General features: G+C 40.9%; 1 long non-coding RNA gene, 1 other non-coding gene and 1 pseudogene across 9 annotated transcripts; 1 reads left to right on the forward strand and 2 right to left on the reverse strand.

Moving 5' to 3' along the window:
• Positions 1-23,923: 23,923 nt before the first annotated feature.
• LOC127675870 (U6 spliceosomal RNA) lies at positions 23,924-24,034 on the reverse strand. Its single transcript, XR_007975557.1, has one exon. It is a non-coding gene; the product is annotated as a U6 spliceosomal RNA (small nuclear RNA).
• A 3,326-nt stretch (positions 24,035-27,360) lies between these two features.
• Positions 27,361-28,807, forward strand: LOC127674521 (swi5-dependent recombination DNA repair protein 1 homolog; annotated as a pseudogene).
• Positions 28,808-34,417: 5,610 nt separating this feature from the next.
• Positions 34,418-58,665, reverse strand: LOC127675119 (uncharacterized). Of its 8 annotated transcripts, none has more exons than XR_007975436.1 (7): positions 58,589-58,665; positions 57,003-57,158; positions 51,606-51,725; positions 42,688-42,788; positions 39,856-39,959; positions 39,036-39,171; positions 34,418-35,791 (listed from the first exon to the last, which is right to left on the reverse strand). It is a non-coding gene; the product is annotated as an uncharacterized LOC127675119 (long non-coding RNA). The 8 variants fall into 8 exon arrangements; XR_007975435.1 differs by having other exon boundaries at positions 38,997-39,171; XR_007975434.1 differs by lacking the exon at positions 39,036-39,171.
• Positions 58,666-60,948: the final 2,283 nt, after the last annotated feature.

Consider the following 60,948-nt stretch of genomic DNA (forward strand, 5'->3'; position numbering starts at 1 on the left):
AATTTCCAGCATCTGCACGTTGCTGCACTACCACCTGAAACTCCCCATCTGGCCTCCTGCAGACACACACATGTTGTACAGACATACATGAGGACAAAACACTCCTGTGCATAACATTAAATTTAATTAAAAACAACAACAAAACCTGTGCATCAAAATAAATTCTTTCTTCTTTGAAGTTGTTCTGTGAAGTACTACATTATGGTAAAGAAAGCTCCACTAACACACTCTGAAAGGAGCGTGCATATCGAATGCACAAGTAATGAGACCGCTTAAGACGGTTTCTCTGCCCAACCATTTCTTCATGAGAAGACCTGCATTTACTCCACTTTTTGAATGGCAGTCAGACATTCTTCTCTAATTCCACCATTTGCTTTGTCATATTTCTTGGAAAAAGGCTAGCAAAAGATGCCAGGACAGAAATAACATTTAAACTTCTTAAGAGGAGCAAGCCTTGAATCCTTGCAGCTTCAATGCAGAGAGGTCAGATCCCATGGGACTCCCTGACCTTTTCCCAGGACCTTCCTTAGGACTATTCCGTGAGACATAGTCCTCAGCTTCTCATTGGCTGCACACCAAGAGCATTAGAGAGGTGATGGGAGAAATGTGTTAGACCTTTAGTAGATTCCAGGTGTGGCATGGCTAGAAACTTTGAGGGCACCAAAAATAACGTTGTGGAGAAGAATACAGGACGTGTTAGAGGATTCCTAGATCCCTCTACATATCTAAGTGTTAAGGATAGTTTGAGGACCAACTATTCAGTTCAGATTTTCTAAGTACTTAAAAACTAAGTACTTAGTTTTTTAAGCAAACTCTTTAATTTGGATAGTCACTGGAAAAGTGATTATTGTCTTCCCCTGTAGGCATAGGCACAAATAGAACTTTGCCTCTCTAATTTTACAAAGTCTAATTCTAATAATTTCATATATTAAGAGAGGCAGGGTGCAGAGATGGGAGTAATTATCCAAGTAAATAACCATGGCATCTCTAGCAATAAAACTGATCCACCTGGTAGGATGACACTCATATAGTCCCGAGAAGCCCTCTTCCTCCACTCCATTCTGAGTTCAGAAAACTGAAACCCCAGATTATGCTTACCCAGAACAATTCCCAAGGTTAGAAGTCAGGATTGGGGGCATGCACATGCACTGTGACAGTCCTGGGACTGTGGCATGCTGACATTTGCTAAACCTCAAACTCCCCTTACAGAAGTGCCCATTCACAAATTTAAATCTCTGGATTCTAAAATGCAATTCCTAATAGGTCTTCTAAGAGCACTTGTCAGAGAAAGCCATGTAAATGATGCATTAAAGTACCATATGTGTCTTGCAGTCTGGTGCTGTTTTGAAGCCACCTGTAAGTGAAGAGGCCATCTTATCTTTTGGCTGCTGTTTTCACTTTTTTTTTTTTTTTTTTAGTTCTTATTCCTGAAATTTCAAACGTTTAACACCACATCTAGTTATTTTGCAAGTGGGTTCTTTTTTATTTTATTTTTTATTTTATTTATGTTTTGAAACACTCCATATTTTATTCCCCCCTCCCCGTCCACCCTCCAACTGTTCCACACCCCATACCTCTTACCTGCCCCCTTTCTCCACATGGATGTCCCCATCCCCCACCCCACCTGACCTCTAAACTCCCTGGGGCCTCCAGTCTCTTGAGGGTTAGGTGCATCATCTCGTAATGAACATAGACCCGTCAGTCCTCTACATAATGTGTGTTGGGGGGCTTCATATCAGCTGTTATATGCTGCCTGGTTGGTGGTCCAGTGTTTGAGAGATCTCCAGGAATCCAAATTAATTGAGACTGCTGTTCCTCCTATAGGATTGTCCTTATTCTCAGCTTCTTTCAGCCTTCCCTAATTCAACAGCAGGGGTCACCTGCTTCTGCCCATTGGTTGGGTGCAAATACATGTATCTGACTCTCTCAGCTGCATGTTGGGCCTTCCAGAGTGTGGTCATGCTAAGTCCCTTTTTGTGAGTGCTCCATAGCCTCAGTAATAGTGTCAGGCCTTGGGACCTCCCCTTGAGCTGGATCCCACTTTGGGGCTGTTGCTGGACCTTCTCTTCCTCATGCTCCTCTCCATTTCCATCCCCATAGTTCTTTCAGACAGGAACAATTATGGGTCAGAGTTCTGACTGTGGAGTGGGCCCCCTCTCCCTCATTTGATGCCCTGTCTTCCTGCTGGAGGTGGGCTCTACAATTTCCCTCTCCCTACTGTCAGGCATTTCATCTAAGGCCCCTCCCTTTTAGTCCTGTGAGTCTCTCACCTCCCAGGTCTCTGGTGCATTCTGGAGGCTCCCCCCCCCAACCTCCTATCTCCTGAGGTTGCCTCTTTCCATTCTTTCTGCCAGCGTTTCGAGTACCATATTGAATAGATATGGGGAGAGTGGGCATCCTTGTCTTGTCCCCAATTTCAGTGGGAATGAAATGTCTCTATTTAATTTGATATTGGCTGTTGGTTTGCAGTAAATTGCTTTTATTATGTTTAGGCATGGGCCTTGAATTCCTGATCTCTCAAATACTTTTAACATGAAGGGTGTCGTATTTTCTCGAATGCTTTTTCTGCATCTAATGAAATGGTCATGTGATGTTTTTCTTCGAGTTCATTTATATAGTGGATTACATTAATGAATTTTTGTATATTAAACCAACCTTGCATCCCTGGGATGAAGCCTACTTGGTCATGATGAATGATGGTTTTGATGTATTCTTGGATTTGTTTTGCAAGAATTTTACTGAGTATTTTTGCATCAATATTCATAAGTGAGGTTGGTCTGAAGTTCTCGTTTTGGGGGATCCTTGTGTGGTTCAGGTATCAGAGTAATTGTGGCTTCATTGAATGAGTTAGGTAGTGTTCCTTCTCTTTCTATTTTATGGAATAGTTTGAGGAAAATTGATATCAGATCTTCATTGAAGGTCTGGTAGAATTCTGCACTAAATCCATCTGGCCCTGGGCTTTTTTTTGTTTGAGAGGTTTTTAATAACTTCTTCTATTTCGTGTGTGATATGGACCTGTTTAGATAGTATACCCGCTCTTGATTTAACTTTGGTATGTGGTATCTGTCTAGAAAATTATCCATTTCATCTAGATTTTTCAGCTTTGTTGAGTATAGGCTTTTATAGTAGGATCTGATGATTTTTTTGAATCCTCCGTTTCTGTTATGTCTCCCTTTTCATTTCTGATTTTGTTATTTTGGATATTGCCTTTCTGCCCTTTAGTTAGTTTGACTAGGGGTTTATCTATCTTGTTGATTCTCTCAAAGAACCAGCTTCTGCTTTTGTTGATTCTTTGAATTGTTTTCTTTGTTTCTATTTGGTTGATCTCCACCCTGAATTTGAGTATTTCTTCCATTCTACTCCTCTTGGGTGAGTTTGCTTCTTTTTGTTCTAGAGCTCTCAGGTATGCTGTTAAGTTATTAGTGTAATATCTCTCCAGTTTCTTTACCAGAGCACTTAGTAATATGAACTTTCCTCTTAGCACCCAAAAACAAAAAACAAAAACAAAAAACCAAAAAAACAAAGAGCTGGGAGGAAAGAGTTGATTTGGCTTACACTCCATATCACTGTTTAGCATCAAAAAAGCAAGTACAGCAACTCAAACAGAACAGGAACCTGGAGGCAGAATGTGATACAGAGGCCATGGAGGGGCGCTGCTTACTGGCTTGCCCCTTGTGGCTTGCTCTACTGGTTTCTTATAGAACCCAGGGCCACCTCTCCAGGGATGGCACCACCCACAATGAGCTGGGCCCTTGCCTCTCAATTATGAAGAACATGCCCTACAGGTTTGCCTACAGCTGGATCTTACAAAGGCATTTTCTCAATGAGGATCCCTCCTCTCAGATGACTATGGTTTGTGTCAAGTTGACATTAACACTAGCCAGCACATCTGTCATCTAGTTACTGTGGAATTGGACACACAGATTCCTTGGCTTGCTGGCCAGCCACTCTTCCTGAATCTGACAGCTCCAAGTTCAGAGAGCCCTTGTCTCAAAAAATAACATGGAGAGAAATGAGGATGACATCTGATGTTAACCTCTGCCTTCCATACATATGCCAGCACACCTGCACATACACACACACCCACACACACACACACGTGTGTGTGTGTGTGTGTGAACATATACATACATGTAAAGAAAAATAAAAAACACATGAATACATACACACATGTGTACTACACAAAAATTTTAAAAATCTAGAAAAAAGTGCAGAGAAGGAGGATTATTGCAGTAGTGACAATTTTTGACCAGGAAATCTGCGTTTAAAAGGTCAGACAGGAAAATGCATGCCAATCCAGTATGTATTTAAGTTTATTTATTAATGTTTTATGCTATGGTTTTGAAACAGAGGCTACTATGTAACCCTAACTAGCTTAGAACTTAAGTTCCTATGTAGACCAAGATAATCTTGAACTCAGAGACCCTTGCCTCTGCCTCTTGAGTGCTGGGGTTACCCCATTTTCATTACACTTTATTAGTTCTTCTTTTTCAGGAAGAAATGAATAAAGGTAGAAAGAACTGGGAGTGAGGAAGAGGGATGAGCGGTCATGGCAACTGATTATGAAATGTTTTTCCCCTGGGGCGGGGAGAGCCGTTAAGTATGACCATGTGCTGGTTTAGGCTATGGATGGGTCAAAGTTAAAGAGCCTGAGAAAGGAGAAAAACTTGTTTTATTTTTTTTCAAGTTAAGGCACTAGGCACACTGCCCCAATTGGTCAGGAGTCAGGGAATACAAACAATTCAACTAATATCTTAGAAAGTGATGCCTGTGACTGGCTTTGTTATAGGTAACCAGAGCAGTCCTAGACAAGTCATGTGCGGAAGGTTGGTTCTTGGACAATAAATCTCCTAGAAAAAACAAAAACTGTGGAAAGACTTTTATAATGTTTTTGTTTGGTTGGTTGGTTTGCTTTGTTTTTAGCTGTTCTGGGGATTGAAGTCAGGATTCTGAACATGCTAGACAAGGACTTTACCATCTCCAAGACCCGGAAAGGCATTAACTAGCCCTGTCTTCCAGAATCATAAAGTTCAGGTATAATTCAATATTGTCAGACCTTCCTTTCATTAAAAATGAATGATATTTGTTGCCAGGCAACTCAAGCGAATGTAAACCTCCTGAACTGTGGCATAGCAGGGCCTCCAAGCATTTCACCAGATGACTGCCCAGTCAAGGTTTGTCCAACCCATGCACTCTCTGCTACAGCAATGCGCCCTTCAAGGTAAGGTATATGAGTCACCGGTGGGATGATGGGCTGACAGAAGGAGAGAGACTTGATATAGAGGACTGAGTAAAGATCCTGTTTTAATAATGTGAATGGAAATGACAATAACGGGTGACATTTACTTAGCACTTACTTTATGCCAGACAGAACCATCAAATACTGTGCCTTTTCCTTCTAATTATCCTTAAAGCATAACTTCTCAGGATGGGGTATTTGTGAGGGAGCACAGGAGTGGAGGCTGCCAATTAAAGCAGCTGCCTTTGCTTCTGCAACACTTTCTAAGCCCTACAGCCCCTCTGCGCAGCCTGGGGTGATTTTTACTGACAGTTGGTTTCCCAGTGCAGCTGTTTCTTTCACAATTACTTCCCTGTTTAATTTTCTTCTTTACTAGTCCACAGTCCTGTTTAAAATGTCTCCTTAGATGTGTTTGCTTGGTTTTTTTTTCTTTCTGTTTGGTTTCTGCCAGCTTCACTGGGGTTTATCTGCCCCACAATCCTACTGCAAAATGTGTAATTTGGTATTTTAGCAAAGTCCTGCTGTAAAAGAAAAGTGTATCTTTGACTTCGTACTTCCTTTGTAATTATTTTCAACGTCTGTGCCATTATCTCTATTCTTCCCGTCTCCAACGAATACACCCACTTCCTCCTACATATTGTTTCACCTCTAGGCAGAAAGCAACACCTACCTTGATTAAAACAATCTTCTCTAAAATATTGATAAACACAAGGGCTTCTCAGCTCTCACATTTGTATTTAGACAGTTCCGTTCACTGGATCTCCTTGCTTCTCCAGCTATGTCTTGGTGTCTCCATCTATAAAATGTTGGTAATAATAGCTATACCTCATGGAATTATTATGAACTCTTTCTTTTCTTTTCTTTTTTTTTTCTTTTCTTTCTTTCTTTCTTTCTTTCTTGCTTTCTTTCTTTCTTTCTTTCTTTCTTTCCTTCCTTCCTTCCTTTCTTTTCTTTCTTTCTCTACTTTTTGTTTCTTTTTCTGTTTGTTTGTTTGTTTGGATAGGGTTTCTATGTATAGTCCTGGCTGTCCTGAAATTTGCTCTGTACACCAGGCTAAGGGATCCGACTGCCCCTCCCTCTCTAGTGCTGGGATTAAAGGTGTGCATCACCACCATATTGTTATGAATCATAAATGAGTCAATTTATCTAAAGAGATCATTTTACTGTCTGGCAGGGCAAAGGTTCGGTGACCATTTGGAACTGCCAGCATTCTGAAGTTCCCTGACGGCCACGGGTGATGTGACAGTGTGTGTGTGCATGTGCGTGTGCGTGTGTGTGTGTAAGCCAGCCTCAGAGATCTGCCCATCTCTACCTCCTTAGTTTGGGGAGTACAAACAAATGCTTCTATTCTCAGATTTTTTGAATGAACTTTGGCCTGCAAGACTAACTTACTGAGTGAGATCCAAATCAGGTGGATGGCTCCTGAAGTTGACCCCTGGCTCCATATTATGTGCACACAAACTCAATTAGGCAGACTCATGCATAACATATATAGCAGAACTTTAGTAACAGTTATTTTGGGGGTTGTTCAAATCACATCGTCTAGTATTTAATACTGCTGATGAAGTACTCTTTAAATCATAAAGTAAAACTTTGTTCAAAATATATGTCAGAATTGATAACAGCACAGAAAATATCAACATACAGTTATATGAAAAAAACAGGATATAGAGCAAAATTATTTAAAATGTGATCAAGGCAAGTAACTACACAGATGGTAGTAAAAATGAATCTAAACGTTGAAACCATTGTCTCTGGGAGTATAAATGGGAGTATGTAAAATTTCTAAGTTTACTCGCATCTCCACAGTGCATGCATATTATTTTTGTAACGAGAAAAAGTAACAGCCACAAAATTAAATCCTGGTGTAAATATAGAATAAAGGATATGAAAATCGTTCAGAGAAGAAAGAGAAAGGCTTTGAGACACAGAAATCCGTTCCTTTCCCGAGTATCAAAGAAATGCAAATGGAGACAGTGCTGTGAGGCAGATCTTCACCCATCACACTGATAAACAATTATGTTAAAGATTAAAATCTATGCTGGGAAGAGTCATAATCATTTCATACCTATGGGCTTGGAAAAAATTTCCTGTAACTGGAGGGCAAGGCCAGCAGAGCTCGATTTCACAGAGCACTGCTGCCATCTTCAGGAAGCTAGTGGAATAGATAGATGTGTAATAATGTGCTAGATCCGGGCTCTCTCCCTTCCCTCTTTCCTTCTGTTACCTTCCTTTTAAACTTCATTCCTTGTTTCCTTCCTTCCTTCCTTCTTTCCTCCCTCCCTCTGTCCTTTTCTCCCTTCCTTCCATCTTTTATTTCTTTCTCCCTCTCTGTCTTTCCTTTTCTTTCCTTTCTTTCAGTTGACTTGCCCTGCCTCCAGGAAGACTTTACACCAAGTGATCTGTGCCCCATGCCGTGAATCCTTAGCAACAAGCTTTTCTGTCAAAGAGATGGAGAGAACACTGTATGACAGGTGAAGGGGTATATGAGCTTGTTTATCCCACATAGAGGGACAATTCCTTCACTGGCTAGCACTGCTACTTTCTCTGCCTTACACTGTACCTGATGATAAGGACATTTTCTTTTTCTTTTTTCTTTTATTAGATATTTTCTTTATTTACATTTCAGATGTTATCCCCTATCCTCGTTTCCCCTCAGAAAACCCATACCATTTCTTCCCCCCACCCCTGTTCACCAACCTTCCTGATTCCCACTTCCCTGTCCTGGCATTCCCCTACACTGAGGCATCGATCCTTCACAGGACCAAGGCCTCTCCTCTCATTGATGTCTGGCAAGGCCAGCCTCTGCTACATATGCAGCTGCAGCCATGGGTCCCTCCATGTGTACTGTTTGGTTGGTGGTTCAGTCCCTGGGAGCTCTGAGAAAACTGGGTGGTTCATATTGTAGTTCTTCCTATGGGGCTGCAAACCCCTTTCAGCTCCTTGGGTCCTTTCTCTAGCTCCTCCATTGGGAATCCCCTGCTCAATCCATTGGTTCACTCAGTCCATCCACTTCTGTATTTGTCATGCACTGGCAGAGCCTCTCAGGAGACAGCCATGTCAGGCTCCTGTAAGCAAGTACTTGTTGGCATCCACAATAGTGTCTGGGTTTGGTAACTGTATATGGGATGGTTCTCCAGGTGGGGCAGTCTCTAAATGACCTTCCCTTCAGTCTCTGTTATAAGTGGATATTAGCCCAGAAGCTTGGAATACACAAGATACTATTCACATACCACATGAAGCTAAAGAAGAAGGAAGACTAAAGTGTGGATACTTCAATCCTTCTTAGAAGGGGGATCAAAATACCCATGGGAGGAGATGCAGAAATAAGGACATTTTTAATGTTTTCATATGCTCCACTCCCTTCTCTGCAAAGGTTTGTGCTTCAAGGAATTTTATCAAAGACCTTCTGCTCCTCTGCCAATCCAAGGATGATAGGAAGACATGATGGATGTAAGAGACCCTGCACCTATAAGAACTTGGAAGGCAAAGCCAAATGGCAAATGCACTAATGAAACCTAAACCCTAACTGAAACAAATCTTGGTAATCTTAGAGGCTTAGAGCAAGCAGCAGTGAAGCTGTGGTTCTCAACCTTCCTGATGCTCTGACCCTTAAATAGAGTTCCTCATGTGGCCATCTCCAACCATAATATTATTTTTGTTGCTACTTCCTAACTGTAATCTTGCTACTGTTATGAAATTGTAATATAAATATTTTTGGAAATAAGGGTTTGCCAAAGTGGTCTGAACCACTTTGAGAACCACTGATCTAGGATGTCTTCATTCTCAGAAAGAAAAACCAAGAAAATCAAAGCAAATCCAAACAAATCCAAGCAGAGGCTCCTTAAAACAACACTGCCAGAGTCTGACATCAACCAAGCAAATAGAAAAGGCATCCTCCAAGTGACAGGTAGTGGTATCAGGCCCACTCTGGCATGTCATTCCTTCCAGAGAACTCTGTGATTGCTTGTTTTGGTCTTGAATATTCAACCCCAGCACTCAGTACTTGAACAGTAAAAGGTAGCTGGAGCACACTCAATTTTCATGTTACTGTATACAGCTTTTCTGTCTTGTGTTTTTTTTTTTTTTTTAAAGTTAAATGGTTGATTCAAGGTATTCATCTTTACTCTATTTGGCATTCACCTTTACTGAACTTGGAACTAGGTGGTAAATGAGCCAGTCCTCTGGAACAAGTTGTCATAAGTGGAGGCAAACAACAGGCCCTGGAAAACACAAAGACGCTGAAGTAAGAATCTCCAGCTGTCATGAAAATTATACGAATGCTAAGGCATCCCATGTGCTCAGAAAGGGCCTTGAAAAATGTAATCTTGCCCCCCTAGGGTGGTCTTTACTTTCAGAACTTGTTAACTTGTCAAGGGCTGTCCCAACAAAGACTAAATCTGCAAAGCCTTGGAAAGCCTATAAACTTCGAAACAAAACAAAACAACAACCAAAAAACCTTTAAAACATTAGAGCAAAGGGCCTGGCATATTTTAGTGGGTAAAGTGCTTGTAAACAGGAGGACCTGAGTTTACACTAAACTTGGAAGTAAAACAATTGAAATTATTGACTTCAGGTTACAAAGCAAAATGAAGTCTAGGAAATCTATTTTAAAGGCTTAGCTCATAAAGTTGATGAGACCAGAAACTACAAAATTACAAAAAAAAAAAACAAAAAACAAAAAACAAAAAAAACAAAACAAAACAAAAAAAAAAAACAAAAAAAAACCAAGCCTGGCAAGCTGAGATGCCAACACTAGCTGATGTTGTAGGTCAAGAGTAGATTCCTGTGCCAGGTGTGGTGGCGCACGCCTGTAATCCCAGCACTCAGGAGGCAGAGGTGGGCGGATTTCTGAGTTCTAGGCCAGCCTGGTCTATAGAGTGAGTTCGAGGACAGCCAGGGCTACACAGAGAAACCCTGTCTCGAAAAAAATCAAACCAAACCAAAGCAAAGCAAAACAAAACAAAAAAAGAGTAGATTCCCAGGAAGACTACTGTTACAGTTCAAGTCCAAAGACTAATGAAGGATCCACTCTTGACGAGGGAAGATCAGTCCTTTTATTCTATTCAGTCTTTCATTGGTGGAATGCACCTGTACCAGCATTATGGTGCGTCACCAGCTTCATGGAAAGCCTGCTAGTTTAAATGTTTACCCCATCCGAGAGCACTTACACAAATATTCAGAATGTTTTACCATGTATCTGACAAAATGGTCCAGTCAGTTTGATAGTTTATGTATGTTTTACTACACTTTTTTAATGAATAAAGAATAAGTAACAAGTCATGATGAGTTTAGTTCCTCAGAAAGTTAAAAATACAATTACCAGATGACCATTCCACTCCTAAGTATATTATCAAAGGAAGCGAAAGCAGGGAAACAGGCAGGCAATTATGCACCAATGTTCACAGAAGCATTATGTGCAACAGCCAAAAGTTGGAAGCAAAGTGTCCACCAGATGAATGAGTACACAAAATGTGATGTGTATGCTTTTAAAATGAAATAATAGCCTTTGAATAGAAAAAATTCAGGTCCAGACAGAAACCTGAATGAACCTCAAAAATATGCTTGGTGAAATAAACTAGAGAAAAGGGACACATTTTCTGTAATTCTACTTCAATGAAACTTATATGATAATTCAGATGCAGAATGTAGATTACAGCTTACCAGCAACTTGGAGAGGATCAAATGAGAATTTAACTATTTAACATCTGTTAAATGCCTGTTTGGAGTGATTAGACAAATCTGGAAGTGGATATGAAAATAATTTCATAACAATGAGAATGTGTTTAATTCCACTGAATTATACAGTTTAAATTATTAAAGTGGTAAATTTGGGGTCTAGGGAGATGGCTCAGTGAGTAAAACACTTGCTAAGTGGGAGCCCCAGTATCCAACCAAGTGTCATATAGGTGTGGAGGTCTGCCTGTATCCCCAGTTCTCCAGGAAGTAGAGACAGGGCATCTCTGGGGCAAGCTGCCTGCCAAGAATACCTGAATTGGTGCTCTCTGGATTCAGGTGAAAGACGCTGCCTCAGTGCATAAGGTGGAGAGGAAATCAAGAAAGACACACTGAGGTCAAGATGACAGTACCAACATCTCTCTTCCACATATATACATGCATGTGCACTCTCACCACACATGCATGCAGATGCATATATACAAATGTACATAATGCTCAAAATGAGTAATATGTTAAACCTTTACGTTCTACATTTGTCTCTGTGTGGTGCTGGGTTTAATTCTATGACTCGTGGTAATCAAACACCATGAGTTGAGCTACGTCTACAGCCAACTATTCTGTATATTTTGCTAATGTTGCAGGGAAAAAAAGGAACAAAAAACAAAGGTATTGGAAGCAAAAGGCTATGTGTTGAAATAGAGATCTGGGTCAGAAAACAGAGCTTTGGAGTGAGATTTGGGAGGGTTTTACATTATAAAATGATACAAGATATGACTATAATTGTAGGCTAAAGAATACTGAGGTCAAGATGACTAAAATAGTACAAAAGGTGAAATCCCCAGAGATGGTGGCTATGCAAATAAACATGCTGGACAAAATTAAGTTCTAAATTCACAATGGGGCTGAGTAGTCCAGTGCTTGCCCAGTACGCACGAAGCCCTGGGCAAAAATAGAATGTCCTGATAGTCTGGCTTGTGCAGTATGTCTTCTTCTGCAATGTTTCCTGATCTGTAGATGCAGGCAGTTGGATATGGGTGTATCTAGAGTACTGCCCCAGGTCTGCTTCTCCCTCAGGAGACTGTGAGTGCAGAGCAGGCTCTCGGTCAGCAACGAGTGAGCAGGCAAGGAATGCACCTGGGAACAACTTTAGAGAACTCTCCATTGGGGTTGCACAGTTAGGGGGGGAGGCAGGGGGTGCCAAAGAGGTAACCAGGTTCTCTGGCTTAAGGTTTGTGTGGCTGTGCACCATTGTCCAGGGCAGGGATGTTGGGAGATGCTTCATCTACATACTCAGGGGCTGTAGGGGCTGGGGGTAAAAAAAAAAAACCTTCTAAGACCAAACAAGGAATGAAGCCTAATAACTGTCAGGGTAAAAAAAAAAAAAATATCTTCCTACGGTTGACGGAGAGGGAGCAGGCCTTATATCACCAGGTTGGGAGCGGGTAGTAGCCAACTCCAGCTGTCCTCAGGTTTGAGGTATAAGAGGTTAAAACTTCCTTGACCCTTCCTCCATAATCCTGGGCCATTATGCGCCCCCACACACACTAGTACTGCATTGTGTCCAGTAGTGTTTTTCCATGATGGTCTCCATTTATTGTAAAGAGAGGCCTCTTTCATGAGGGGTGGCAGCTATTTGTGGATATAAGGAAAAGATTAAGAATGTAGTAAGCAATTATGCTGGTCTAGCTAAGTGGTAGTTATAGATTCTTTTCTGAGGCCCATGACTTCACTAGTCCCAAGAAGCTGGCTAGATTTTCAGTACCTGGTATGATTTCCCTTCTGTTGAATGGGCTTTAAGCCCAATTAGACAGATGTTAATTGTCCTGCTGTGTGAGTGCCACTTACTGAACCCTTATGTATACCTTGCCATGGTGGTCACTGTCATTGTTCATAGGAGTTGAAGCTAAGTAGGACTGTTTTATTACTTCACTCCCTCGGAAGCTTCCACGATATTTTCTGGTACCATGGACGTTAGACTGCAGGAAAGTGACTTTAGGTCAGATCCCACTTGAATTATCCAGGTCTTGTGCCCTAAATGTGTGGTGTCTTCAGTAACAGAGGCCTGCCCTAAAACATGAGAGGCAATCAGGGGCTACATCAATGGTCTCTATTGTTTTGGGGACTTATTTAGACTACCCTGATAAATCATTTGAGAAAAACATGTTTTATTATGGCTGGGAGTTTTGTTAGTCTATGGTTCTTGTGGGCAGCAATTGCCAACCCAAGTGACTTAACTTCCTTTCAACAGCTCTCCTGGGAAGGGCAGCATGAACAAGGCCAGAACAATGGTAGTCATAATGGACATGTCAGCTTGGAAGACGACATTTTTGCAGGAACCCACCATACACAAAGACCTACAGGAACGTAATGGCTACTAGGAAAAGGAGACAGCCTCTCTCAGGGATGAGTTCTCTTTTTGGTTGTTCAATGCAGAGTGGTTATCCCTGAAACCATACAAACACAGACAACAAAAACAGACTCAGCAGATGGTATTTATGTATTTGTGTGTATGCATACATATGTATGTAACAATGAAACTACTCAGCTATTTAAAAAAGGGACATCATGAATTTTGCAGGCAAGTGGGTGGAACTGGAAATATCACCCTGAGTGAGGTAACTCAAACTCAAAAGGAGATGCATGGTATGCATAGATACCCATGATACAACCTACTGACCGTGAGAAATTTAACAAGGAGGATGGCCCAAGGGAGGATACTTCAATCCCACTTAGAAGGGGGGAATAATCATGGGAGGCAGAGGGAGGGAGGGACATGGGTGGGAAAGGGGAGGGGGAAGAAAAAGGGGGGCAGGATCAGATTGAGGGGAGATAGCAGAGAAGCCCAGAGGGCCAGGAGAAAGAATGGAAATAATATGCAGCTGTGGAGGGGGAGGGGGAACCTCTAGAAAGTCCTAGAGACCTGGGATATGAGAGGCTCCCAGGACTCAATGAGGATGAACTTAGCCCAACAGTGGGGAGATGGAACCTCAAGAGACCACCTCCAGTAGCTAGACCTGGCCCCCAGTGGAGGGATGGGGTCACCAACCCACCTTTAAAAGTTTTGTCTCAGAATTGTTCCTGACTAAAATAAAGACAGATACAAACATGGAGCAGAGATTGAAGGAAAGACCATCCAGTGAATGGCCCAAATTGGGATCTATCCTATGGGCAGGCACCAAACCCTGACACTGTTACGGATGATATAGTATACTTGCAGACAGGAGCCTAGCATGGCTGTCCTCTGAGAAGCTCTACCAGTAGCTGTCTGAGACAGATGCAGATACTTACAGCCAACCATTGGACTTAGGTCAGGGACCCCTATGGAATACGGGGACAGATTGAAAGAGTTGAAGGGGAAGGTGACCCCATAGGAAGACCAACAGTATCAACTAACCTGGACTCCTGGGAGCTCCCAGAGACTAAGCCACCAACCAAAGAGCTTACACAGTCTGGTTAGTAGCCCCTGGGACATGTGGAGCAGAGGACTGCCTTGTTTGGCCTCAGTGAGAGAGGATGTGCCTAATCCTGTAGAGACTTGATGCCACAAGGAAAGGGGGATGTCAGGGGTGGGCAGTTGAGGTGGGGGTGAGTGATGTGGGTGAGGAGAAGGGGAGCACCCTTTCAGAGGCAAAATGAGAGGATGGCATGAAGAACACTTGGAGGGGGAACTGGGAAGGGGAGGCAACATATGGAAGGCAAATAGATTAAACAATTTTTCAAAAAGGCTATCACCTTGAGAGTGGGGGAGGGTTGGGAACAGGGTCCCCGAGATGGGCTGGAGGGAGGCAAGGGAGGGAGAAAGTGATATAAATCTATTTCAATTAAAAACATATTTAAAAATAAATAGGATAAAAGAAAATTCTTAATGAATCTTGTATGAAGTTCCATAAGATAGAAAAAAGAGGCAGACAGATCAGCAAATAATATGAGCTTCAAATGAGGCCTAGGAGTGAAGATGTATTTTTAGAAACATCAATGGTCACAGCTTATGCCAGGGCTTCTGGGCTACACCCATTCATTTGGTAATATGCTGTCTAATGAGGCTGTGAGGGCAACTTTAGAAAAAGATTTCTGACTTCACCAGCACTGTTTATCCACATTTAAGATTCCATTTGCCGTCTACTGATAATACCAGATATCTGTGATACACCCTCTTATTATGGCAAAACATTTAAGTAACCTAGGATACAGTCCCAGAACCACAAAGTAAGATCAGGAGAAACAGCAGGCTATGAAGATGACAGGAAGTGAGCTTCTCTCTTCCGTGATCTTTGGGATTCAACAAAAGGAAGCCGACAGCCTAAAGTGCTCCAAGCCTTTAAACTAGCAGTTTTTGAGGATTTTGAGGTCCGTATTTTCCTACTCTGCTGTCAGATCTGCTTGGGCTCCATAGTTCCTTGTTTGCCTGCTTGCTTTTGTTATGTTGGAAATTAATGTTGGGGATTAGGCCCTGTATTTTCTATTCTTAGCATTAAGGGTTCAGAAATATAAGCCAGGCCCGGTAGCACATACCTGTAATCACAGCATTAGGAAAGCAAGAGGATCACCATGAATTTGAAGCCAACCTGAGCTACATACTAAGAGTCTGTCTTAAATAAAACACAGGGACTGGGGACCATGGCTCAATTGTTAACGTGCTTGCAATACAAGGTTGAGGAATTGAATTCGTATCCTCAGCACCCATGTAAGAAGAGACTGTACAGAGGCACTCGGACTGAAATCCCAGCATTGAGGAAGCAGACCGCAGGAGAACCTCTAGGATTCGCTGACCAGATAACCTCACTATATTGGTGAGTTCTAAGTTTAGTGAGAAACTATCTTTCAAAAATAAAGTGGATAGCAATTAAGGAATACACTTAACATCAATCCCTGGCCTCCACAGGCGTGAGCACACACCAACCCACACCCACACATGCTCAGATGTGCATACATACACAGATACACACATCACATATAACCTTACCTTGGAGACTATAGAAAAGCATAGTGAAATATTTTATATTTGACATAAAAAAATCTAGTGATGAAGTCTGGTACTTCATAAACATAAGAAATCCTGACATTTTGTTTTAAAATATAATTTTTCATTCTTCTGATGCTTCACAGGACATAGCATTTTGACAAAGCCTTTGAAGGTCTATAGTCAAAGATTACCAACATCCAGTAGTGGTCCAGCCATACTTCAATGATTTTAAAGTGATTTGAAGAAACATAACATGCATTTTAAAAACTGACATTCCAAAAATAGTTTTAAAAAATCAAAAATTGACATTCTTTAAGTGCTATTAGTGCAAAACCCGTTTTCATAGGTTTATTTATATACTACAATTCTTCTCAGGATTGCATTTTAATTACTTTAGCTCCATTTTTTATTGTTTAATTGGATATTTTATTTTGTTTACATTTCAAATGTTATCCCTTTCCTGATTTTCCCTCTGCAAACCACCTATTCCATGCCCCCCCACTTCTATGAGGGTGCTCCCCCACCCGCACACACCCACCCACTCCCACCTCACCGACCTAGCATTCCCCTATACTTGGGGCATCAAGCCTTCACAGGATCAAGGGCCTCTCCTCCCATTGATACCAGATAAAGCCTCTTCAGCTCCTTCAGTACTTTCTCTATCTCCTCCATTGGGGTCCCTGTGCTCAGTCCAATAGTTGGTTGCAAGCATCTGCATCTGTATCGGTAAGGTTCTGGCAGAGCCTCTCAGGAGACAGCTGTACCAGGCTCCTGTCAGCAAGCACTCCTTGGCATCAGCAATAGTGTCTGGGTTTGGTGTCTGCATGTGGGATGGATCCCCAGGTGGGGCAGTCTCTGGATGGCCTTTCCTTCTGTCTCTGTTCCACACTTTATTCCTGTTTTTCTTTAGACAGGGGCAATTCTGGGTTAAATTTTTTTGAGATGGGTGGGTGGCCCCATCCCTCAACTGGGAAGCCATGCCTAACCTCTGGATATGGTCTCTAAGGTTCTCCATCCCCTCTGTAGGGGATTTCAGCTAATGTTATCACCTTAGAGTCTTGGGAGGCTCTTGCTTTCCTGGAATCTGGGACTTTCTGGTTGCTACCACCAGATGCCCATTCCCCGTTGCTACACACCTCTGTTCAATTTCCTGATGCTCTGTATACCTCCTCCATCTCCTCCCTGATTCTGCCCCTCTTTTCCCCTCCTCCTCCTCTCTTCCACCCAAGTACCTCCCACCCTCTGCTTACCTTGATTATATCATTCCCCCTTCTAAGTAGGATTGAGTAATCCACTCTTTGGTCTTCCTTCCTCTTGAGCTTCATTGGATCTGTGAGTTGCATCGTCGGTATTCCATGCTCTTTGCCTAATATCCACTTATCTGTAAGTATATACCATGTGTGTTCTTTTGTGACTCAGTTACCTCATTCAGGATGATATTTTCTAGATCCATCCATTTGCCTGCAAATTTTGTGAAGTCATTGATTTTAATAGCTGAATAGTATTCCATTGTGTAAATATACCACATTTTCTGTATCCATTCCTCCATTGAGGGACATCTGGGTTCTTTTCAGCTTCTGGCTATTATAAATAAGGCAGCTATAAACATAGTGGAGCATGTGTCCTTATTACATGTTGGAGAATCCTCTGGTTATATGCCCAGGAGTGGTATAGCTGGGTCCTCAGGTAGTACTATATCCAATTTTCTGATTTCCAAAGTGTTTTACCAGCTTGTAATCCCACCAGCAATGGAGGAGTGTTCCTCTTTCTCCACATCCTTGCCAGCATCTGCTGTCAACTGAGTTTTTTATCTTAGCCATTCTGACTGGTGTGAGGTGGAATCTCACGGTTGTTTTTATTTGCATTTCCCTGATGACTTAAGGATGTTGAGCATTTCTTTAGGTGCTTCTCAGTCATTCAAGTTTCCTCAGTTGAGAATTTTCTGTTTAGTTCTGGTCCTCATTTTTTGATAGGGATATTTGGTTCTCTGGAGGCTAACTTCTTGAGTTCTTTGTATATATTGGATATTAGCATCCACTCTGTTAGTTTATGTCTTTTTATTGGGGAACCAAGTCCATTAATGTTAAGAGATATTAAGGAATAGTGATTGTTGCTTCCTGTTATTTTTGTTGTTGGAGGTGTAATTATGTTTCTGTGGCTATCTTCTTTTGGGTTTGCTGAAAGAATGTTACTTTCCTGCTTTTTTTTTTCTAGGGTGTATTTTCCATCCTTGTGTTGGAGTTTTCCATCTATTATCCTTTATAGGGCTGGATTGCGGAGAGATATTGTATAAATTTGATTTTGTCATGGAATATCTTGGTTTCTCCAACTATGGTAATTGAGAGTTTTGCTGGGCATAGTAGCCTGGTTGGCATTTGTGTTCTCTTAGGGTCTGCATGACATCTGCCCAGGATCTTCTAGCTCTCATGGTCTCTGGTGACAAGTCTGGTGTGATTCTGATAGGTCTGCCTTTATAAGTTACTTGAGTTTTTTTCATTACTGCTTTTAATATTCTTTGTTTTGTGCATTTGGTGTTTTGACTATTATGTGACAGGAGGAATTTCTGTTCTGATCCAGTCTGTTTGGAGTTCTGTAGGCTTCTTGTATGTTCATGGGCATCTCTCTCTTTAGGTTAGGGAAGTTTTCTTCTATAATTTTGTTGAAGACATTTACTGGCCCTTTAAGTTGGAAATCTTCCGCTCTCTTCTATACCTATTATCCTTAGGTTTGGTCTTCTCATTTTGTCCTGGATTTCCTGGTTGTTTTGGATTAGGAGCTTTTTGCATTTTTAAATTTTCTTTGATTGTTATGTCAATGCTTTCTATGGTATCTTCCCCACCTGAGATTCTCTCTTCTATGTCTTATATTCTCTTGGTGATCTATGACTCCTGATGTCTTTCCCAGGTTTTCCATCTCCAGGGTTTTCTCCCTTTGTGATTTCTTTATTGTTTCTATTTCCATTTCTAGACCCTGGATGGTTTTGTCTAGTTCCCTCACCTGTTTGGTTTTGTTTTCCTGTAATTTTTATTTGTTTTATTGGATATTTTCTTTATTTACATTTCAAATGTTTTTCCCTTTTCAGGTCTCCCCTTTGGAAACCCCTATCCCATCCCCTCGCCTGCCTCTATGAGGGTGCTCCCCACTCATCTACGTACTCCAATTCTCCCACCCTGGCATTCATTCCTCTACACTGAGGCATCAAATACCCCCAGTCCCAAGGGCCTCACCTACAACTGATGCCGAACAAGGCTATCCTCTGCCACATATGCAGCCAGTGCCATGGGTCCCTCCATGTGAACTCTTTGGTTGGTGGTCCAGTCCCTGGGAGCTCTGGGGCTTCTGGCCTGTTGACATTGTTGCTCCCTCCATGGGGCTGCAAATCCCCTCAGCTTCTTCAGTCCCTTCTCCAACTCCTCCATCTAGGATCCCCGAGCTCAGTCCAATGATTGACTGTGAGCATCTGCCTCTTTGTCAGGCTCAGGCAGGGCCTCTCAGGAGACAGCCATATCAGGTTTCTGTCAGCAAGCACTTCCCGGCATCCACAATAGTGTCTGGGTTTGGTGACTGTATATGGGATGGATCCCCAAGTGGGGCAGTCTCTGGATGGCCTTTCCTTCAGTCTCTGTTCCACACTTTGTCTCCATATTTCTTCCTTTGGGTATTTTGTTCACCTTTCTAAGAAGCACCGAAGCATCCACATTTTGATCTTCCTGCTTCTTGGGCTTCATATGGTCTGTGAATTGAATCTTGGATATTCTGAACTTTTGAGCTAATAGCCACTTATCAGTGAGTACATACTGTGTTTGTTCTTTTGTGACTGAGTTACCTCACTCAGGATGATATTTTCAAGTTCCATCCATTTGTCTGAAAATTTGATGAAGTCATTGTTTTTAATAGCTGTGTAGTACTCCATTGTGTAAATGAATATACATTTTCTATATCCATTCCTCTGTTGAGGGACATCAGGGTTCTTTCCAGCTTCTGGCTATTATAAATAAGGCTGCTATCAACATAGTGGAAGATGTGTCCTTATTGCATGCTGGGGAATCCTCTGGGTATATGCCCAGGAGTGGCATTAGATCTCATTACAAATGGTTGTAAGCCACCATGAGGTTGCTGGGAATTGAACTCAGGCCCTCTGGAAGAGCAGACAGTGCTCTTAACCACTAAGCCATCTCTCCAGCCCTTCCTGTAATTCTTTACGGGATTTTTGTGTTTCCTCTTTAAGGACTTCAACCTGTTTACCTGTGTTCTCCTGTATTTCTTTAAAGGAGTTATTTATGTCCTTCCTAAAGTAATCTATCAGCATCATGAGATGGGATTTTAAATCAGAATTTTGCTTTTCTGGTGTGTTGGGGGTATCCAGGGATTGCTATGGTGGGAGAACTGGGTTCTGATAATGCCAAGTAACCTTGGTTTCTGTTGCTTATGTTCTTGTCCTTGCCTCTCGCCATCTGGTTATCTCTTGTGTTAGCTGGTCCTGCTGTCTCTGACTGTGGCTTGTCCCTCCTGCAAGCCTGTGTGTCAATACTCCTGGGAGACCAGGTCTCTCTGGGTGGGATTTGGGTATGGGGAGCTGTGACAGAGGGTCAGCTCTGGGGCACAGATGGAAACTGCAAGGATCCTATACCCAGCTGTTTCTTGGTTCCTGTGTCCCGATGGCTCTGGGCGGGTCCCTGTTGGGCCAAGAATTTGAGCAGAAATGGTGGTCTCACCTGTGCTCTCAGGTGTGTCAACACTCCTGGAGACCAGCTCTCTCCTTGCAGGATTTGGGTCTGGAGAGCTGTGGCACAGGGTCTGATCCGGGTGCAGATATAAACCAGAAGGCTTTTGATATATATATATATATATATATATATATATATATATATATATATATATATATATATATATATATATATAAGAGTTCATCTGATTGTAAATTGTTAAGATGAAACTGAGTTTTTAAGTTTTTGGGAAACAGAAAACAAAATTTGAAACAAAGTCTCACTATGTAGCCCTAGTCAGGCTGGAATACTCTGGGTATACCAGGCTGGCCTTGAATTCACAGGCATCTGCCTCTCTGCCACTTGAAGTGTGTGTGTGTGTGTGTGTGTGTGTGTGTTACAGAACACATGTGAAGGTCAAGGAATGAGTCTGTAGAATAAGTCCTCTACTTCCACCTTTGCGTAGCTTCTAGGAATCAAACTTTGGTCCCTCAGCTTGTATAGTAACTGAGGCATCTTGAAAAACAAAGCAAAGCAAACCAAAAACATCAGAAAACCAAAAATCTTTACCCAAACCAACCAATAAATCCAACCTTATATTTATTTTTAATTTTGTAAATTTTTGTTGAGAGAGAGAGAGAGAGAGAGAGAGAGAGAGAGAGAGAGAGAGAGAGAGAGAGAATGAGAATACAGGTGCCCATATGCCATGGAATACATATGGAGATCCCAGGAGAACTTTTAGGAGTTGTTTTTTCCCCTCCATCTTTATTTTAACGATTGAACCAAGGCCCTCAGGCCTGTGCAAGTGGTTATTGCCCACTATACCATCACTTCACTGCTATTTATATTGATTTTCATGTAGAATGGAAGATATAGATCTAATTTTATTCTCCTGCAAGAGGTTTCTTGTTTTCCCAGAATAATTTGTTGAAAGGATGGGTTTACTGGGTGTGGTGTCATGTTTTTGATCATAACTCATAGGAGGCAGAGGGAAGTGGATCTCTGTGAGTTCAAGGCCAGTCTGGTTTACCTTGAGGTCCAAGATCCACAAACACCTATATTCTTCTTGCATAATATAGAAAAGTTCTTTATAGAGTTAGAAGTTGGGGGATATCAGCACATTGCTAACACTCAGCTGCATGGAAAACAAGGAAAGGGAACTTCAGATAAAGTGTAAAATAACCAAGCAGGAATATAGAGAAAAGTAGACCATGACTCTAGTTGGCATCTGAAAAAAGGGGCAGAAGGGAAGTAAAAAGAAAAGTTAGGACCTTCTGACTCAGAAAGACAGGCAAAGTCAATAGAACCTCATTATTGCGACTCCTATAGACTGCCAAAAGCCAGCCCCCTTTAACCAATATGTGGCTTTATCGACTTTGTCAAAACTTGGGTAGCCATAGCTGTGCAGGTTCACTTCTGGGTCCCATTCTACTCAATTGATCTACATGTCTGTTTTTATGCTAATGTAATATTCTTTATCACTATGGCTCTGTAATATAATTTGAGATCAGGTAATATAATACCTTTAGGACTACTCTTTCTGGTAGAATTGCACTGTCTTTTGTGCTTCCATATGAATTACAGGACTGTTTAAATTTTTTTTTTTAGTTCTGTGAAAAATACCATTGGGCTTTTGATTGGGATTGTGCTGAATCAATTCAATAATGCAGCTATTTTAATAATATCAAGTTTTCTTGCACATGAGTATAAAAACCCTTTTTATCTTCTAGTTAAACCTTCAAATTTGTAGTGGAAATCAAAGACTTAAAAAACTTTATGATATCATCATAGGCAAGAAATGCTAAAAAAGAACTCAAATAGCACAAGCAATGACTCCAAGAAATGACAAATGGATTGCATGGAATTAAAAGGCTGAGCTGGGGGTGTGACTCAGTGTCTTATTAGTGCCTGAGGCTCTGTGCTTGGTCCCCAGCACTGCATTATTCAGGAAGAGATTACACATGTAATCCCAGCACTCATAAGGTTGTGACAGAAGAATCAGGAGTTCAAAATCATCTTAAACTAGTGAGCTGGAGGTCAGCCTCAGTTGCATGATATTCTGTCTCAAAACAAAGCAAAAAAAAAAAAAAGAAAGAAAGAAAGAAAGAAAGAAAGAAAGAAAGAAAGAAAGAAAGAAAGGAAACATTCTGCACAATAGAAAAATAGTCACCAGAGTGATGTGCTAGCATATAAAATGTGAGAAGACTATGCCATGTATACATCAGACAGTGGTTATAATATCTATAAAACTCAAAGAACTGTAAAGATTTATCAGTGTAAAAACAAATCTCCCAGTCAATAGATGGCCTAACAAATTGAATAGACAGCTTTCAAAAGAAAACACACAATTGTGCAATAAATATTTGAAGCAGTATTCTACAGCCTTAAGCCATTATGAAAATGGACACTAACACTACTCTGAGATCCCATCTCACCCCAATCACAATGGCTAACATCACAAAAAAAAATCAACAAATGCTGGCTAGAGTATAGGGGAAAAGAAACCTTCATACACTACTGGTGGGAATAGAAACTTGTGCAGCCACTATGGAAATAAAAGTGGGAATTTCTCAAACAAAACAATAAAAACAGAACTACCACATGATCCATCTATACTATTCCTGAGTTTATACCCAAAGAATTATAAGTTCTACTATAGACATACTTACATATTCATGTTTATTTTTGCACTAATCCAAACCATCCTAGATGTCCATCAGCAGATGAATGAATTAAGAAAATATGGTTCAGCAGGGTGGTGGTGGCACACGCCTTTAACTCCAGCACTTGGGAGGTAGAGGCAGGTGGATTTCTGAGTTTGAGGTCAGCCTGGTCTACAGAGTGAGTTCCAGGACAGTCAGGGCTATACAGTGAAACCCTGTCTCAAAAAATAAAACCAAAAAAAAGAAAGAAAATATAGTTCATATATGCAACAGAAAATTTTCAGCTACAAACATTGAAATCATGACACTTACAGGAAAAAAGGATGGAATTGGATATCATTATGTTAAATGTAATAAGTCAGACTCAGAAGGACAAATATTGTGTTTGTTCTCATATGTGAAGGTATGTGTGTATGTGGAATGTAGGGTCATGAATGTAGAAAGAAGACTGAGAGAGAAAGAGGATATCTTAAGGTGGGGGAAAAGGAATATTAGGATATATGTGACATTAAGGCAGAAGACGATAGTATGGGTGAAAATGGAGACCAGAAAGAGGGAGAGGGGAGGTGGGGAGAGAATGGAGGGGGTATACCAATAAGAACAAGAAATATATGAAAATGCTATAATGAACCCTATATTTTGCATGCTAATTTTATTTATTTACTTATTTATTCTAAATATGGAATGCTTGAAGAATTTGTATATCATCCTTGTACAGTGCTAATGCTAATCTATCTATTCTGGATTGTTCCAATTTTAATATATGTACTGCCAAAGTGAGCACATGTATGCTTATTTAAATGTTAACTAAATTACAAAAACAAATCAACCTTACAGTAGCCTAAAATGGGCATATCATTGTATGTTGTATCCAATGTATCCAATATTGCAAGTATAACCCTTTGTACTCAATAGATATTTTAATTCCCAACATACCACATTTTTCCAGACAGATTTTCATAGACTTGTGATCATAGTATACAATGGTAGTGATTCTTTGTAGATATTTTTCAGAAAGAACTCTGAGGGATTTTTATTTACACAGCAATTCATGAAATCACCGAAAACTTGACAAGCTAGACTTCTATGACTAACGAGAAAATAACAGCTCTGCAACATACAGATTACTGCTCTGAACTATTTAACTTATTTTCCCTAAATATTATCTATGTATTATATAAAAATACACACATATTTAATATAATTAAGACTGTTCTATATGCCTGTCATGACTTGCTTCTGAGAACATGTTGTTAAATGATATTTTGCGAACACTAAGCTGTACTTAAACAAACTACATGCATTCAATACACCAGGCAAACATAGGATGTATTGTTCTGCTTTAGTCTGTTTCTTCTTAAAAGTGGATAGAGTATACACTCTAATACGAAAAATTACATAGTATATTTATTTTTACTAGCATTCACAAATATAATAATTGTTATGATGCTGTTGCAATGGCTGAGGCAACTCTAAGGCAAAAAAATAACTTTTTAGCTACATTACAATCTTATGGAATAACTCCTATAGATGCAGTTCATGGTTCACTAAAATGTTGCTATGTGGTACATGACTGAATAGAGTTATCTATATAAATTTTAATAACCTTCATATACAACTTCATCTATGTCATTATTTGAATATTTCCTTGTTATTAGACTTCAGTTTATTCTATTATACCACTATATTATTTGGCTTATGATGAATTTAAGTACAAAAAAGTACATTCCTAAATAAAGAATTCCACTTTACAGGGCAGAGGCATTGGAAGCCTTGAGTACTCTTCCTTTCCCAGCAAAACAATTCTAAATGGTGGAAAAGGTCTTGACAACTACCATTTAGAGTATGAAAAATGTACAAAAGACATGCAGAACATGAAGTATCAGTTATTTGATACAATTTTGTAACTATTGGTGAGAGTCTATAGCACTTTAGCTGCTATTAAGTCATGACCAGCTCCCTCTTTTCACAGACTAGTTTGTGAGAAACTAGACTCTAGGTAGGTGTGGCTCCCAATACAGCATCAAGGTAGGTTACCAGGAGCACTACATTACCAGAACGTTTCATCTACCCTAGTTCAGAGTTCCTGGTTGGAAAAGTGCTGGTTCCTATGCCAAGTCCTGAATAATTAGCTAAAGGCTCTACTAGAGGAGACAAAGTAAAAACTACGGCCTTAGCACCTTCTCCATAGGACAGAGATTCCAGAAGGAAAAGCCAAGGAAAACAGCACATTGTCCTTTGCCCAGACCCCAGGACCTGGAGATTTTCCTACGTGGACCAGAGCCTCCCAAACTAGAGAACTCTGGAGATGAAAGAACTGACTGTATTGCAAAAAGAATGTCAGGAAACTCAAGCCTGACTGTACTCACAAAAGCAATGGAGATTTTTGTGGTAAAAAATTTCTAAAAGGCTGGTTTGTTTATGAGACCAACACAATAATGCTATATTAACTAGTCTGATGTTTGATACTGAGAAATAGGGAAGTAAACACTGAGGAAAAGTGAGTACACACACACACACACACACACACTCAAGTAGAATCTCAAAAACTACCTTTAAGGCTGGTATAGTAAAGTATTTACCTTCTGGGAATGAAAATCTGTGTTGGAGTCCGTGGAACTCATAACAACAATAAAACAAACAAGCAAATGACCCCCACCCCTGAAAAACCAGGCGAGGGGCTAGTGGGATGACTTTGGTCAGGAACACTGTGCTTCTCTTCCAGCAGACCCAAGTCTGGCTCCCAGCCCTCACAGTGAGCAGCTCCCACCCTCCCCCTTCCTGTTCCTCAACACCTTCTTTCAACTTCTTCATGTCTACCTACACACACATACACATGTACACCCATCCACACATACAAATAAATTGCTCTTAAAAATCTAAAAGCAAAGCTAGATGTGGTGGAATGTGCTTGTAAATACCAGAACTGTGTTGATGGAGACATTCCTATCCCCAGGGCTTTACTGGAAACCCGGACTTGGACAGCTATGGTAGAGAGAAATTCTATCTAAAAGCAAATTGAAAAGAAAACAAGGTAGACTTCACTTGAAGAATGACAGCCAAAGTTGTCTTCTGGTCTTGTCATGTGCGCTGGCTAGTTTTATGTCAACTTGACACAGGCTACAGTCATTGGCAGAGTTGATAAGTTTCCCCCATTTAAATTGGCTTGTGGGCAAATTTGTGCATATTCTTGATTGATGATAGATGGAGGAGAGTGCATATTCTTGATTGGTGATAGATGGAGGAGAGTGCAGCTCACTGTGACTGGTGGCCCCAGATGCTATAAGAAAGAAGGTTGAGCAAACCAGTAAGCGGCATTCCTCCATGGTCTTTGTTTGCATCAGTTTCTGCCTCCAGATTCTTGTCTTGAGTTCCTGCCCTGATTTCGCTGGATGAAGGACTATATGTAACACACACACACAGACACACACACACATACACACACACAATTTTATGTGTAAAATGAAATCAAATCATGATGCTCTATTACAGTAGTAGAAACCCTAAGATATTATGCATACATACATATAAGCACATGCATACACACACACACACACACACACACACACAAGGAGACAGAAGGAGAGAGGGAGAGAGACAGAAAGAGACACTATGTAAATGACCTAAATATAATTAGATCAGCCTAAGATCTCTGAGGAGCTTTGTCAAATTCCTGGTACCTCTGTGACATATCAATAAAGGCAGGGCATCAGCTTAGTGGAAAGCTCAATGAGCCTGAGGACTAGTTGTAATGGTTCATACAGCAGGGAAGGCACCCAAAACTGTCTAGCCGAGTCATGAAATAAAGACATAGCTGAGCAGCAACATAGGCATGCCCCAGACATGGGCGGGGGTGGGGAAATACATCCAAAGTTGTTACAACATGCTAGCAAAAAATAGAAAATTTAGACAAAAGTATGGAACTCGAAAAAGAAACAAGATGTGATCCATACACAGTGAAGGGGTACAGGAAACAAAAGTAATATCTAAGATGACTCAGATTCTGCACGGGATAGATGTAGCTTTAAAATAGCAATCACAGGCCCTGGCCTTGCCTCAGGGGTGGAGTCCATATACTGCTACATTGCCGGCAGTGTGTCTGCTGTGGGCATGGCTGAGGAAGAAGGAAATGAGGAGTTCACTTCCAAGGTGGAAGGCCTGTCAGATTCAGCATAGATTCAAACCCACGGGAATCCACCATTTTCCCATACAAATAGTTCAGGAAAACAACCCTTGAGTGCAACACTTAAGGGAAGATGAAAGAAAACATCTTGTTCTTTTTGTACTGTGGTGAAGAGACTTAAAGTAGAGAATGAAGAAGACGATCAGATCTTTGCCGAACCAGGAGCATCTTCAAAAGAAGAAAACTGCTCAGAATTCCAAGAAAGTGTGGAACACATAGACAATGAATCTGGAAAGGATAGCTCGGAGAATAAAAATGCACGCCAATCTAAATCATTTGATGCTGTGTCATCTAGTGCTCTCTCAAATGATTCTGTGATGAATACTAAAGAAAGCTGAAAGGAAGAAAAAGCAAGACTGGCAAAGCAGGTTCAAGACGAGGAAGACCTTCTTCAAAGGAAGGCCTTGTTGGACATCAGTGGGCAGAACAACCCTTGGGCCTGAGGGGGTTCAATGCACCAGTGTGGGGAAGTGCCAGGGCAGGAAGGCCAGAGTAGGTGGGTGACCAAGCCCACTCACTCAGTTAACAGGTTCTCCGGCACAGGAGTGAGGATTGAAAAGAGAGAGACAATTAGACAAAACTGCAGCAAGACCCCAGTCAGTTCTGAGACTGAAGGGCGGGTTTAATAATTTTCAATCCCCTTTTATACCAATTTAATTACATGGGAATTAAGGTCAAAAGTAGCATAATGAGGAACAAGCAAGACAGTAAACACAAAATTGTCAAGGCCATAATCGGAAGTCAACAGAACCCACTTCCTTGTCCAAGCCCAGAATCTTGCCTGAAGCTCGTTCCACCCTAAGATAAAAATCCCTGCCTTAACCTACTTCCCTAGTATTGCCCTGATGTCAGAGTCCTGCTTGAGCCCTCGGCCTTCGTCAATGTCTGGCTACTGCCAGGCAGCATAGCACCCCAATAAGGCTTTCCACAGGTGGGTGGGTGGGTAGGTGGGGGAGCACCCTCATAGAGGCAGTGGAAGGGGGGATGGGATGGGGGTTTCCGGAGACCTGGAAAGGGGATAACATTTGAAACGTAAATAAAATACGTGAAGAAAATATCCAATAAAAGGGGAAAACTAGTCAAAATGTATAGAATAAAGAATAACCTGCCTGAGGTAGAGTTGTTAGTAAGACAATGGAGAAACTGCAGCCAGTTTCATGTGAGGACAGGACAATGAGTCTCACCGAGTTTGTCTACTATGGAATAGATGACACATTGCTGCACTACAGTCAAAGTGAAGAAGAATTTATAGTTTTCTATTGTTTGGGGAATGGGGTGGTGATAGGATCCTACCCAGGACCTCAAATATGCTTGATTCCTGAGCTATATATCACTCTACAGAATATCTTTAAGAATGACAATATGGAAAGATAAATGTTTTTAAATGGAGGACAGATATAAGCTGTGTGGCGTAGAGGAAGGTATCTTGAATAGTTCAGGACATTCTGATACACAAATGAAATTATAAAATGAAGCTTGGTATTTTGGATATGTTTGCTAAAGAAAATATTTATTTAAGTTTAAGTATAAGAAATCAAATCAAATTTAAAAGGAAGTTTGGATAATTCTAGAAACTAGGTTTAATGCATTGATTTTTTGGGCAACAGGTTTATATATTCTGTGTTTAAAAAAAAAGGATGCTATTCACCCAGAGGACCCTGCCCATTGCCAGAGGGACTCAAGTGGTAGAAGAACACTACAGAAAGTTGTCCTTGGACAATTACTTGAGGCAGAATTGATAAAAGGGGGTAGATCAGCAAATAACAAAGATACAAGCTGTATTCTTGGATGTAAGAATGAAGTCCTTTATCTTATTTTAATTTACTTATTTTTTGTATTCTTTTTTATGTATAAGTGCTCTATCTGCATATACACGTGCATGCCAGAAAAGAGCTTCAGACCTCATTACAGATGGTTGTGAGCCACCATGTGGTTGCTGGGAATTGAACTCAGGACCTCTGGAAGAGCAGTCGGTGGTCTCTTAATCTCTGAGCCATCTCTCCAGCCTGTTTTTTTTTTTCTATTTTGCGATTCTTATTACACCATTTCCATCTTCCTTTTCCTCCCACCAAAATGCTCCCATACACTTTACCCCTCCTTGCTCTTTTTCAAATTCATGGGCTCGCTTTTTATCAATTATTGTTCCATGCTCACAAAACTATTTTATGTAACTTCTTCACAAATAAGTATAGCAATTTCAAGTTAATTAGCATCACCTGCATACAACTTTATTATTTAAGTGTGTGTGCATGTGTGTACATACGCATATATGCATGTACAGGCCAGAGCTCCATGTCAAGTATCTTCCTCTACCACTCTTCACTTTCTTTTTCAGGGAGTAACTCACATTTAAGATTTTTTGACTTAAAGGATATACAGAGTAAGTCTAGTAAGACAGAGGGCCACTATCAATTTTATTTAGAAATTAGGAAGTAAACTGGACAAAAATAAATAATTTAAGTTTACAATATCCCAGCAACACATTAATAATATAGGAATGAGTAAAATGTATTAAGATGGTAATAATGGTACTATGTAGGATTTGTTTTTCTTTTTAGGGTGATTCTGGTATTTTTAATTTTCCATAATGAGATGTATTACTTTAATAATGATAAGATAGAAAAAAGCAGAGTTTTCCTCTTAACCTTGAGCAGGAAAATGAACAATAGAAACAAAAAGATAAACTAGAGGGGGAAAATAGCCAATAAAAATATGCAAATATAAACTGGGTCTACCATTGGTAAATGGCACTTACAAATAATAAATCTTTTTCTTTTCTTTTTTATCTTGACCTTATAACTTAAAATCTTTTTTTATTAGATATTTTCTTTATTTACATTTCAAATGTTATTCCCTTTCCTGGTTTCCCCTTCAAAACCCTCCTATCTCCTTTCCCCTCCCCCTGCTCACCAACCCACCCATTCCTGCTTCCCTGTCCCAGCATTCCCCTACACAGGGGCATCGAGCCTTCACGGGACCAAGGGCCTCTCCTCCCTTTGATGTCCAACAAGGCCATCCTCTGCTACATATGCAACTGGAACCATGGGTCACTCCATGTGTACTTTTTGGTTGGTGGTTTAGTCCCTGGAAGCTCTGGGGATACTGGTTAGTTCATATTGTTGTTCCTCCTTTAGACTCCAGAGAACCAAATAACCCTATTAAAAATGGGGTATAGAGCTAAACAAAGAAATCTTAACGGAGGAAACTCGAATGGCCAAGAAGCACCTAAAGAAATGTTCAATATCCTTAGTCATCAGGGAAATGCAAATAAAAACAACCCTGAGAGTCCACCACCAGTCATTATGTCTAAAATCAAAAACTCAGGTCAGGTTACAGCAGATGCTGGTGAGGATGTGGAGAAATAGGAACTCTCCTCCATTGCTGGTGGGATTGCAAGCTGTTACAACCACTCTTGAAATCAGTTTGGTGGCTCCTCAGAAAATTGGACATAGTACTACATGTGGATCCAGTTATACCACTCCTGGGCATATACCCAGAGGATTCCCCAGCATGTAATAAGGACACATGCTCCACTATGTTCATAGCTGCCCTATTTATAATAGCCAGAAGCTGGAAACAACTCAGATGTCCTTCAACCGAGGAATGGATTCAAAAAACGTGGAATATTTAGACAATGGAGTACTACTTACCTATTAACAATGACTTCACGAAATTCTTAGGTAAATGGATGGAATTAAAAAAATATCCTGAGTGAGGTAACCTAATTACAAAAGAACACACATGGTATGCACTCACTGATAAGTGGATATTAGATATTAGCCCAGAAGCTTGGAATAACCGAGACACAATTCACAGAGCACATGAAGCTTGAGAAGAAGGAAGCCTGAAGTATGGATACTCTGGTCCTTCTTAGAAGGGGCAACAAAATACCCATGGGAGGAGATACAGAAACAAAGTGTGGATCAGAGACTGAAGGAAAGACCACCCAGAGACTGCCCCTCGTGGGTGGAGGGAATCTATCCCATATGCAGTTACCAAACCCAGACACTATTGTGGATACCAACAAGCACTTGCTGACAGGAGTCTGATATAGTTGTCTCCTGAGAGGCTCTGCCAGTGCCTGACAAATACAGAGGTGGGTGCTCTCAGTCAGCCATTGAAGTGAGTACAGGGTCCCCAATGGAGGAGCTAGAGAAAGGACTGAAGGAGCTGAAGGGGTTTGCAGCCCCATAGGAGGAATAAATCTTTTCCATTTCCAAAATTGGCAAACTTATTTAAAATGGATATTTTCCAAGGGAGTTTACCAGCTTTCAAGGAAGCAGAAAACACCCATTTCTGTTTCTTTAAAACACAAAGGATGGCCAAGCTAGGTGACACATGCCTTTAATCCCAGCACTTGAGCGATAGAGGCTAGTGGATCTCTGAAAATTGGAGGCCAGCCTGGTCTGCAGAGCTAGTCCAGGACAGTCCAGGACAGCCAGGGCTACAGGGATTAACCCTATGTCAAAAAACAAAACCACAACAAACAAGCAAACAAGCAAACACACACACACACACACACAGACACACACACACACACAGACACACACACACACACACACACACACACACACACACACGCAACTGAAACAAAGGATGAAGGAAAAGGAGGATTTTTTTCATAATGCTTTGCTACCACCTGCAGGCCATTATATAAATTACAGATACATGTTCCACTATGTTCATAGCAGCCCTGTTTATAATTGCCAGAAGTTGGAAAGAACCCAGGTATCCCTCAACAGAAGAGTGGATGCAAAAAATGTGTTATATATACACAATGGAGTACTATTCAGCCATTAGAAACAATGAATTCATGAAATTCTTAGGCAAATGGATGGAGCTGGAGAACATCATACTAAGTGAGGTAACCCAGACTCAAAAGGTGAATCATGGCATGCACTCACTAATAAGTGGATATTAACCTAGAAAACTGGAATACCCAAAACATAATCCACACATCAAATGAGGTACAAGAAGAACGGAGGAGTGCCCCTTGTTCTGAAAAGACTCAGTGACGCAGTATAGAACAAAATCAGAACAGTGAAGTGGGAAGGGTTGGGTGGGAGGACAGGGGGAGGGAAGGGGACTGATGGGACTTTTGGGGAGTGGGGGTCCAGAAAACAGGAAATCGTTTGAAATAGATTTATTTATTATTATATAAAAGTATGCTGTAGCTGTCTTTAGACACACCAGAAGAGGGCGTCAAATCTCATTACGGATAGTTGTGAGACACCATGTGGTTGCTGGGATTTGAACTCAGGACCTCTGGAAGAGCAGTCAGTGCTCTTAACCACTGAGCCATCGGTACAACCACTCTGGAAATCAGTCTGACGGTTCCTCCGAAAACTGGGCACCTCACTTCCGGAAGATCCTGCTATACCACTCCTGGGCATATACCCAGAGGATTCCCCACCATGTAATAAGGATACATGCTCTACTATGTTCATAGCAGCCCTATTTATAATTGCCAGATGCTGGAAAGAACCCAGGTATCCCTCAACAGAAGAGTGGATGCAAAAAATGTGGTATATATACACAATGGAGTACTATTCAGCCATTAGAAACAATGAATTCATGAAATTCTTAGGCAAATGGATGGAGCTAGGGAACATCATACTAAGTGAGGTAACCCAGACTCAAAAGGTGAATCATGGTATGCACTCACTAATAAGTGGATATTAACCTAGAAAACTGGAATACACAAAACATAATCCACACATCAAATGAGGTACAAGAAGAAAGGAGGAGTGGCCCCTTGTTCTGGAAAGACTCAGTGAAGCAGTATTCAGCAAAACCAGAAAGGGGAAGTGGGAAGGGGTGGGTGGGAGGACAGGGGGAGAGAAGGGGGCTTACGGGACTTTCGGGGAGTGGGGGACTAGAAAAGGGGAAATCATTTGGAATGTAAATAAAAAATATATCGAATTAAAAAAAAAAGAAATGCTGTCTCGCTCTTTGCTCTTCGCTCTCCCACATTCTCTCACCTCTCTGCCCCTTGGGCTCTCCCCCCCTCCACGTGGTCACGGCCGGCCTCCACTACTCTCTTCCTCTCTCTCTGCCTATCTCTACCACTAACTCCCATCCCCTACTCTGAATAAACTCATAATACTAAAAAAAAAAAAAAAAAAAAAAAAAAAAAAGAAATGCTGTCTCTTGTTCTGAAATTCACATTAGTAGTGTGTTCCACACGCATCCTCAAACACACACACACAAAGCAGAAGAAATTTAGGAAACTTACCATTTCTTTAGATTCTTTAGCTACTAAGGTGGAAATAATTAATGGGGAATTCTTGTGCGAATGATTAGTTCTCAATGCATACAGAATTCAGATGAATCGTAACATGTGTATCAACGACAGGAGCCTAGATTGCTTCTGGGGCCATAAAACAAAGTCTACCAATTATAAAATGATGGAAATCATATGTAATATATTACCTTCCCACAATGGATTTGATCTAGAAAAGACCAGAATAAGAGATTCCCAGTCTCTTTTTCTCTACCATAGTCAGTTGTGGGTCTCTGTGTTACTAACTACTAAAAAGAAAAAGTTTCTCTGGTGAGGGTGGAAAGGTTTATTAAGTATAAATATCAGGTTAACATTATGTGCACTTAGGCATATGAACACATAGTGGTTGTGACAGCATGCAAAAGGCCTGTGCAAGTCCAAGCTAGACAAATGCCCTGCACGGAAAGGGAAGGTGGACCCACCCCCACCAGGGAAGCTATTGGTAAGTAATCTAGAAGGAATTGGGGAAGGGTGTGAAAATGACCAAAGTGTATATTAAATACTCAAAGAACTAATAAAATATATTTCAAAAACCTGTTTTATTAAACAGATATTAAATAATAATTTTGAAATTATAAACACAAAATGAAAAGGAATTCTGAAATTTAAAAGCACAACAACTAAAATTAATTTGAAGGCTGGTAGAATATGGAGAAACCTTGAAATTGTATTCTAAATGAAAGAGGCCAAACAAAAGGTCATGTATTATAAAAATTCCATTTATTTCGTATATCTAGACTAGGTAAGTCCATAGAGGAGAGATAAAAATGAATATTGGGTTTCTTTTTCTATAGTAATGGAAATGTTCTGGAATTAGGGGTAACTGATATGTGTATAATCTTGTATGTGTACTAAAAACTGAATACTACATATCTAAGCAATGCACTGTATGGTAAATAAATTCTCAATAAATAGAATGGCTAACTTGTTTTCTTAAAGCAACAATAACAAATGTTGATGAGAAGGTGGGGAGCTGGATCACTCTTACATTGTTGACAGGGGTGTAAAATGGTCCAGTAGCTCTGCAAAAGTATTTGACAATTTCTTATTTTAAAAGTAAGCTAAATACATACTGATATAACATTGCCATTGAACCCCTAGGCATTTATTACAGAGATTTTTTTTAAAGCAGCTTATGTCCACACAAAAGCCTGTAAGCAAATGTTCAAGACAACTCTGTTCCTAAGAGCTCTGAAGCAGAAACCACAGACTGCTTCAATAGCTGAGAGACTTTTAAAACTATAGTACATTCACAACATGAAAAGCTACTTAGAAATACGTTCAATGGCTTGATTCTGTTTATGTAATTCTTTATTAGCAAGCAAAGTTGTGCTTTGACAGCATGTACATCTCACAAACTGACTACACTAACCTCCCACACTGTCCCATCTCCCAAATCAGCCCTGCAAACCCCACTTCTTCCCCACAAATCTTTCTCACATCGTATCTGTTTTCTGATCTACTGAGTACAACCAGGGCCACCTGTGTGACCATGGGTATGAAACTAATTAACCTATTTGTTGGAGCCTGATAGCCCACCAGTGGGTACACAACTGAAGACAATGACTGCTCCTCTCTCCAAACTCTGTCAATAGCCATTATGGGGAAAGGCCCATGAACTCCTCCTTCTGTGACTGACAGTTTACAGGGCCTAGTTTTGATCAGGCTAAGTTCAGGTAAATGAAGTTTTTGAGAGTTCATCATTGTAATGGCTAGAGTCCCAAGGATAGAATTTTGCAGCCCTTCCTATCTTCCATCTCTTAGTCCCTGACTCCCGCAATATTTCCCGAGACATAGACAAGGAACTCCACATTCACGTCACTGCTCTTCTCGATGATAACCATTCTGACTAGAGTCAGAATGAAAACTGAAAAGTGAGAATTCGTGTTTCCTTGATGGCAAAGGATGTTGAACAGTTCTGTGTTTCCTAGCCATTTGTGGTACTTTTGAGAACTGTTTAGTGCTCTAGATCATTTTAATTGGGTTGTTGATTTTCTTGATGTTTAGATTTTACCAAGAGACGTGGTTCTCCCCAGCAAACAATACTCCAATTGGTTGTCCAGTACCAAATAGCCCTGAAAACATAAGTATATGTAACATTATATGAACTGAATAGGTTATATATAAGAATATTATAATATATATGTCATGGCACATATATAATGCACATATACAATGCATATATATATATATAATGCAATAACAATTAGTGAAAAAGAGGCCTTGAATTTAAAGGACAACAGGGAAGGTGGGAGGGTTTTGAGGAAAGAAAAGGAAGAAATGTAATTATGATCTCAAAGATAACAAAATAAAAATTCTTTATATAGTACAGACAGTAATCCTCTGACAAATGCAGTTTGAAGACTTTCTCCCATTCTGTGGGCTAACTGTCCAGTTAATAGTGTTATATAGAAACATTTTCATGAGATCTCATTTCTCAGTCTTATTTCCTGTACTATCAGATTCCTACTTAGAACATCTCTGTGACCATATGTTGAAACATACTCCCTATTTTCTGCTATAGAAATTTCAGAGTATGAGGTCTTAGGTTGAGATCCTCAATGTATTTGGATCCAATTTCATTTATCCGCATGTTAACTTCTTTCCCTATTTGTATTTAATATGCTTCCTTGTCTTAATGGTAAGACTTCAAGCACTGCTATTAACTAGTAGTAGAGAATATGGACAACCTTGTTTTTAGTAGCAGTGCATTTGAGTTTTATATGAAGTTATGTACAGGTTTTTCATAGATAGCCTCTTACTGAGTTCAGGTATGCCGCCTTCATCCTTACCCTGTCCACTTTCTCATGTGATTTCTGTCTTTTAGTCCATTTATGTGCTGTATTACATTTATTGATTTAGGTATGGCAAATCATACCTCTCAGTCTAAGGAAGGAAAAATAACGTGATCAGGGATAATTTTTAATGTGATTTTGAATATGGTGTGCCAGCATTTTACTAGAATTTCTACACTATACTCACCCAGAATATCAGTGTGTAATTTCTCTTTCTGTCTTTATTTTCAATTTTTTTAAAAAAAAAAAAAATTTGAGATAACTATATCTTTCCTCCTTCCCTTTCCTACCACCAAACTCTATTGTACCCCATCCTTCCTTACTTTCTTTTAAATTCATGGCTTCTTTTAAAATTAATTGTTGTTACACTCATACTATATATGTTCCTAAATATAACCGTCTCAGTCTGTATGTCTCCCTTCTGACTTCAACTGTCATAGTTTGGGTCTTCTTTCTCTTGATTTTGGTTACTTTGGCTAAAGGTTTGTCAATCTTTTTTTTTTTTTTTTCCCTAGACAGGGTTTCTCTGTGTAGCCCTGGCTGTCATGGAACTCAACTCTGTAGATCAGGCTGGCCTCGAACTCAGAAATCTGCCTGCCTCTGCCTCCCAATTGCTGGGATTAAAGGCGTGCGCCACCACTGCCAGGCTAAGGTTTGTCAATCTTATCTTTTCAAAGAACCGACTCTTCATTGATTCTTTGTATGTTTTCATTTCTATTTTATTAATTTCTTCCTTGCTCTTAATTATTTCTCCCCACTTATTGTCTTGGGGTTTGGATTAGTCTTATTTTTCTAAAGTCTTAAAGGCACACAGTAAAATTACTTATTTGAAGTCTTGAAAATTAAATTTTTAGTATTTTAAAATATAAGACTTATTGTTATTTTGTTTTTTATTTATTTTACATCCTGACTCCAGTTTCCCCTCCCCCCTCTCATACTTCTCACTCCTCCCCCATCAACTCCTCCATTTCTCTTCAGAAAATGGCCAGCCTTGCTGGATATCAACCAGTCATGCATATCAGGTTGTAGTAAGACTAGGTGCATCTTCTATTAAGGCTAGATGGAGCAACCTAGTAGGAGGAAAGGGTCCCAAAGGCAGACAACAGTCAGAAACAGCCCCTGCTCCCACTGTTAGGATTCCCACAAGAACACCAAGCTGTACAACTTTAAGGTAGGTGCAGAGCGCCTGTGTTAGGCCCATGTAGGCTCCCTAGTGGGCAGTTCCGTCTCTGTGAGCCCCTAATTCTTTATATACCTTAAAAGAATAAGCTTTATTATTTTTAAATGCATCTAAAAATTAGTATTAATTAGCTCTTCTTTGAAAGTCTAGTAGAATATCCCTTTTCCAGCATGCTCGTATAATCTAAGGAATGACTAAGGTTTTGGTTCTGTTCACACATAGCCAAGATGAGATTTCAGCAACCCATTCAATAATCATCACTAAGTTTTACTATTTCTGTTAGCTGAACTTCATCCAAATGTTCCTCTAGGCAGAAAATAGAGTATCATAACAGGCTCAGAAGAGGAAAGTCAAAAGGAACCTACTTCAGCACATGTATAAAACAGAGCAATGTAAAAGTGACACAACCACCACCTATGACCCACAACCAACCTACTAACTCCCCTACAAGAGAGCCTAAATTATAGAGCTTGACTGAGAGTTTACAGTCTTACTGTTCCTTGTTTTGCTGAGCTGCGTGTCTTAGTTAGGGTTTCACTGCTGTGAACAGACACCATGACCAATGCAAGTTTTATAAAAGACAACATTTAATTGGGGCTGGCTTACAGGCTCAGGTTCAGTCCATTGTCATCAATGCAGAAACATGGCAGCGTCCAGGGAGGCATGGTGCAGGAGGAGCTGAGAGTTCTACATCTTCATCTGAAGACTGCTAGTAGAGGACTGACTTCCATGCAACTAGGGTGAGGGTCTTAAACCCACACCCACAGTGACACACCTACCCCAACAAGGTCACACCTCCTAATAGGGTCACTCCCTAGGCCAATCATATACAAACCACCACACTGTGTTTTTGTATACTTGGAGTCCCATCATTTTATTCCTGTTGTCTTCAATTTCATTCATGTAACTATCTGTGCCCTCTCTGAATGTTTTGAACTAGTTGAACATCTATTGTCCTTTGGAATTCTGTGTCTTTAATTTCTTGTAACTTGTTCTCTTTAGGGAACATTATTATGAGATTGGTGATTTGAAGAGAATTAGTTTATCTAATTTTTGTGCTGTAACCTGGGCATCTGGATTTACATTGTTAGTTGTGTTTTGGTATGGGTTTTTAACCAACCAGGCCAGAATTCCAAAGCTGGATTGTAGGCTATAAAGCTTGGGAGACCTTTGAGGTGGCAGAACCCATGCTAGGGTAGGTCTCTGACAGAGTTTGGGTTGAGGCCAGAGTGTCCAAGTGGAGTGGCTATGGAGCCCCAGACCAGAGGCCAATGGCTGAGGAGTTGGGATGGGAAGGTTACTTACCATACCTGGTGACTACATAGGACCAGATGTGGAACATACCAGGGGGCAGGGTAAGGGTGGAGTCAATTTCTCAGCCTGGGCCAGAGCAACCTTGTTGAACAGTCACAGTAAACAGAGGTAGAGGCAGAAGTGGCCAGGGGGCAGGGTAGGTAAACAGTTCCTTTCAGGGCCCACACTGTGAAGCAGAGGAATGGAATGACTGTGACATGAGCAACCAAAGGCAAAGAGAGCTGGGTTCAGGCCAGAAGGACCATGTCGGACAGCTGTGGGGAGTTGGACCAGAGGCGGTAATGTAACATTTTTGATAGTACGAAATCATAGAGATAAATGAGTGATTCATGGTTTTTAAGCGTTAAGGATAGGCATGGAGTCTAAGGGGGCAGAGGTGGTATGGTTATAAAAGGACAACATTTAAGGAATCTCTGTGGTGCTAAACATTCTGTATCCCAAATTGGTCATGGATTCACAAACCTACACGGGATAAAATTACATTACATAGAATTAAACTCATACACATATATGCGTGTACCTACAACTAGGAAAAAAACACAAATCAGATTAATAGATTATATTAATGTTCATTTCCTGCTTGTAATATATTTTTGGAAGATATTGTCATTAGGGATAAAAGGTAAAGGATACATGTATTCACATAACTACATGTAAATCCATCCACAACTGTTTTAATGTAAACCTTTTATTAAAGCAACTTTGAAAACTACGGGAATTATGTATAACATAAAAGGTTGAAATACATAGAATTCCTAAGGAAAAAATTATACCCAACTATATAAAATAATTTAAGTGGCAAAAAAGTACCAAAAATATCTAAATGAGATGGAGGTTTCTTGTGCCATACCATTGACTATTTTTGTGGTTATTCAAGAGTAAGCATGGGCTGGAGAGACGGTGCCATTCGGTAGTAGAGTGCTTGCCGGCAGCTGTGAGCTTCTGAGCTTGGTCCTGAACTCGAGTAAGAAAGAAAGAAGAATGAGCACTCAGTTAACTTGGAGGAATTACTCAAAAAGCAAATCAAGTTGTAAACATAATCCAAGTTGCAAGGGTTTCTTGAAATTTCCTCAAGTTAGGAGCAACAGCAGCAGAACATCTGTGATGTTATCATGTGAGGACAGACCAGAGGAAAGTTTCAACCACAGGTCTGGATTCCACTAGTTTATCAGCAGCACGTGCTTATAACCCCACTTCCTAGGAAATGAACCTCAGGTAATTAAAAAACCATAACTGAACATATTCAACTAGTGTTGTATTCCTGTGATAGGCCTGGTGTGTTCCTGTACAGAGCCATAATGGGGTGTCAGGCCGCAAGGTAGGAACTTGACATTGGCCAAGGATAAGGGCTTAGGGCAGGAATCTGACATTAGGACATATTAGGGAAGTAGGTTACAGTAGGAATTTTTATCCTAGGGTGGAGTGCTAAGAGTGTACTAGAAGTTGGTCAAGGTGAACTTCTCCCAGTCTAAGTAGAGCAGGATTCCTGAGCTAGTCAGGATCCTGCCCCACCTAGGGTGGATAAGCTCAGAGTGAAGGTTAAGCTCTTTGTGCCTCCAGGTCTACGAATTCCTGAATTAAGCAAGTGCCCCACCCAGCTGCCTGAGCAGTAGAGCCAAGGTCCTCCAGAAGACTTCCCCAGAACTCAGCCCGGAGTCTGGGGGGGAAGGGCTTGCACAAACTGTTAAAAGGTCTGACCTTCATTAAAGTTGGGGCCTCCATCCGTAAACTATCGTCCTGGCCTCCTTCTTTTCATCCCTTCCCCATCCATCCCTCAGCTTCTGTTCCAGGAACCCCGTTCGTAGCAGCTACAGAATACAACATGTTCCTCAGTTGTAACAGTGACAAAACACCTCAATCAACTTAAGAGGAAGGATTTATTCTCCTGCAGTTTCAGTCCACTGTCACATGGTCCCATTGCTTTGTGTCTACGGTGACATAATATATCTTAGCAGGAGTATGTGGTAGAGAGTTAACCACTTCAAGCAGCTGGGAAGCAGGAAGGGGAGAGGATGGGAGGGAGGGGACAGAGAGGAGGGAGGGAAGAGCCTGTAAAGTTAATAGGCCCTCCCAGGCATTCCCCTGCATATCTAACTTCCTTTCCTGAAGTTCCATTCCCAAAAGGCCTGCTCTCTTTCAACAGTCCAGGAGGCTACTCACCATGTCTTTAATTTGCAGGGGCTACAAGAGAGCTTTATGATCTACAGAAATCTACCAAGTGATCTCTGATGTAGGATTAGATCTTCCCTTATGGATAAAATGCTGTAACAGCAGTACCTATTTCAAAGGAGTCTCTAGGCCACTGCCCTGCATGGTTACTTCTGCTTTAGTTGCACTTTCTTTTCAATCTCCTGCTTTGAAAACTGTGTTGTTATATAATAGGAAAAAAATGACTCCAAGGGGGTCTATCACTGATTCAATGCATGCGTGCGTGCGTGCGTGCGTGCGTGTGTGTGTGTGTGTGTGTGTGTGTGTGTGTGTGTGTGTGTGTGTATTAGACAGTGGATAGCTTGCAGGAGTTAGTTCTCTCCTTGCACCTTGTAGGTTCTGGAGACTGAACTCAGCCATCAGGATTGGCGACAGGGACGTTTATTGCCCATGCCTCTCACTAGCCCAGTTTTCATCTTTTAAAAAAATTGTGATGCACACATTTCCCCCCCACCATTTACTATTTGGCTTTTGCACAGAAGTGTTTGTGTACTTTATTTATTTTACTGTGACTTTATGCTCTAAATTAAGTGTATTTCATTGTTAAAATTCTGAAAAATTCACAAATGTCAAAACTAAGCAAAGGGGTAACTCAGAATTACCAACCGCCATTCTGATGGATTTGTATATTTTTCTCTACATATTCTTGTACTGATTTGTAATATTTTGAGTTGAGTATTTTTTTATAGCACTAAAAATTCTTCCAAAATGGTATTTTATTTAGATAGGAATACTTTATTTACATTTAAGCTTAAAGCTTTAAAATTATTTTTTGAGAATTTCTTATGTAAATACTGTATTTAGATCACTTCCATCCTTTCCTCAACCTGTACCTCCTCCCACTGAAGAGGGAGTGAGTGTAGAGACAGTGTAGAGACAATGTCTTTACCACTCCTTCTCAAATTCCTGACCTTTTATTCTTTAATTAGTGTTGGGGTGTGGGCGCCTGTGTAGAAATACAACCTGCTGAGTCCATTTAGTGTTGATGTTCATATGTATATGTGTTTAGGGCTGAACACTAAATCTTGTGTTCACACACACACAACACAGGGCGAAGAGAGGATCTCCTAATAAGTAAATAGAATCTAGTACTATGGAGAGATAAAGGAGAAACTAGAATAAGCGGACTAAATGGGGAAAGGAAGAAGAACAAGGTCAAACGGGGATTATGGGGAGGGACAACATTAAAGCCCTTTGAAAAACCATATGGAAACCTACTACTGTAGAAGCTTCCTAAAATATATACATAAGAAAGGAATTCCAACAGAGTCACTATATAATGGGTGAGACAAGGCCCGAACTGAACACTTTACGTCACCAAGTAAAATCTTCAGTGTCAGGAATGGATTACATTTTGAGTCACTGGCCAAGGGAGTTCTAGGGTCTTTCCCTAAATATTACAGACTATTGCAGAAACTACTGGTTGCTCTCCATGAGTTGAGGGTAAGGTTTTATTGCTGAAGACATTACTTACATCATCGAACATGAGAAAATTGAGCTGGAGCCCAACTAGAAGTTCACCATTACTGACGGACTGATTAGTGTTCATGGTGCTGGAAGGTACTCTGCATGGTCCTGGAAGAAAAACGTAGGCATCAATTTGTAACCCAGCTACAAACTCTACAACCTGCTTATAAGATATGCTGGTCCAACAGTGGCACAAATGTTTAGGAGTAACTAACCACTTTCTGATTGGATTTAAGGCCCACTACATGAGACAGAACCTATACAGGACACTGCTAAAGTGGCCTAGAAAGGTCATGGGCTTAGGGAAAAATCCAATACTACTACTCTAAGGAGCCCAGGAATAAAATGACCCTAATGACATACTGCTAGAGCCATAGTTCATGCACCATTCTACCCTTAGCAGGGAAGCTTCTTTTGCAATATACGAAAATTAACAGAGACCTACGACTGGACAATGTGCAGAACGTGAGAGACTTTGGAGCACTCAGCTCTAAATAGGACGTCTTCATCAAGCCCTCCCTCCTCTGAAGGGAGACTGCTGCAACATGTATAGGCCTCTACAGGTCAAGCCAGATGGGGTTCCAGTGCTGAGGAAAAAGTGGCCATGGAGTCCCACCCCTAAGCAAGCAGTTATTTGCAATTGATATTGACTGGCAAAGGGAAAATTCACTGGGTGTCAAGCACGATCCAGGGCAGATCCTATGCCTAGTAGTAGCTGGCCAACAAAGAACAAGTTCCACAGGGCATTTATGTGTGGGCGGTGGGGATGGGGCATGGGGCTTCTGCTTTGTTTTGGCATTTTTTTTTTTTTTTTGTCTTACTGAGTTTGATTATTTTTTCATTTTTTGTTGGGTGAGTAGGGGCAGGATCTGGGGAAACTTTGGGAAAGGCCAAAAGATGACCAAAATATATTGAATGAGAAATTTTAACTAAAAGAGAAAAAAAACCATAAAACAAAACCCCCAAGCTCTAGGAATGTAGGTCATAGCTCATCAGTAGCCAGTTTTCCTACCATGTGCAAGGCCCCAAGTTCAAGCTCTAGTACCAAAAAATGTTTTAATTAAAAACTGAGAATAAGGGACACAATGAAAAGTATTCCTTCCGATATAATCTACCATATCCTTTGCTCCCACTTACCTACTTACAAAGTAAACACTGTCATTCATTCCTTTGGTAAATTTCAAGTACATATGCTTATGTTCAAGTAAAGATTTAGCACCCTCAATGATATGCAGTATCGAGCATGCATTTTAACAAACATTTCCTGTTCACCTAACAGTATACCATTGTCTTTACAGGTCAGTACATAGAACATTTCCTCATTCGTTATAGACTCATTGTATAATACAACAATTTATTTAATGGGTACTTTGACGAACATCTGTTTTGTTATTATGAACAAGACTTTAGTGAATGACTTGGTATACATGTTTTTCAAACATATACAAACATTAGCCTATCCGTGAGATGTTTTCAGAAGCAAAACTGCCAGGTTACCGTCTATATGCACTCATAATCTGACAAGAACTTATACTGCCTTCAATAAACATACCAAATTACACTGTTACCAACAATGCCTAACAGCTTCCTTCCCAGAGCCCTGGTAATGTATTTTGCCAAACATTTTGTCACTAAAGTTGGGAAAATAATAGTTGCATTTCTTTTAAATTAGTTATTTTTGGGTTTCCAGTTTATAATAATTCTCTTCCCTGCCATAGTTTCAGATCTAAATGCAGTCCAACAGAAATCTGATTGTCTGAAAATGAAGAAAACTCCAAGAAGACTCTACTTTGTGACTTTCTTTTAAGCTCCTTTGGGCTTCTACCATCTGTTGGTTTAAGAGTTGAGGAAAGCCACCCATGACTGCCAGAGTCTATGTCAAGGAAGTGAGTAAGATACTTCTGGGGAAATGGTAGACCAGAAGGTGCCTTCATATAAATTACAAAGGACAGAATTAGAGAAAGAGAACCCAGACACTAGTCCAAAGAGACTACACATCTTCATCCACAAAGGATGAGGAAACCTGAGCTGTGCAAAGACAGGCAACAAATAGCTGTGGCTCACTAGAAGAGGGAGGTGCGACACACCACTTCCTAAAACATTTTCTTCTTTTCTCAGTAGGAGTGGGAACTGAAAAGGCTGCTCAACAAGAGTCCCAAATAAAACCAGAAGATTTACTAAAAGATATGTAAATTGTAACACATAAACACAAGCAACATAAAGCAAGGCCACAAGACTATCCCAACAAGATCATAATTCTTCAACTACAGAGCTCAAACAGACTGACAGGTAAAAGGCTGGATAAAAATTCCAAAAGTTTACTGGTAAGAATGACTGATGACCTGAAAGAGGATACGAACAAGCAGATGGATTTAATGTAGGATGTGGGAAATAAAGACGCGAGGAAACATTGAGGAGAAAGTCAGCAAAACTGATGAGGATATCAGCAACGTGGGCAAAAGGACAGGAATACAGAAGAAAGAATCTGCAAGAAACTACAATCTCCATGGCACACATATATCACACACACACACACACACACACACACACACACACACACACACACGCACGCACGCACGCACGCACGCACGCACGCACGCACGCACGCACGCACGCACAGGCTGGAGAGCTTTCAGGACGGTGACAAAGATGATGAGAGAACTGTGACCTATGATACAAAAGGAAGAGCAGAAGAGAGCAGCAATAAGCCAGAAGAAGTCTCGGTCTTGTTCCCAGCTGGCTCAAGGAGTCTCACATGAGGAGTGATTTCCATTTTGAATTAACAGATATCGATGAGTAGGCAGACTGATGCTGGGGATGAGTAACAAGTAAAATGTTTCTGGCAATCTTCAAAATGAAATCTGTCTCATGTGAAATAAGCTGAATATAGAACTACAAACCGGAGGATGAAAACTTATACTTCAGTTGGAGAAAGCTCTGTCCAAGGGCATGGTTCTTATTCTGCATGACCTCCAGGGGAAAACACAACTGAAATTCTGGTGGGGTGTGTCAGGTGACACTTATAGTGCTCTAAGAAAGAGATACTCAAATGTGTATGTATGGGAATGTCTCTGAGAACATCAATAAATGCTCCTGGGACTTTAGGAGGATAAAGCTAGAAGTCCTAAGATAGTTTAAGGAGGTAAATTAAGAGAACTATTTCATTTTCATAGGTCCTTCCAAAATTTCAATGGTAGAAAGTTTTATGTCTACTAAGTAAAATGCTCTCCAAGTCACACTAAAAAGAAAATCCCAAGTAATTGTGTCTCCACAGTGTGTAGCTTCAGAATGAAATAGAGTAACCCTTCAGGTCACTTGTAATCCTTTAATAAAAAACGCGTGTCCCAAGTTTGTACTTGTTATCTTTGTGTAAATAGCCATCGATCGATCCTGTTGCCAATATGTAAAACCTATGTGTGGTCCTCCTACTTTAGATGGGCAGCCCGCCAGACTACAGACCTGGGAGGCCCTGAGCTGTTCGTTAAGCTGGACTGGGTTTTGCCCATGTTTGCCTAAGTTTAGAAATAAGACAGGACAGAGATTTCCACTGAGAATATCCCAAGGAACCTTTATCTTCTAGGCCCTGTGATACAGGATGTTGAGATAGCCTTTTCCTTCAGATGGTTAACAGGAAAAGGCAAACCTGACTGGCTGAGAAAGTGTTTGGTATTACCTCATCTTGTAACTACTGAAACTGTGTTAGGCCACAGTGCCCAAATGTACTGTCACTGAATTATAGGCTTATGTTAATTTTGGCTGCTATTATGAACCACTATACACTAGATGACATGTAAATAATAAAAATGCCATTCTAGTACAAAGTCAAAGTTATGAACAAGAAACAGCAGCTATGTCTCCCAATTACTTCATAAATGGGAGTCAGACAAGCTATTTCACTGCCTACCACTGGCTACTAGTCAGGCTTGTCATCACAGCAAAGCTCAAGGATACAATGTCAGTGTTGGGGGCTGGAAGTCCGAGATCACAGCGACACTGCAGCTGGGATCTGATGAGGATTTTCTTCCAGGCTGCAAACTGTCAACATCTCGTATATGTACATAGGAGGAGCTGGCTCTCTGGCCTATTGATGTGAGGGAGATATTCCAATTCTCAAGGGTGACACATTCATGACTTAATTACTTCCTTGATATTCATAAATAAGTACATTCATGACTTATTTCTTCAATATACAGAACTAAGTGCCATCACATTACAGATTAGCTTTCAATATGAATACTCAGTCTATGACAAGGCCACACAGTTTCTGATTAAAAACATTTTAGACAATGGGGTGCTTGTTTGGAATTCTTCACAGAGATGTATATTAGCTCACTCTTGGAGCTATGACATGGAAAAGATCACTCAAGTAAAAGCAGAACTCAGGATGCCTAAAAACTACAAGTCTATAAGCTGCACATTTTAGAATATAAAAAAATACTACACTGAAGCTGGGCTGCTGGATCAGTAGGTATAGTGTTTGCTGTACAAGTGTGAGGGCCTGAGATTGAGTCCCTGGAGCTCACATAAAGCCTAGCGTAGTAGCATGCATCTCTAATCTCAGTGCCCCTAGAGCAAAAAAGGAAGAAGAAAACCAAGCTGGGCGGTGGTGGCACATGCCTGTAATCTCAGCACTCTGGGAGGCAGAGGCAGGCGGATTTCTGAGTTGGAGGCCAGCCTGGTCTACAGAGTGAGTTCCAGGACAGCCAGGGCTATACAGAGACACCCTGTCTCAAAAAACCAAATGAGAAAGAAAATCTCCAGAAGCTCACAAGTCAGCTGATGTAGTGCACACAGCAACAAAAATACAAGACTCTGTATGATGATGGGAAGGACAGATAACTGAGGATCCGCCCACAGCACACTCACACAAATGTGCAATACTTGCCCGTGGTGGGGATAGAGGAAAACATGTAATTTTGACCACTGGCACATCTGGGCACATGCGTCTGCAAAAACACATGTATATTCAAACATACAGAGAAACACTGCTAAAGATGAGTCATACCAACATGAATCAAGCAGTTCAGTGGCCTTGGTAGTGTACACCTTTAATCCCAGCACTCAGGAGGTGGACCTCTGTGAGTTTGTGGGCAGCGTGGTTTAATACTGGGTTCCTGGACAGCCTGAGCTATATAGTGAGACCCTGTCATAAAATAAAACAAAACAAAAAAAAAAAGAAAGAAAGGAAGAAAGGATCAAACACTTACGACCCACAATCACTTTATTAATGGTGGGGAGGGGATTGCTACCTCCCTATCTCCTTCACTTCCTTCAGGGGTCTCTAGCCCAGGCTAGCCTGGAATTCCCTATTTAGGCAAACATGACTTTGAACCTCTAATCTTCTTGCCTCAACCTCTACAATGCTGGGATTAAAAATATGTGTCACCACACTGGGGTTTATGTGGGCTCAGGCCTCATAAATTCTAGCATTATGCATTCCAGCCCTTTTTAATTTTTTTTTTCTTTTTGAGACAGGATCTCTCTATGTAGCTAAGGCCAGCTTTGAACTTTGAGTGAGCCTCCTGCCCCAAACTCAACCTGGAGTGCTTCAGTTACAGGGATCCACCACCATGCCCAGCTTGTGTTCCTTTCTAAGGGTTATTTACTGTTTGCTTGTTTTATACATTATAAATATCATTCTTTGTTTTGTTTTATTTAATTTAATTTTATTTTGTCCATGATGGTACAACTAAAAGGAAAAACTAAGAAAAAGGTAATGTTATGGGGCACTTTCATATCTCATACTCATTCTTCACTGGATCTAAAAAAGCCATAAAGACACAATATTGGCAATATATATTTATTCATTCAAAAGTCATGAATGAAGCCTCTACAGCCAGTCTAAACAGGAAAATTTAATCAGCAACCAAACATATACTAAAGATAACAACAAAAGTCACCTTAGTACAATTGACCTAGTGAGCAGAGAAAAGCAAAAATCATAGCAAAGAAATAAGTATACAAAAAGAACAAAATGCAATTTTTAAAAAGAATACTAAAAATCAAGATAAATGAGAACTGTGTGTTTGGATGTGGATTCCCATTTGAAGTAACATGGTCAGAGATAGGCCACATTATAAAATGACATTTAATCAAAGACTTGAGAGGTCAGGAAAACAGGCCTGTGATATAACCCGAGAAAGAATGCCCCCAAGAAAAAAAAGAGCAGAGTGCAAGAAAGCTTTGACTTTAGGCTCAGTAAGATGGTCACCACAGACAGGGGGAGGAGGAGGAAAGGGAGCACCACGAGAACATCTAAGAAAAGACACTGGTACCCGAATCACAGACAGATTTACAGCAAGTGTAAGGCGCCCTGATTACCACGTTGTTTTTCAGCTGAGGCATTCATTTGCTTTGACTCTATGTTTGTTTATGTCAAAGTCCCAGGGATTGATCCCAGACACCTATGCATGCTGGCAGCATTGTACTGGAGCTGTATCCACAGCCCCTGACTACATGTTCAGTAGAAGTACTAAGTACTCCAACTTCTGGGTCCTCAGTGTGGACAAGAGAAGGATAAAGCAGGGAGAGAATTCGCATAACGCAGATACTAGCCATTAGGCAGCTTTCTGTAAAACTTACCTAAGATAAATAACCAAAAAGGAGGAACAGCTAGTTTATTCTGGCTTGGTTTCAGGTTTTAACAGGCACTGGCCTGGTAGGTTTTGGATTATGGTGACATACTATAGCATGGCAGGTGTACATAGGCAGGAGGCCTGCTTCACTCATGATAGTCAAGAAGCAGGAGGTCACTGTCACTTTCAAAGGCTTAACTTCCTTCTCGGCCTAATACTCCTAATAGTTCCACCCTCCCAGTCTCCCAGTGGTTCCACAGCAGGACACCAAGCAGTCAGTACATGGGTCTTCAGAAGTGACTCAAGATCCAAATTATGATACATAATGATAAATATGATAAGTCTTACATAATGTAAGACATCTGAAGAATTAACATCATGTGTGACAAAACAATGTGGGTAGGGGCAGAAGCATGAAGAGAGTGAAGAGCTTGAAGACAGGGATGAAACCTAGGAAGATGTTCTCAGGCTCTGCATTCTTTACGACTCATTCAAAACCTGAGGCTTTGCTGTCCTTCTACTCCCTGAATACAGGTTAGATTTTGCTGAGGAAAGGGGCATGTATCAATTTGCACGAAGCAGTAAGTTACCCTTTATGCTTTGCCTTTAGTCAGGCCCAAGAGGCACACACAGGCCTACCGGACACAACCCACTAAGACTTGGGGCTTATAAAAATGAGAAAGTATCCAGAAATGTCACTCAGAGCAAGAAAAGTGACACCAGTAAGACTTACTACCATAACCTTCAAGTAGGGACTTGCTAACTGGCAAGATTCGAGAGTCCCATGGCCTACTTAGTCCAAACTGCTATATGGATCCCTACAGGTCCTAGAAAATGTTTCATTCTTGATTCTGATGCTAAGGAACAAAAAGCCATGCTACTTCAAGAAAAGGGAAGAAATCTCTACTGCCAGCCATGTAAAGCCAACACTTGGACTTTACATGCTTAAACCAAAATGTTTTCTAAAATGTATTTAAGGAAAAAAAACCATCTCTTTGCAATACACACACCTATCTACCTTCACACACATAGGTATGTATAAATATGTATAGATTCTTCCAGATAAATGTTTACTTTCACAATACTTGTAAGTTTCATGACAGCAAAAGACTTCCTGTCTGTGAACTCCATATACAGAATATCAAACAAATGAAAACTTCAGGAGGGAGATTTGATTCACTGTCTATTTAAGGTCCTAAGGAATTCAAACTTGTGGCTGCACATAAACCGTAATAGTGCCTCCTCCACTAACATACACAAAAGCCAGGCACCTTGGTATATGGAGGGGTAGTTTTCTCCACCAATATTTGGATCGCACTGATTCTCCTCTCTGCCTCTACTCTGTGCTCCAGGCACTATCTTCTTTCATTGTATCACTGGGCAGATTTGCTTGGCTTCTATTTTACTAGAGTTCATTTGGAGGAAGTTTGGACATTCCACACCAATTCTGGGCTCTCCCTTTACAGTTCCTGACATCCGAGGGATGGCATGTAGATGGTTCTGTCCATACTGATGTGAACTCAAGTAGATTGTTGCACAATTGTTAAAGTAACTCTTTTTCTCCTGATGTTATTGCTATCTTGGAGGCTCACTCTAGCTCTTTCTGAACTTCGGCTGGCTGGTTCAACTGTTCTGCTGTTCTGGCTCAAACTCCTTTCCAAGCTGATTGATTAAATCGGGCTTCTCTCAGCTTCTCACTGAATTGCTCCTCTCGGCCTCAAACTAACTCTAGCAATTTGTTCTAATCTTCTGGCTTCTTCTTATTCTCTGCCTTGAATTGCCTCTGCAGGAACTCATGAACAAACTCAAAGCACTGTCTCTGCACTCACTCAACTAAACTGCACCAAACTGATTGAACTGTCCTCCAATTAGATGTCACTTTCAAATACTGATGCTTCCTACTATAAACTAACTTTACTTTCATTGTTTGGGATTGAAGGAATGTACTACGAGTATGTCTGGATTCCAGCCAGATGAATTAAAGGTGTATAGTCCCTTGCCAGAGCAGCCATGTTGCTGGATTAAAGCTTCTTTACACATGGTCCTTCTCTATTGACCTCCATAGATTGTCCTGCTTCTTAGCCACCATTCCTATCAATGTCACAAAGCAAGAGATCCATGTACTCATTAGATTTCAATAAGGACAGTTACAATACCTGACAATTGGTAGCCTACAGCACGGTGGCAGATATAAGAACTCTATTTTTGGACACTGGTTGCCCTTCATGCTCTACAGAAGTCTTCAAGCACTAGAATTTATGGAGTGACTCATAGAGAGCTGGGGCTTTAAGGAGTATCGTATGCTCCTATACTGCCTAGCGCACAAAAGGCTATCCTGTAAGTCACCTACCTCTTCTGGGTGCACATGTGTAGCTCATCACTGTCTAGATGAAGTTCTCGGACATCGATGGGGGCACTGGGACATCTGGGCACTCTTCCCATTTAATCTAGTCATCCTCTGTGCTCCACTCTGCCACAAATAAAGCAAATCAATCTATTTTTGCCTTGTCCTCATTTGTAATATATATAACAAATGCACACCAAGCCACTTACTAGAAAACAGGGAAGTGTACCCTTAAATGTTGGTTCATTTTTGAGAACAAACAGCACTCCAAACAGAAACTACTTGGATACTGTCCCCATACACACATTGGGAGAGGCATACTAGCCTTCATTTACACCATGATAATCCCAACATTTCCAAATACTTATTTTAAGTTATTTGAGGTGATCGCTGGCCGATAAGCACATCATCTCACTCAGGGAGCGAATTCTTAGACTGCTCATTTCATCTTACCTCTGTTTTCAGCAGGGCCCAGCATTTCCTGAATGAAGTCTAGGAACAATTTCTACCCACTTTAGAATCTAAAGTGACCCAAATTAGAATCCTTCCAGTTTTCCCCAGCCTTGTTCATGCTTGATGGTTCCTTCTTTTTCCCTCCTGCATCCTAGATTTTTCTCTATAATATATAATGTATAACGTATAATACATATTACATAATATATATGACACATGCACACACACAGAGAGAGACAGTGTGGGTAACTGAGAATCCTATAGCCTGTTTGCTTTTAGAAGTCAGGACTTGAAGCAGGGCGGCAGTAGCAGCAGCAGCTCAAGCAGAAGGGCCACCACCAGTGGAACTAAGGCAACAGGGTCCTGGCAGGCCCTGCACTTGCTACCACTGGCCAGCCGGGCTGCAAGTGGCAGTGGAGTTACAGTGCTTTTCACAACACTGAAGCCACATCAGAACTCTGCCTCCTACCAGTCAGTTACGAGAGGCTCTCCGCCATCTTGGCTCTGGGACGCCAGAGAGATCTGACAGCCCGAGGTATGCAGACTTAGCCTGAGGCCAACATCGTGGGGGTCTAAGCCCGACAGGTGTTGGCCTGCACTCAGGCCCTGGCATGTTTGGTGGGCCATCTGAGTGCCAACCTGGCTAGGAGGTGGTTTGCCTGGCAGTCTGTCCCAGCACTTGCAGGAGGCACACCCGCCGCCATTTTGGCTACTGGACACCAGAGGGCTCTAACAGACAAAGCCAGTTAACAGTCATAGCCCAAGGCTAACATTGCTGGGGTAGGGGTGGGGGGGGGGGGTGGAGCGGTGGATGGGGGTGGAGGGGGCCTAAGCCTGACAGACGTTGGACTGCACCCAGGCCCTGGGCTATCCAGTGGGCCATCCGTGTGCCAACCCGGCCATGAGGTTGTCAGCCCTGTAGACTGTCCCGGCTCTTGCAGGGGACATGCATGCCTCCATCTTGGCTACCGGACAGTTAGTAGGTATAGCCCAAGGCGAACACTGCTCCAGCCTAAGCCTGTCAGGCTATTGCCTGGACTCAGGGCCTGAGCAGCTAGGCTACCCTTGTGTGCACCAACCCGGTTGGGGGATCGGCTGCACAGCAGAGTGATCAGCACTCGGAAAAGGTCCCCGCAGCATACACCATCAGCACTCCCTGAAGGAGCAAACAAGCACCACCTGGTTCACATAGACAATCTGGGGCAAGGCACACTAAGGCTCCAAAGGTACCCAAGAGGAGGACAGCACATCAGCTATCTGTGACAGGGGACACCCAGCCATCCAGTGTTACAGAAATAGCCTTACAGCCTCACAGGAGGCACAAATACCAGCCAGAGACAAGACCAACTAACGCCAGAAATAACAAGATGGCAAAGGGCAAACTCAGGAATGCTACTAACAGAAATCTAGGCAATATGGCAACATCTGAACCAAACTCTCCAACATCAGCAAGTCCTGGTTATGCCAACACACCAGAGAAACAAGATTTGGATTTAAAGTCACTGGTCATAATGCTGCTAGAAGAACACAAAAAGGACATAAATGGATCTCTTAAAGAAATACAGGGGAACATGAATAAGCTAGAAACCGTATAATGGAAACACAAAAATCACTTAAAGAAATAAGGAGAATAAGGCTCAAGAGATAGAAGCCAATAAAGAAGAAACGCGAAAAAAACTTAAAGAAATGCAGGAGAACTTGAGTCAAGAGGCACAAGTCATGAAAGAAGAAACACAAAAATCTCCTAAAGAATTACAGGAAAACACAAACAAACAAATGATGGAACTGAGCAAAACCATCCTGGATCTAAAAACAGAAGTAGAAACAACTAAGAAATCACAAAGGGAGACAACTTTGGAGATAGAAAACCTTGAGAAGAAATCAGGGGCCATAGATGCAAATATAAACAACAGAATACAAGAGATGGAAGAAAGAATCTCAGATGCTGAAGATACCATAGAAACCATTGACTGAACAGTCAAAGAAAATGCAAAATGCGAAAAGCTTGTAACCCAGAAGATCCAGGAAATCCAGGACACAATGAGAAGACCAAACCTAAGGATTATAGGCATAGATGAGAGTGAAGATTTACAACTTAAAGGGCCAGCAAATATCTTCAACAAAATTATGGAAGAAAACTTTCTCAACTTAAAGAGAGAGATGCCCATGAATATACAAGAAGCCTACAGAAGTCCAAACAGACTGGACCTGAGCAGAAATACCTCTCGTCATATAATAATCAAAACCCCAAATATACTAAACAAAGAAAGAATATTAAAGGCAGCAAGAGAAAAAGGCCAAGTAACATATAAAGGAAGACATATCAGAATCACACCAGACTTCTCACCAGAGACCATGAAAGCTAGAAGATCCTGGGCAGATCTCATGCAGAATCCAAGAGAACACAACTGTCAGCCAAGACTACTATATCCAGCAAAACTCTCAATCACAATAGATGGAGAAACCAAGATATTCCATGACAAAACCAAATTTACACAATATCTTTCTACAAACCCAGCTCTACAAAGAATAATAGGAGGAAAACTCCAATACAAGGAGGGCAATTACACCCTGGAAAAAGCAAGATAGTAACCTTCTTTCATCAAACCCAAAAGAAGATAACCACTCAAATATAAAAATAACATCAAAAATGACAGGAAGTAATAATCACTATTCCTTAATATCTCTTGACATCAACGGACTCAATTCCCCAATAAAAAGACAGACTAACAGACTGGATAAGGAAACAGGACCCTACATTTTGCTGCATACAGGAAACACACCTCAGTGTCAAAGACAAAAACTACCTTAGAGTAAAAGGCTGGAAGTCAATTTTACAAGCCAATGGTCTCAGGAAACAAGCTGGAGTAGCCATTCTAATATCAGATAAAACTGACTTTCAACCTAAAGTCATCAAAATAGACACAGAAGGACACTTCTTGCTAGTCAAAGGAAAAATCCACCAAGAAGAACTCTCAATTCTGAATATCTATGCTCCAAATGCAAGGGCACCCTCATTCGTAAAAGAAACTTTACTAAAGTTCAAAGCACACATTGCACCTAACACAATAATTGTGGGGGACTTCAACACTCCACTCTCCTCAATGGACCGATCAGGAAAACAGAAACTAAACAGGGACACAGTAAAACTAATTAAAGCTTTGGACCAACTGGATTTGACTGATGTTTATAGAACATTTCACCCTAAAGCAAAAGAATATACCTTTTTCTCAGCACCTCATGGTACCTTCTCCAAAATCGACCATATAATTGGTCACAAGACAGACCTCAACAAATATAAGAAGATCGAACTAATCCCATGCCTCCTATCAGATCACTATGGAGTAAGAGTGGACTTCAATAGCAACAAAAACAACAGAAAGCCCACATACACATGGAGGCTGAACAATACTCTACTCAATGATACCTTGTCCAAAGAAGAAATAAAGACAGAAATCAGAGACTTTTTAGAATTTAATGAAAATGAAGGCACAACATACCCAAATCTTTGGGACACAATGAAAGCAGTGCTAAGAGGAAAACTCATAGCCCTGAGTGCCTCCAAAAAGAAATGGGAGAGAGCATATACTAGTAGTTTAATGGCACACATGAAAGCTCTGGAACAAAAAGAAGCTAATTCACCAAGGAGGAGAGGAAGTCAGGAAATCATCAAACTCAGGGATTAAATCAATCAAGTAGAAACAAAAAGAACCATACAAAGAATCAACAAAACCAGGGGCTGGTTCTTTGAGAAAAATCAACAAGATAGATAAACCCTTAGCCAGGCTGACCAAAGGGCAGAGAGAAAGTATCCAAATTAACAAACTTAGAAATGAAAAGGGGGATATAACAACAGGAACTGAGGAAATTCAAAAAATCATCAGATCCTACTACAAAAGCCTATACTCAACACAACTGGAGAATCTGGAGGAAATGAACAATTTCCTAGACAGATACCAAATATCAAAATTAAATCAGGATCAAATAGATCATCTAAACGGACCCATAACCCCTAAAGAAATAGAAGGGGTCATAGAAAGTCTTCCAACCAAAAAAAGCACAGGACCGGATGGTTTCAGTGCAGAATTCTATAAGACCTTCAAAGTCCTAACACCAATACTCTTAGTGAAGATTTGGGGTACCGGTTAGTGGTTTGAAAATTTAATTTCATATCAAAATCAAGTGAAAAGTGCATCAAAGAGTGGCTGGTCCAGAAACCCAGTTTTGATGTAATGAGTCTAGGCTTGGCATTTCTAACAAGTTCCCTGGTGATTATGGTGTTGATCTGGGGAACTCTGCTTATAGAAACCCCGGGTTAGGGATGAAGCTGGACAGAGACCATGGCTGTATTTCTTTGTTGTTAAATTGCTGCTACCATGTCAGCTTTAGTTTCTTATGTTTAAGGAGTTCAGCTATCAATCTGTCCGGGTCATCTGAATGAGGGAATATGGAGGAAGCCCTTAGCATGGGTTAGCATTGGGTAAACTGCAAATGGGTACAAGCAGTACTGATTATGGCTCAGAGCACACCGTGGCAGGACATCTTCCTCTAAGCAGCTTTTCCCAACTATAAGAAATGTCTGTCCTTAAAACAATGTACTTACATTATATACAATATACAGTTGTAAATCTTAGTATTTAGAACAAAGAAGACAAATTACTCTACAACCTGTATCTGGAAAAGAGGAAGGTGCTGACTAAAGAAAGAACTGCATCCTAGTCAACTACAAGCTTCTAGCACAATGGGACAATTGCCCTTGTCTGGGACCCAAACAGCTGTGTGGGGTGCTCTTAATATACCAACCAAAGTCACGTAGTAAGGTATCTTTAAGCAGGAAATGCAGAAAAATTTCCACACTGTCCCTTACATTACAGCAATGTGCCAACCCATTTTCCATTGTCAACCCCCTGCAACCCCAGCTCAGGCCTCCCTGCCTACTTGGCCACTTACCTTACCTGAGTCTTGTTTTGCCAGGAATCCAATTTTCTCAGATCACTTATTCACGTGTCCTCAGGCATTAGCTTGGACTGTGAAACCTTGAATCTTACCATGGCTTCTTTTTGGAGATCTTTTTGCTTTTATTTCTCATCATTATGCATCGCAAACCTAGAGAAACAGGCCAAAGGTGATGATGCTAGCATATATCTATAATCTCAGGACATGGGAGAAGGAGGGAAAAGTCAAGGGTGAAGTCAGCCTAAACTACAGGAAACCCTGTAAAAGGGGTGGGGTGGGGGAACTGAGACTGGGAGCCGTTGAGAGAAGAGGGAAATGATGGGGAAAGAAAAAGGAAGGAACCAACAAGCATGGACCACACCAGGGATAACTAGGGTTCTAATTTTGCCCACCAACAATATGCTTAGGTTTATTTTACTCAATTTTCCATACTGTTGTCACTATTTTACAATGCTGAATCATCACAAGATTCTTTAAAACACCTTCAGAGCTACACTGCCACAAGGCCCCATCCCAAATTCTTACTCAGAATTAAAACTCCACTAGCATTCCACTGATAGCACTGATACCACACTCTTTGATCACAGCAAAGCAAAGGCCACACATGCATGTCCAATCTGAAAGGATGAGATCCCAGGACCCATAGAGAATGAAGACAAGACTGGAATGCAGAAGAGCAAAGGAAGGGAATCAGGCGTCCCCACCCTCAGGAGGCTGGGATTAAGTCAGAGGAAACCTTCAACCCGAATGCGCAAAGCCCTAACATGCACACACTGTTACCCAAGCTCTAGAGCTGGCACTTCTGCATCCACTGAACCCTTCGAGTACAACTTCCTATTCTAATGCTAGTTTTCAAAGTCTAGAATTAACTACTAGGAATGAAGCAGTAAACATGTGTACCTGAAGTCTATCCAAAGTCATTCATGCCACATCACACCATTTCTAACGTCCTCAATCATCATTTCTAGAAGAAGTAGGATCTGATCACTTAGTTCAAATAAAGGTACTTCCGTCGTACTAAGTGACCTGGTTTATTTCTATTACTCATGTTTATCTAAAATAAATCAACCATTTGTTTATAGTCTGACTCCAGTTACTAGAATGAATAGAAGCAAGTTGATGTGTCTCAGGTATCCAGGGTCTGGCACCTCATGGGGTCAGATGTTTTCCTGAAAGGACAGACGGATGTCTAGACAGCTTTGTGGATTTATGTCCTTACAATTCCAGTGCTAGCTGCCCGATCCACCCCCTGCCCCCGAATCATCCCCAGCCCTTACTAGACAAACTTCCCGCCAAACATCTGCATGGCCCAGAAAACACGGCTGACTGGGTAATTCAATACATCCCAATGCGTATATGTGCAAGTAGGACAGGGAACGTTCCGGACGAGGAATGTTCCTTTTCGTGCTAAGGTAGGAAGACTAACGGCTCCCCGGCTCTCCCCTCACCAGCCCCCTCACCTTCCCCCCCCCCCCCCCCCCCCCCCGTCCCGCTTTCACTTCTAAAGGCAGCCACCTCGCACCGATCCCGAAACAAAATGCTCAGGCCACACAGTTCTGTTGGTGAAGTTCCATACAAACCTATAAACAAGTTCAGGCTTCCCATCATCCTTGGCATTCTGAACACCGGAACCGCAACTTTAAAGCAGCCGGAACTTCCTGCAGTTGCCATGGTTTCCAGGCTCTAATTTGAAGAAACTACATGTCAATCAGTTGCGAATTCACTTCCGGGGCAGCCTCCGGAGATACCGGTGGGGCACTCGGGTCAGTTGGCTTTAGCGGTTCTTTTACATTTTGCCTCTTTGTATCTTCACCGGTCCCTTCCAGAACAAACAGCCAATGTCCAGCATAAAGAAAACACACTCCCGGTTTGTTTTATACCTTTTGAAAAATAGCCACTTGGTGGCAGCATGATTTCACAAATGTATTCAGACTCGCTCTTCCCCCGCCCTTTGTGTTTAGAAAAAAAACACTACCTCAGTCCAAAAAAAAAAAAAAAAAAAAAAAACCAACCCAAACCAAAAAACCTACTTCCTTATAGAACTTGGACCTTTTCTGGCACTTTCATAGCCCCAGGATTTCCTGATTCTAAGCCAATCTAATGTCTAATGACTGGAAGAAAAAGTATTTTTAATGTTTCTTTGATTACTATGGTTTTTTAAATTTGATACTGGCTTACTGTATACTTTCTCCGATATGAATTTGTTTTTTTAAAGACAGCAATATCTCCCATTGAGCACATTTTCTTTATACAGCTGCTTATGATAGTAAATAAAAGCATAATTTAATTTGTGCTGCTACTAAAATTATGAGACTGCATACTTTATAACTATTAGAAGTTAACTTTTCACATTTTAGATGTTGCTTTCAATATTGAGCCTTGTTGCTTGCTACTCCAGAGATCTGTTTCATCTCAAGATGGAAGAGTCAAGGAATTTACTCCCCATACCATGCCTTTTTATAAAAAGCACCTCATCTTGTTTACAAGGGTTTTCCATCAAAACTTTTTGCCTCCAAGCCTTACTGATTAAGTTCTGTGACCAAAATATTAATACTGTTATACCTAACTGCCAAAAATTGAACAGGCCTCCCATGTGAGCTGGCTCCACACTGCATGAATTGTAGAATAAGTACCAGTTGGATAGTTTTGTTCTCACTTTACAAGTAACTATGTGTGTATGTATATATAATTATATATAACATACATAATTATATATGTATAAGACTTTTAAAATAGCATAATTAGGAATCAAATTAATTTATCATGTGTTAGAATTAAAAGTATTTGGTGTTTTCTAGTTTTTCCTTCCTGGGATGCAAATCTGTTTACTGTGTACTAACTATAATGTAATTACCAAACATGTTACACGCTGGACAATAATGAGGCTTTTATGATTATTGTTTTCAGAGTTCAGTTTATAGGCACTCATTTAACTTTGTTCATTCTGTTACTCAAAATTTCTGAATTTTTGTTTACATTATAGTTAGTACATGATACTCAATTCAAAACAGGGGACTGGAGACATGGCTCAGTGGTTAAGAGTGATTTGGGGTCTCCAGCACCCACACTTGGCGGTAACTGTACGAACTTTCTACGCCTGCCCCATATCTGAATAAAGAGATTTATCCACGAGACTTACATTTATTATAAGCTTTGGCACTATAGCTGGGCAGATTCTCAGCTATTCTACCCCAACAATACTGGTCGTCTGGCCAATGACCTGCCTCGTGGCTCCTTAGGTATCTCCCCTTCAGTCCCAGCCTTCTTCTTCCTCCACTGGCTGGCAACTCTCCTGTTTTCCTCTTTATTGACAGGTCCAATGCTTTTACACAGTGCACAAGAAATTATCTCTACATCTGGCAGCTGATAACTACCTATAACTGTAGCTTCATAGTATCTAATGTCTTACTCTGGCTTCCATGGGCAAATATATGTACATGAAAATACATATACATACATACATACATACATACACATTAATAAAAATAAAAATCCTTTTAAGTCTTCAGAAGATAATGGAAAATTCAGTTTATACAGAAAAGCTTGAAACCCTATCCAGTATAAATTAAGGAAAATGAAATAAGGTCAGTGATTGTTGAGCATGAATCAAGCAGCACAGCTGCCATGCAGACATTCTCTGGGGCACAGTTATTATGGACTTGTTGGCTACTGGACTAAGTAAAAATGATTAACCTTAAGACGTGCTCCCCCAGGCACGGAGGAAAACCAAGCAAACAAAGCTGTGGTCAGCAAAGGCGTGACGGAGCATTCCACCATGGCTTCAAGGTCTTGAGAAATATAATGCTAACATTTATTTGCTTTCCTATTTATAGGGCTTCAATTTTTCACATGGTACCATGTCTTTATCTCTAGCTAAATACCTGTCACTTCTCTTCACTAGACCACTCAGGCTGTCAGAGACTTGCTTCTCCATCTATTT

Source organism: Apodemus sylvaticus, chromosome X (assembly GCF_947179515.1).
Source record: "Apodemus sylvaticus chromosome X, mApoSyl1.1, whole genome shotgun sequence".
Lineage (NCBI taxonomy): Eukaryota > Metazoa > Chordata > Mammalia > Rodentia > Muridae > Apodemus > Apodemus sylvaticus.